General features: G+C 40.2%; 2 protein-coding genes and 1 pseudogene across 4 annotated transcripts in view; 1 reads left to right on the forward strand and 2 right to left on the reverse strand.

Moving 5' to 3' along the window:
* Window positions 1–26,006: 26,006 nt before the first annotated feature.
* Window positions 26,007–26,148, reverse strand: LOC115295003 (annotated as a pseudogene).
* Window positions 26,149–47,920: 21,772 nt separating this feature from the next.
* Window positions 47,921–61,309, reverse strand: YIPF5 (Yip1 domain family member 5). The gene is made up of 6 exons (XM_029942173.1): window positions 61,170–61,309; window positions 60,489–60,608; window positions 53,045–53,217; window positions 52,090–52,235; window positions 50,610–50,791; window positions 47,921–49,298 (listed from the first exon to the last, which is right to left on the reverse strand). The coding sequence occupies exons 2-6, from the start codon at window positions 60,596–60,598 to the stop codon at window positions 49,136–49,138; spliced, it is 774 nt and encodes a 257-aa protein (XP_029798033.1). The 5' UTR covers window positions 60,599–60,608; window positions 61,170–61,309; the 3' UTR covers window positions 47,921–49,135.
* Window positions 61,310–61,457: 148 nt separating this feature from the next.
* KCTD16 (potassium channel tetramerization domain containing 16) overlaps window positions 61,458–72,089 on the forward strand; it is a 275,760-nt gene continuing 265,128 nt past the window's right edge. Inside the window, exons 1-4 of one of the 3 annotated variants that reach the window (XR_003909825.1) lie at window positions 61,458–61,649; window positions 64,297–64,451; window positions 66,462–66,557; window positions 66,951–66,985. The gene's annotated coding sequence lies outside the window, so the exon portion shown is untranslated. Of the gene's footprint in view, window positions 61,650–64,296; window positions 64,452–64,549; window positions 64,901–66,461; window positions 66,558–66,950; window positions 66,986–67,614; window positions 67,845–72,089 lie in introns of those variants that run through there. The other 2 variants (XM_029942174.1, XR_003909826.1) reach the window with 2 other exon arrangements.

The following is a 72,089-nucleotide window of genomic DNA, read 5'->3' on the forward strand; positions in this document are numbered from 1 at the left end:
GTGGAGGAGTTGCTAAAAGGCAAAGTATATATCACTGTCATGCTGGGAGCCTCGATCTTATATTTCAGGCAAGTTATCCGCACAGTTGAATACAACAGCCTTGGCCAAGTTTTCAGTCCCCTTTGTCCATGCAAACAAAGCCAGCGGAAATGCTTTGTATTCACCTGCTTTATGTTATCTAATCTGGGTCCTGTGAGCCAAGCGCTTCCCTAACTACATATGCAGATAAAGTCCAAATCCATATGTAGTTTCATGGCCTCTGAGAATGGAGTATCAAGTGCTAGCACAATTTTTTTCATGGAATTAGCTGTGTGTATGAAATACGGGACTTTGCTTCATTGTATTTATCTATCTTACCAAGTTAATGACAGACCATCAGGGAGCCCCGCTGTGTTTTGGCCTCTGAGTATGCTTTTCTTTTCCTTCCTTCAACCATCAGCGAGCGGTTTAAATTTTTTGGTTCTCCTATCTTTTGTTTTGAAAGCAACCTGAACCTGGCAACACTTTTTTTAAGTGAAAAATAAATAATCTGTGAGGCATGGTATGGCACATTTGGCACAAGATACTGAAACAAAGAGAGAGACGTTTGTGCAGTTCGTGTGGAAACACACGCCGGCCACGGGTGACAGCAGCCCCGAGACTCACCATCCACCGCGATCGCTTCCTGATTGATTCAGCGGCTACACACCTGCTCTGGCTTCCAGCTACAACTCCAGCGGCTCCTCCTCCGGGCCAGGCTGCGGGCGAGAGAGGACCGCATCACACCGCCACTGCACAGCCCTGCTGTCTGTATGCATCCCTGCATAGCTGCATGCAGGTGCCATTTCACCAAATGCCCTTTAAAATCCCACTTCATTAATAATCTACGGAACACGATTCAAGAAACTCTGAGAGGCCGTTTTACTCATCAGTTGTGAAGTTTGTTACTGCAACGTACACGGGTTTCATAAGAAGACCGATGCTTGAAGAGAGCAAGGAAATGGGAATTCTAGTCCAACACTGGAGGCAGCGTGAATTGCTACCGCACACACAGGTTTTGCAAGATAACACACATACCAAGTTTTGAAGGCTGGATTTTGGTGTCTGTGGCTTTTGCTCCAACAGGACAAAGGGGCTTTTCAGTGGAATTAAGAAGTACCACGGTCTGCAATGTGCAAGGTGGAGTCCCAGGAAAGCACTGCTATAATTCAAAGTAAGTCCAAGGCCCCGAGAACCAAGAGCTCCGATGACAGATGTATGTCCCTGCTCAGGAAGAGGGAGAGGGTGAAGCAGAGGGAGACAGAGGGGCTTGGTTCTAGATGGCCGTCGTCTGGGCGGCTCAGGTCATGATCTCACAGTTCTTAAGTTCCAGCCCCGGGTCAGGCTCTGTGCCAACAGCTCAGAGCCTGGAGCCTGCTTCGGATTCTGTGTCTCCCTCTCTCTGCCCCTCCCCCGCTCATGCTCAGTCAGTGTCTCTATTTCTCTAAAATTAATAAACTTAAAAAAAAAAAGATGGCCTCAAAGGAGGACCCTGGGCTCACCCGCTAGGAGGACACACCTCATGTGCAGCTTTTTTGGGCGGCAGGAGAGGCTGCCACACAATCTCCGCATAAACACCCCATCCCCGAGGAGGCAACCCACGAGAGGAGGAGACCCACGAGCGGGAGGGAAGTCAAAACCCAGAGCTTCACCCTAAGGAGCAAAGGGTTTGAATCCCACCACCAGCACTCCAACTTTGAACACCTGCACCTGAGAACCCATCCCCCACGACGTCTGGCTTTGAAAAGCAAGGGTACTCGGCCACCAGACCGCAGGCCTGGGAAGTGGCACTCCGTGAGCCGGCCAGAGACACGGTGCAGGTGACTGGCACCATTATCTACCTTTCAGCGCTGTCCTGAGAGGGACACAGGTCATCCAGCACACAGCTAGGTGCCTCCTGGCCTTCTTCGCGCGCTCTCTCTCTCTGCCTCCTTCAGGCCAGTGGGCGCCATCTTTTCTTCTTCTTCTTCTTCTTCTTTTTTTTTTTTTCAATGCTAGGCTTTTTTTTCTTTTCTCGGCTCCTCTCCCTTTCCTCCCCCCGCCCCCTCCTCTCCCCAGTCCCACTCCCTTTTTTCTTTCCCCACCGCCTCCCTTCTCCTCTCCCCTTCCCCTCCCCTGTCCTGCAGGCAAATCTATATGCTCTCCCTCTCATTCCAGCAGACAGGTGCCATCGTTTCTTTTCTTTTCATCTTTTTCTTTTCTTTTCTTTTTTGTTATATATTATGCCTTTCTCTCCATATGTGTGCATATATTTAGCACAATGTTAACATGTTTAACACCATGTAACACCATGTTGATAGAATGTTCTACCTGGGTTCTGGCTGGGCCCCCAGGGCCAAGAATAAAACTTAAGTGTTAGTTGCTCCACAGGGTTGGCAAAGGAGGTCCCTGAAAATTCGCCTTCACTAATACAGGTGAAACATCCAGGAAACAAGGTGCTCCTGGGTTCTTCTCTTGGCCATCTGTGGAAGGAGATGGAAGTGCTTGGTGTTCATCTTACGATGTATGATAGAGAGGGGCTACAAGGGGCACCTATAGAGAACTTGCTACCTTCCCTGGAGTTTGGAGGACACATTTGTTAGTAACTCATTTATTCACTTATTCATTCATTCAACCTACATTTACTCAGACAGCTAACATAGGCTATGCACTGGGCTAGGTAGTAGCTTCTGGGTCTAATTTTTTTGTTAAACCTTCAAGTAATCTCATGTATTTAAATAAAGGAACTAGACTGCATCCTGGATGAACAGTAATTCTTTCCCCAAATCCATTTGTGCTTCAGTTGGATAAAGTCTAAAATTTGAATTTGGGACTTTTCCTTGCCCTAACCTCAGGACATATGCTTCGCTCTCCCTTCAGCTCAAATGTGGAATAAATGGTTTAAGCAAATCAATGCCCATTACGTCCATAATCATAAGTGATTGATTTAGGTATAAGCATATGAACCTAAAAGACCAAAGAGATACAATGAAATTTTGGCAGGGATTCTTTGGATAGACGCAGTTTCTCTTTTCCACTAGATGTGAACTTGAGGGTAAGCCGGAGCTGAAACAGATGTAGCCATTTTGCTATTCTGAGAAACCTGGGAATTGAGTGGCTACAATGGAAAAAGCTTGGTGACATTGTTTGAGCCCAGGATAAAGTCATAACTGAAGCTAGCCTACCCCTGTATTACTTATAGCTATGAGCTAATAATTATCATTTTGCTTAAATCACTTTGACTTGTAGGGGTTCCACTTGCAACAGATACTGTCCTCATAAAGGCAACACCCTATATCCTTCCTGTTTTCAACTCTAAAATGTTGAAAGGTTGAATTTAAGTTATCAAAATAAAAATTCAAAGAGGAAAGGTATATGACAATTGAGTATGTTTAAAACTATACATACATTTCATTTTGAATATGATTAAAATGAGTTTCTATCTTCAAATATGCCTAACCTAGAATTTTAAATCAAAACACCATGAAGACTGGGAAGTGTGATAAGCCAATTAAGAATGATTAGAATGCTTGCCATTCTCTTTTACGCTTCTTTGATTAACTCTTCTTACTTTCCAGGTATGTACCACTCAATTTGCAGAGTAGGTGCCTGAAGAGAAAATGCTAGAAGGGTAATGGAAAAGAAAAAAGTCAGCAATTATTCTGACACCAAAATATGTGTCAGATAACTCTGATCCCATGAAGGAACTTTGATTTTAGCTACCAATTTCCTTTCTTTTAATTCTCTCTAGAGTCTGTGTATCTTGTCCTAGACTTAACATCTGGGATAGGGAAAGATTTCCCAAGGAATTTTGGCTGCCTTATGCTCCCCTGGAGGAAGTTCCCTGAGAGTCAGGACAACAGCATGTTAAACAGCCATCACTCATCTGTGTGACAGCGCAGCATCTCACCACATATGACAAGAAAAGAATAAGAGCCCCTGATATGTGCAGGCTAACCTTGCGGTTATATTACTTGTTGCCAAAAAATTCAGTCAGCCAATCTGATATTCTCAGTATCCAGATGTTTCCCAGCTTGTCCCCGTAGCCTGTGATGGCACTAGTTGGGTGAGTGCCCATCGTGGGATTCCTGCCTATCCTGAAGTTTGCTCTGTAGTGGCATACAAGTTACAGAGCAAAAGAAAATGTGTGAGTGATGTATCAGATTAGGGACACGTTCATGGCAAGGAAGTACTGCTTTCAACTGAAAGCAACTTCTACTGGCTAATTTTGTGTTTTTGTGAAAATTAGAAAAAGATGCCTCGTTGCTTTGAAAAAGACAATTATGTCAAAGCACACAGAGTGGTAAGCAGAGAGTAGCAGAGAATAGCCCTGGTCCAGGGCAAAATCTGCACAACCATGCATGAACTCTTGTGTCATAAATAATACTTGATAGAATGAGAAGCCCACTGGTAAGGAATTCTAGTGTTAATTAACTCTGCAGCATGACAGTTTCATCAAGGACTATGTGGGTTCCATCTTTTGGCTCAGGTGTCACAAGTAAGTTGTGTCTTTTGGTTCAGCCCCTCATGGTTACAAAAGAGATGCTGTACTGCTAAGCATAACTTCTTTGCACAGCTCTACCCAAAGTCAAACAAGGCATCTTTCTTTTATCAAGTCATAAAACGTTTTCCCAAAGACCCTTGAGAAAACTTGCCCTTATTTCTTATTAGCAATAACTAGATCATCTGCTTATTTCTAACTCAATTTTTAATAACAGGGAATAAATGACCAACTAGTTGGAACCAGTCAAGATTTTCCCTGTGGGGATAGGGAGGCTACGGGATTCCCCTGACTCACAGAGTTACCCAAAGTTAACGGAAGCCAGCTCTGGTTAGAAGAAATAAGGACAGGATGGCTTGTGGGTTAACAATAAAGAATGCCAACCACAAAGTCAATGAGAAATATAACAAGTGTTACAAGAGAACAGGGCATGGGGGGAGGGGAGACAATTAATTCTTCCAATTTCTCAGAAGCCCTGATTTTGGAATTGATATCTAAGAATTATTTCTCAGATGACTAAGGAATAAATAAATTCCAAAATGAAACAACCCAAAAAGAAAAATTTTAATTTGCATGTTATGATACCTTCTTATGATGAAATACATTTTTTATATATTTACAAAGGTAACAGAAGAGAGACACTGTAGGAAAATCTAAAAGAATTTTCTTTTCATTTATTTTTAAAACTGACATGTATTTTTTATTAAACATATACACACATGCAAGCATTTTTTTTTTATTTTAAACACAAAAAATCAGAACTAAATCAAAAAGGATATTCTTGGTTCTCACCGTGAGAAGTTCAGACCTACAGGCTTAAACTATGCTGTACACCTCAATAGGAACAACAGTTTTCAACAACTCTAAATCCAAATCTTATAGCTTAATAACCCCAGAGGAAGTGAATGGTTCTCTCCCTTTGTTTGCACTAATGTTAATATACCAGAGAAGAACAGTGATTGGTCCAATTGGGTCAGTTGCTCAGTCTTCAACCAATCACAGTTGCCAGGAGGATGGTACCACCCATCATGGCCACTGGCTCTCTCTAATAGCTGCCATACTGGATATCTCCTTCCCCTAAAACACCCTAAGTCATCAAAATCAAAAGACCACGTCGTGTATAATCCCATTTATGTGAAATCTTCAGAATAGCCCAATTCACAGAGACAAAAGGTATATTACTAGTGGCCGGGGGCTAGGTTAGGTGTAAGAAGTCAACAAGAATAATGACCCCTAACGGACATAAGAATAATGTCCCTTAATGGTAGTGAAAATTTCTACAGACTGTGTTGATGATCATTGAACTCTGTGAAGATGCTAAAAAACTCCTGCAACTGACACTTCAGATAGGTACATTTTATGGTATGTGGAGTCTATTTCAATAAAAAAAATCTTGTGTGTGATTGTTAATACCACTACCCCCTAGCGATAATCATGTTAATATTTTTTATGTATGCCATGCAGACTCTTCTCCAAGCATGCATACAAAACATGCATTTTAATGTTAGCATGAATTCTATCATACATATACAACATAATTGATTTAACTAGTGTTCCCTCAAAGGAGAAAAATTTTCAAAGTGCTTTCCTTCTGTGTCTGCTGGGTTTTGTATTTATGAGTTAGGATAAAACTCTGACTCATGCCTAAGACTTTATAAAACTCATTATAGAAAGAAAAAACAGAAAACCACCAGCATTAATCTATTTATTTTTAAAACTACTGTTGTCATAACAATTTCATGTTGCCGAGTAAGTGGAACTCTTTTTTCCTCCATGCTATATTTAGAGCATTAGTTACCATAACAACAATATGTAATTCATTGTATAGAAACCCAACCTGAGGGGCATTCTCTATTAGGAATCTTTATATTACACATGTGAAAGGCAGTTCCATAAGTCATTAGGTCCAGTCTTGTGTCCCTGGGATAGATTGCCCAAACCCTTCCAAAGAGATGGGCCCTAAGCTTATTTTAGAAAACTGAAATAAAAAATAAATCCTGAGGAATCAGAAACCCTACTATTTCATTTCAAAATCTGGTACAGGATTCTGTAACCATGGTGTAAACGATCTAACTTGTAGGCATTTTCCGCTCAGCACAGTCTTAAATAACACTCATTGATTTTCCCCTCAGATGCTAAAAAAGTGACAAAATTGCTTTTCTTTACCAAGCCTTATAAAACATGGTTAGGGTTGATTCTTGTGTCCAAAAACATACTAGCAATGTGCAACTTTGGTCACAAAGTGGAAAATTTTCTTCCATGGCATTCGCTTCTTCCTTTATAATTAATACCAGTGATATTTAACCATTTTGGCTTAGCCATTTCTTTGGGACTCTGATGAAATCCAGATACTATTTCCAGAAAAACACACATAATGCATACAATTTTATTCAAATTTCAGAGATTTCATGAGTCCTCTGAAGCCGATCGAAATTCCTGCAAGGTTAAGATCCCTAGATTACAGACTAATAGATTTTTTTTCTTTCTCTCTCCCTTCCTTCCTTCTTCCCTCCCATCCTTCCCTCCTTCCTTCCATTTTTTCCTTTCATCCTCCCTTCCTTCTTCCTTCCTCCCTTCCCCGCTTTCTTTTTTTCTGTTTTCCTTCCTTCCTTCCATCCCTTCATTCATTCATGTAGCTCAAGATATGCCCCAAGTCCTTTGTTGTCCTGTGGACTTCTGCTGCACCTAGGAGACTTTGTGGGGACCCACAGTCTCAGAAAGAGAGCATGGCCGCACTCCGTGCGCTGGCACAGTACAGTTATGTGCAGTGGGAGAGATTCTCCTCGCTCTACAGAAATTTGAGTTACTTTTTTCGATGCACCTCTGTGATTCACTTCTAGATGGGAAGTTCTTTGCAGCCGTGCGAAAGACTTTTTCCTAGCAACACAGAGGGTGGAGAAAACATAAGATTCTAGTTCTGAGGTGTGAATTCAACCTCAGCCCCAATACTTTGCAGCAGCATCAACCTGGAGAATCACTTGATCGCTCTAATTCCTAATCTCCTCCCCTGTGAGATGAAGCTAATAATGACTACCTCACATTACCTCCATCTGGGTGCTTGAGTAACGTAACAAAACAAGGAAATAGATGTAGAAGCATTTTGTAAACCGCAAAACAAATGATCATTAGTATTATTGTTGTTCTTGTTATGCTATTGTTGAAAATCAGACTCATATCTTCACTCGTGGCTCTGCAGGGTGCCAGACAGGTGCCAGAGCCCATTCCTAATCTGACTTCTATTTTTCTCTTCTATTTTGAATTCGAATAAAACAGAGCAGGTAGCACATTTCCGAAACTGTGAGACCTCTCCCAAGGCGGTGCTCCGTCTCTTCTCTGCAGCTGTGGGATGCAGTCAGTTAGAGGGCATTATACACACACATTCACTCCTCAGAAACGTAGATACTGACTAGACATTTTAAGAAATGAAAGCAGCTTTTAACTGTTTTTCTTGGAAGTATCTTGAAAAGCCTTTTGCCAATGGTGTAAGGATTCTTTTGGTGATGAGTAATAGAAACCAACTCTATCTGCCTCAACTTCTGGATGAGAAATAGATTTTCAGGATAAGGCGGGGGCCTGTGGATCACTTGAGTGAACCTAATCTGTGGGGCAGTAGGGACCCTCAGAACTCTGCCTGTTTCTCTGCGTTGTTTGCTACCCTGACTCTTGGCTCTTTCTCTCAGATCAGCTTCCTCTGAACCTCGGGTCCAGGGGCAGGCAGAATGTGGCTGTACTCAACTCTTAACTTGACACATCGGCACCCCGCATCCTCAACAGACCCAAACCACCTCTCTGACCCAGTATCACTTCCCCCTACTCAGAAAAGAGAGTCTGATTGACCTCAGTTTATCATGGGCCTGTTGGGATTTGAAAGGACTCCAATGCCCTCAATTCTGTTCCCTTCAACATCTCTGGCCTTTGCACTCTTCAACCCTATGAAAGGAGTTTCTTGTCTTGTTTCAATTTAACCTAACATGCATTAAAGTCAAACTACTTGGTACAGTCAGGATTGGGGGTGGGGTGAATGGGTATATCTTGTAGTTACTCTTTTATGAATGATGACAATACACAAATGACCTCTAAAAAGGCTTCTGCTCTATAGTAACAAGACAGGAACAAAATTGTCTGTGTCCTTGACTTAAGGAGTCCAGATGCTGGGCTGGGCTGGAAAGGGGCACATGGGGGGTGGACACCCACTACGTATAAGCCACACATGATCTTATGGGAAAAGATATTTGCAAATATGACTTTGCTCTGTGGTCATGACCAGAACACAAGTCCTTGTCTTTATGTCCTTGTGGGTGTCACAAGACATAAAGTAGGGATGAAACTGGAGCTTTGAATTGAGCTCTCTCTCGGGACTGGCCACCAGAAGGCCTTCCTCTCTGGGCATGCCTAAGCTTCATCTCTGAGCAATAGAGCTCACCATTGGTCTTAACACACCTTGTTTACAGAATTTCACCTTGTGCACTCTGAATGGCAAATGTTACTCTTTCCACATCTGGTCTGTAGTCCTTGGATGAGAACTGAACTCTTCCAAGGCCTACAAGGCCCTGAGTGATCCAGCCCTGGCCTTCCCCTACAGGCCCAACCCCAGCCATCATTCTGTCCGCTCAGCGCTGTGTGCGAGAGCCCTTCGGGCCTTCCCTCCAGTCCCAGGAAGCTGGCTCCCTCCCAGCTCAGAGTCTCGGGCATGTTCTCCACTGCATCTGGCCCATTCTTCCCTAATCTCCTCTTTCTTCATTTACCTGACTCCTAACTCTCATTTCACTTTTCAATACGAATGTTTCATTGACGGGAAAGCCTTTCTGGATCCCCAAGCCAGACCAGCCATGTGTTATCAGAACTCTCATTGCTTTTTCCACAGCACATATTGGCTCACAATCTTATATCTCTGCTATTATTTGATGAACACTCATCTCCACACTAGTGCTTGGCTCCATGAGGATAGGCTCTTTGCTGTTTTGCTTGCCACACAATTTAATACATTAATATATAACACAGATAGTATAGCACAGTTGTTAAAAATTCTGGCTTTGGAGAGGCACTGCCTGAGTTCAAATCTCACCTCTACCACATAATAGATGAGTGTCAATGTCCTCATTTCTAACCTGCGTATAATAAAACTACCTACTCTCATGGGGTACTGTGAGAAATAAACTCATCCATACATTCATATTGCTTAGAACAGCACCTGGTGAACAGTATTCACTCAATAAACAGGAACAATAAATGAAGGGTAAAATTACCCCAGAGAAACATTGCCAGAGAAAGAGTGACAATGCCCCATTTTGGATTCGAAGAAAGGAGAGACCACTCTCTCCATTTTGAGTCCAGATTATGTCCTCAAATTTGAATCCAACAAATTCTGGACATTTGTCAAATGTTTAATATTAAGTGAGATTGCTTAGCCTCCCAGCAGAGCCCTAAGAGTGCGGAAACAGCACATTCATGGGAAAGCTTCCTATGATAGGAGAAACGAGCCCATCCATGTTTATACAAATGATAAATTCTAGGATAAGACCATAATGTTGTTTTGCATCGCAGGTAGGAGCTACGACTCAGGTGTTTCTAAACAGGAACGAGATGAAGGTGAGCTTGCAAACCGGTAGTCACCTTTTTCCCAACTGTAGGGCAATTTTTATTTATTTTTTTTATTTTTTTAAGTAGTTTATTGTCAATTTAGTTTCCATACAACACCCAGTGCTCTTCCCCACAAGTGCCCTCCTCCATCATCACCACCTCTTCCCCCCCTCCCCCTTCAACCCTCAGTTCATTTTCAGTATTCAATAGTCTCTCAAGTTTTGCGCCCCTCTTTCTCCCCAACTCTCTTTCCCTCTTCCCCTCCCCATGGTCCTCCATTAGGTTTCTCCTGTTCTCCTGTTAGACCTATGAGTGCAAACATATAGTATCTTTCCTTCTCTGCCTGACTTATTTCACTTAGCATGACACCCTTGAGGTCCATCCACTTTGCTACAAATGGCCATATGTCATTTTTCCTCATTGCCATGTAATACTCCATTATATACATATACCACATCTTCTTGATCCACTCATCAGGTGATGGGCATTTAGGCTCTTTCCATGATTTGGCTATTGTTGACAGTGCTGCTATGAACATTGCGGTACATGTGCCCCTATGCCTCAGCACTTCTGTATCCCTTGGGTAAATCCTTAACAGTGCTATTGCTGGGTCATAAGGGAGTTCTATGGATAGTTTTTTGAGGAACCTCCACACTGTTTTCCAGAGTGGCTGCACCAGTTTACATTCCCACCAACAGTGTAGGAGGGCTGTAGGGCAATTTTTAAATAATTTGTCACTCAAGGTTCATCTTCTTCTCACACATATCCCTCCACTTTGTTTCTCCAGGGAGCAGGACAGAGTCATGAAGAAATACAAAGGTTTATTGACAACCTGGGCTCTCACTCACTAAATTGGCTTGTTTTCTTTTCTTTTCTGTTTTTTTTTTTTTTGTTTTTTTTTTTTTGGCCCCTTCTGGGCCATAGGAAGAACTAGAATGAGAAAGCTGTCTTCTTGTTACTTCATAAAATCTCCGAACTTGTTTTCAATATATCTTTTTACTGAGTAATAACCATGTGATGAGCCTTGACATGCTTCCTGTTCTAAAGGCATTTACCACTGATTCAGCCTGGGGTTGGAACATCTCATGGCATATGTGGGACCTTGCTAGGCCTCTCTAGAGCCTGAAGAGCGGATGAAAGTGGAGCTTAGTTGAAACTGGGTTTACAGATTACACACACAGTTGAATGCTTTCTCTCCAATTCCCATTTCTGCTCTTTCTTTATGTTTTTTGTTTTTCTTCCTCCCTATAGGCTTTTCCACAAAGCAGAAACATAGCTGTTAACATTCCCCAAGTTTAATTTCTTGTAACTTTACCTCTCTCTGGGAGAGGATGACTGTCTTATCTAGAATTCCAGTCCAATCTTCTAGAGAGATGTCCTGATTGGGCAACATAAGTCATGTGGCTTTTCTGGACCAATCAACTGTGACAGGTGAAATACATTGAATACGAGCTAGGGATGTAGTCTGGAAATGGTGGGCAGATGAAGTAACGTGTCTAGCGAATGTATTCACAGACCCCTCTTCTTATAAGTTTCTGGCATGGTCCTTATCACCTCTACCCTCTGTACATTAGAGATAACATGTTGACAAAGTGAGATGAGGGAGGTCAGACTCTGTGTGTCTGCTATAATGTACATCAAAGGCATCTGCGTGATGCACTCACATTCTGAGCTTCTTTCCCTATCTCATTAAAGCTAGTTCATGGTATGTCATATACATTACACCCAAAGAACTCCAACTGGTTATTTCTTCTCCCCTGCCTTCTCTACATCTCTGGAGGACACATATTGCTAACTATAAGGAACTAAGGGAAGCTAAGTCTCTGCTGGAATCATGGACAGATGCAAGCTATATTTTAAACAACTGCCATTGTATTCCCCCAAACATTCCCTTTGAAGGTATTTTCTATAAAAAGAAAAATGGATGACTTTTGAGAAAGAGTACAGTCCTAAGGAAACGAATGTTTAATGGGAAGATTTCAGACATCATCAATTGGCAGGTGGTGGTGCTGATACTGGTGAGTAAAGGTCAGAAGCCTCCAGTCAGGCCTCACATCACAGTGGTGCAGGAAAACTATGGGGACATTGCACTGGAACAGGAATATGTCACAGAAACTTTTTTTGGGAGGGTGTTGGCACACAGGATTGTTTCTCCACCCCCTAAGTACTGAGACATCATATCAGATACAAACTGTATTTTGTAGCTGAGTATATTTAAGCACTTCAGACTTTTAAGATGAAGGAAATCAGTATGGTAAATGGGTTCATTTTGCAGATGCAATTAAGGAGTCCACACTGAGCTTATACTCAGCGAATCAATTTTTTTTTTTGAGTTTCTATTTACTGTTGATTAGGAACCAGACATTTGATAACTTCATTAAGTTAGAGAAAAATGATCAAGTATCATGATTTTTTTCTTCTGTCTCCTAGAAAAAATAATCCAGAAATTTATGGTTTTATTATCCTAAAGGGCATTTCACCAGTTCTGTATCCAATTGAGTAGTCTTATCTCAGCATTACTTAGTTTTTCCACTCCCTCCACGATCCCATTTTCCTATGATCTTTGGAACTTGCTTTGTCATTCTTGTAGTGCTTTCATGAACATATTAAATATATTCACATATTCTCTCATGAATACATGATAACTTGACAAGTGATGACTGTTTGTACAAAAATGATGTTTGAACATGTTAACATAATGACTCAGTTTCTCTCTGGGCTCCAGTTTCCCATTCCTACCTCCCTTTTCAAATCTCCTGCCAGGTAGATACTGGCCCTCTCCTCAGAGATGCTGATTTGGTAAAATCTTGACAGAAAAGTATTTTTTTAATGTCCTTCAAGTGATTCTAATACATTGTTAAATTTGACTCACTGCCTTGGTTAATATTAATAATAATATTAATAGGAAAAGCACTACATTTATTACATTAGGTCATAGTAATAACAACTATTGAAGGCTTACTGATTAATCAGTCCCTGTGCTAAATGCATTTTATGTACAGGTGCCATTAACTTTTACCGAATCCCTATCCAGAGTCTAGAGATAAAAAGGCCCCTTGGAAAGTTACATTAGTTTTTTAAGGCTACTGGGCTAGATTATAGGATACAAGAAGAATGCCTTCTAAAGTAAGTATAACAGGGGCACCTGGGTGGCTCAGTCTGTTAAGCCTCCGACTTCGGTTCAGGTCAGATCTCACATTCGTAGGTTCGAGCCCCGCGTCAGGCCCTGTGTTGACAGCTAGCTCAGAGCCTGGAGCCTGCTTCCAGTTCTGTGTCTCCTTCTCTCTCTGCCCCTCCCCCTCTCATGCTCTGTCTCTCTCTGTATTAAAAATAAATAAAACATTAAAAAAAATTTTAAAGTAAGTATAACAACAGCTGATCTTAATCAAGCTCTTTTCTCTTTGTCAAGGTCACTGCTAAGGAATCTACACTTGGTGCCCATCCCTTTGCCTCACACCAAAATTCAGTGTTCTTGCATGACTCATCAATTCATTAACTCATTCAAATAGCATTTGCAAAGCTTCTACCATTTTCTAGTTACTGCCTTGGGGACCCCCAGGGAACTTTGTACCTCATCTTTATGAAGTTTATCATGCTTACAAGGCCAAGAATTACTTTTTATCCAGTAATCAGGCTTCATCCAATATGGGTATTTTGACTATAGTCCAACATTTGCCTAGGATTATCATCTCCCAAAATCATGACCTTGGATGACAATCATCGCAGAGTTGATCTGTCAAGGTCACTACCTCAAAGATCTCCTCAACTCCTTGTTAGAGGAAACAGAGGTACTAACAATTGCTTCCCAGTGTTTTTTTCCCAAATGGATTCTGGTTTAAAAGGTTCAGATTACGTCTTTTGTCAGTAAAGAAATAGTTATATGCTGCAGGGTTCTGCAGATCCCAAGGGCGCATGGGTACAATCTGGAGGTCTTTGAAGTTGGATGGGAAAAGCTGCATCTTTACTGTTATTAACATGTAACAAAAATTACTATTTCCTTCAATTATGCATCTAGGTAATAAACCACAACAATATTTATGAAATCAGTGACTTTAAGTACAGATAGTTTCGTACTATATTCGTTTTTGAAGGATCTCTTAGTATCATGTATACTTATCACCTCTTCAATATGATGTTTATTATACTTGTGTCTACATCTTGTTATTCAATGCATGAGTAAAGAACCACAAACATAGTTGCATCACAAATCTACTTTTAAATATTTTGATAACTGTATTGCCATATAATTAATGAGCTTCCTTTGTAATCCTGTGTATTTTTTATGTATTTGAAAACATTACTCTAAGAAGGAAACCCACAGGCTTCACACCACACACGCACACACACACACACATGCAAACACTAGGATTCTGAGTACATGTCACTTTCTCTCCCAGCCCCATGATCGATGCTATGCAATATTGAGAAATACCAGGCAGTTGGCATCTACAGAAGAGATATCTCAATACTATCATGATTACCTAAATTCAGAAATGCCACCAAGTACACAACAGGTATGAATCTCACTACATGAACTCAAGTGTGCAAGAAGTCAAACTATTTTTTATAACTTAATTCCTATTCTGAACCTCTTTCATTCAGGAGGGCAGAGATCTAGCATCAGTTAGTTCAGGGTGTAACCTTCTGAAGGTGATATCTGATTTCCAGAGGGGAGGGTAGTGCCTAGCCATTGTAGAACAAGCTTTATCTGACTACTTTCCCCTCTTTGTGGGACCTTCATCCCTGACTGATCTCAGTCCCTTGTGCAGCAGGCAGCTTCTGGGTGGCACTTGGTCCTGGCCCAGAGCTCCTTTGGGGTGGTCCCTACTTGCTGAGCGCTGTCAGGTGTGTTGGGGAAAAAACAACCTGCTCTTCCCAAGCAGTGCCTTGAGCTCTGCCCTTCTCTGCAATAGGACCATCTTCCTGAAAGTACCACATAGCATTTCTACCCTGCAATCTCACCTTTTCCCAGGCACAGCTGGGTGACTCTCTTCTCTCAGATCCTCCAAATCCTCTAGCCTTTTGTGCCCCCACTCCTAGAATTTCATCCACGTGGGCAACAGTGAGGAAAGGAGAGAGGAAGAGATTGACGCCATTTTTTGACATCTGCTTGAATCTAAGATTCCTTCCTCCCCTCTCCTGTTCACACTTAATTTGAACAACTTTCTAGTCTGGGAGGCTAGAAAACTTGGCTCCTACCTTCCCTATGCTTGATTTCCGCACCCCTCTCTCACTCTAATCCTGCAATTTGAAAGGCAAAAACATACTATTAAAATTCAAAAGCCTTTCCTCTGTGTCTGCTTCTCTCAGAAGCAATCTCTTAGCTTGATGGCCAATTTAGGCAAGAGTGAAAGGGGTCACAGGAAGCATGAGGAACAACACATCGGGTAATTTCCAAAATTCAAAACACAGAAATTCAAAGATCAAATACATGAACTATCATTGAAAAGAACAAATCCTTCCTCACTGTCAATGAGAAATTCCATTAATTCTTAGAAAATAAAAATGATGTGTTGACACATGGATGCTGGATGTTTGGAGAGGTTCAGTCTGTAGTCAAATTATATGCTTCTGTATGCTGTGTTCTAATGTTATAGGTAACAAAATATTGGCTCCATAAAATTAGAATTGTTCCCTGTCATCTTGTAATAAGTTCTATTTAAGCCCCCAGGTTGTATGAGTTTGCCTCTCTTGTGTTTGTACAAATACTCTAGGCAAACATCTATCTTAACTCTGAGAAAACTCTACAGAATAAGGCATTAAGGAACAAGCAATGAAAAATATTGTGCTGTCTGGCAGAACCTAGGCTCTGAGGGTGGGGGGATGGGTGGGTTTCTACAGCAAAAGGTAACAAACCAGTCTGTCTGTGGGGTGAGAGGCAAGTCAAGCCCTGTGGTATTGCTTACCTGCTTCCCTCTGGGCTTGTGCATTGGGTCAACACTGGGTGTGAGTCAACAGAGAGGTTCAGTGTCTGCTCCAGGACCAGTGTCTGGCTGTCCCTGCTACAGATACAGCAGGCCAAGTTGGGATTATGGCTCCCAAGTGCAGTCTGCCTTTTCCACAAGCTAAGTGGTCAGACCCAGGACACCACAATAACGTTATTATCTGTTAATCTTTCAGCCTGTGAAGAAGCACTTGGAGGGCAGAAACCCTGCTTTACTCAATGCCCCACCCCATCACTCTGTACAGGGACCCATAGATAGGACGTGCTCAGTAACATCCACTTCCCGATGTATGCTGAGCATGTCTGGTGTGCGTGGTCCTGGGCTTACACTTGAAATGCACTATTCTATCTCAGTTTCACAAAGAATCTCTGAGGTACAGACAGCCTGTGAGTCACACACCTGGTGAGTCACAGAGCCAAGATTTGAGACAGGAGTGGCTGACACCCAAGGCCTAACTGCTAAACACCTGCTATGCTGAAGAGTGAAGAAAAAGCCCTAAAAGCGTTCTACAAGTCCACCAGGTGACTGGGGGCTGCGCTCTTGATGTCCAGATCAAACCCATAACATACAAGGAACTCTTGAAATCAAGGAGAAAAGGATTGCAAATGGGCACAGGATATGAAGAAGAAATTTACAGAAAAGGAAGTTCCAAAAAGAAACAAGCCTATGATGACTGCTCAAAATCATGGTGGGAAGAGAAGTTCAAATTACAACACTACATATGAGTTTATATCCATTAAGTGAGCAAACATCAGGGTATTGCCAAAGATTGGGAGAAATGTCGGGGTACAGAAACATTCATATACTGTTGAGGGTGGGAGTGGGGGGTGACCTCTCCAACTATTTGGGAGCCATTTGCCCCAACTTGGTTAATTTAGGTCTACACAAACCCCACCCCACTCACCCAGGAATGCTGCTCTAGGGTCTGTGTAGCTATAGGTTTCACAACCAGGTGCACAGAAGGACGTGTTCTGGGTTTTCATAGAATCACTGTCTACACTGGCAGGCAGTTGAAGGTGCCCACCTCCGGGAGAAACGGTGAGAAGTGAGACAAGAACCACTCTGTAGATTGCTACATAACTGCAAGAAAAAAAAAGAAATAAAAAAGGAGAACATGTGTAGAACATGCACATAGTATGAGAAAAGGAGAGGAAAGTGAGAAAAGAAGAAAACAGTATAAGATCTATAACCAAGGGCTATTTGCATAAATTAATAATACATGCACATGCAGAGCTGGATCTCATGAGCCTGGGATCATAACCTGAGCCAAAATCAAGAGTCAGATGCTTAACCAACTGAGCCACCCAGGTTCCCCAAAACAATATACATTGTGAAAAAACATATCCAAATAAAAGTATATATACATTCAACATATTACAATGAACACCCAAAGAGGACCCCAGCCTCTATGGATTTTAAGCAAAAAAAAGCAAATAAATAAATATTGGATGACGTTGATAAGTGCAATGAAGGAAAAACCGAGAAAGCAAACAAACGAACCCAAGTGCCAAGAGAAAGACTAACAAGAGAAATCTACTTTGCGTGGAGTAGACAGGTCAGGGAAGGCTTCTCCACAGCAGTGATATTTTCATTGCAGTGGGACCTAGGGGTAGTATTTGGGTCAATAGTTCTGGGAGGGCAGCTGGATGGAAGAAAAGTCACAAGGAAAGACAAAGCCTGTCTTGAACAAGAAAAGTTCTGAGGTAGGAAAGAATTGGATGTTCAAGGAACTGAAAGAAGGTGGGATGATAGTGGCCCAGGAATCCAGAGTCCCCTTCCTCGAGAGCTCCTGGGTTGCGGCGTGGCGTGGGAAGGTGGGAACCCGACGTCAGAACCAGCAGAGAGCAGGTTGGGAGGCGTTCTTAGCCTGGCAGGCAGCAGACTACTCCCTGGTAGTGCTGTGTTAATGCGGCGTAATTAGTCTGAGCTGTAAAATCCATTCTTTGTTTGCACAGTCGTTATGGGGAGGAAGGGCACACCTGACCCACGGACACCTCCTTGCAGTTCTGCGACCGTGGGTCTGGAAGGGAAAGTTCTGCGACCGTGGGTCTGGAAGGGAAAGTTCTGCCATTTTAATGCGAGGCCCCTGCCTGGAATGCAGGCACTAACCTGCTCCCAACTGCTTTAAAGTCTTCACCGATGAGTCGTCTGAATAGACGGAGGCTGTGGGGGTGAGTGGGTGAGAGCTCAAGCTTGCGATCTGAGAGGTCTCGTCTTTTCACGGGGCACCCTCAGTCTGAGGCTCAGGAGGGGCTCAACTCTATCTATGGGATGGGTGAAGAGCACACACTCTGGAAAGTGGAATTTTGAGTGAGAAAGGCATGATGCAGGAAGGCTAGGCACACCTGCCATTTCTCCCCCCCCCACCCATGCACACATTCACACACATGTCACAGCCATAGAGAAAAGCAAAATAAAACAGAGGAAGCACCCACATGCTGGCGGTGGTTACATACATTATGTGGTGGGTCTGTGGGTGAATTTAATCTATATTTTTCTTTCTAATATTTAACACATATTTCTGTAACTTCTACTTTTCATGGAGCTTTCTTTAACAGAACAATTATTTTTAGTGGAAAGAAGTCCTTCATAAAAGGAAGACAAGAATACTGTTGAAAATGGCCCTGTTCCCTCCTTTTAGGAGAGGGAAGAACCACATTCATAGGCTTTGGTTGACTAATGGTTATGTATATTTGTATCCACATCTATATCCACATCACCGAAGTCCTGTTTTTGAATATGCAAAGACTGGGGGCTCAGTCAGTGAGCATCGGACTTCAGCTCAGGTCATGATCTCGCAGTTCATGAGTTGGAGCCCCACATCGGGCTCTGTACTGACAGACCCTGCTTTCAATTCTGTGTCTCCCTTTCTCTCCGCCCCTCCCCCATTCACACTCTGTCTCTCTCTCACAAAAATAAATGAACATAAAAGATTGAATAGGCAAAGATTGAACTGGAGCATACTTCCAGTTGGAGCTGAAAGCTAAAATTCCCGTGCATGAAGAAACAAGATACGTGATCTGCACTTGCATCTGGGGAGAAAGGGGCCTGAGGAACATGCAAGCGGACAAAACCCCAGATGAGAAATGACTGCTGAGAAATCTCCCATGATGGGGATTTTGGAAATTATTGAGAATAGCCATATTTAGGTTTCCATGTTGCCTGGTGGTAACAAACTATCTCCTAGGGACCAGGCCATGTGCTTGGGGTTAGGGCTATGATATGAAAAGGAGAAACGAGGCCTCTGTTTCTGTGGATTTTATCTTCTGGGGGAGGGGTTCCTAATAACACTTAATATGTGCCAAGCACTGTTGGCAATACTTCCTGTGTGTCAGTGCCTCATAACAATCCTATAAATTCTTTATATTACAAACGCAAAACTTTTTTGAAAATAACCAAGTTAAATAAGACCCCTTAGCCAGTATATGATGAGTCTGGGATTAGAACCCAGTGTGCTTCTCACAAAGAAAAGCAGTAACAGGTTATGGTCACTAATAAAGCAGGAAACCAGCGATGGGTTTTACATGGACAAAACAGACAAGGGAAAACCAGGAAGTGGACGGCAGGGTACGTCAGGAGAGACCAGAGGGAAACAATAAGAGAAGTTACAATCCCTTCTTCCACACCCCCTCAAAGTATATTTTGCACGGTATCTTTAAGCCAGTTTCCAAAGAGACATTATTACAAAGTGGCACAATATAAAGTGATACGGAATCAGCCAGGTTTCGCAGGGTTCCAAATTCATGCCCACAGTATACAATGTGCTTTTTATTTTTATTTTTTTATGGTTTTTTAATAATTTATTGTCAAATTGGTTTCCATACAACACCCAGTGCTTTTCCCCTCAAGTGCCCTCCTCCATCACCACCACCTCTTTTCCCCCTTTCCCCTTTCCACAATGTGCTTTTTAAAAGCAAGAAAATAAGCCTATGTTTAACAGACAAGCATGAAAAGTAACATTGCCCATTCATGAATGACCATTGCTAAGTGGAAAATTATTCTAACAACTTTTATTGTTCACAAGTCATCAGGACTAAATAGTTAGTGAGATGCAGCTCCAGCTTTCCAATGGAACCCATTCCAAACTATTGCCTTAGATTTTCTCACCATAAGAAAGGCTCTTGGTGGATTTGATGGACATACAGATGCACGTCCCTTGCTTCCATCCACCTGCTTCTGAGTGGGCCCCTTGTGAAATCACGGGCCCCTTGTGAAACTCCTTGTGAAATCTTCTGCTGGCCCCTGCTTCTAGCCAGAACATGTTCCTCAAGGGGTCGCCAATCTGTAGGATCTCCGGTCTCCTTTATGCCGCTCCTCCGTGTCCCTCCTTCTTCCTTCCCTCTGAACATGCACCACATTCTTGGTGGCCACCAGTGTGGCTATATGCTTTCAATTAAAATATTTTCTTTATTTCTTTTTAAAATTTTTAATGTTTATTTTTGAGAGACAGAGAAGAGCATGAGCAGAGGAGGAACAGAGAGAGGGAGACACAGAATCCGAAGTAGGCTTCAGGCTCTGAGCTGTCAGCACAGAGCCGACCTGGGGCTCATACTCACAAACTGAGGGATCATGATCTGAGCCAAAGTCGGACATTTAAGCGACTGAGCCACCCAGGTGCCCTCCACTTACTATATTTTCACCAGGTGTCAGTCCTTCACCTGGGTACTTTACCTATATTTAATCTTCAAAATAATCCTACAAAGTTGGTATTATTAGCCCTGCTTTATACATAAGGAGACAGACCTAGAAAGAGTCTCCAGATTATAAACGCTTTTAAAGGTTTTCCAGTGTAGGGGCGCGTGGGTGGCTCAGTTGGTTAAGCATCCGGCTTCAGCTCAGGTCATGATCTCATGGTTCATGGTTCAAGCCCAGTGTCAGGCTCTGTGCTGACAGCTAGCTCAGAGCCTGGAGCCTGCTTCAGATTCTGTGTCTCCCCCTCTCTCTGACCCTCCCCTGCTCGCACTGTCTCTGTCTCTCAAAAATAAATAAAAAACATTAAAAAAAAAGAAAGGTTATCCAGTGTAAACATTTCACAGATGGAATTACAGCCTGGAGTTTCAGAAACTTTTCTCAAGTCCACAGTCAACCAGTGGCTGATTTGAGAACAAAGCACTGGCCTCTAAGGACTGAAAGAAACTCTCTTTCAATTACATAGGGTAGCTTTTTGTGACCGTTTAGCCTTAACAAAAGTTCAGACTCTGACCAGGCATTTAGCTCCTGAGATCTAAATGCCTGGTCAGAGTTTTGACCTATTTAAAAAGCTCCCTGTTTAAATGGGCAAAACAGTAGAATTTATCTCATAAAGTGTCGTAAGGGTTACATAAGCAAATGACTATAAAGTACCAAGTGTAGTACTTAACGCGCTCCAAGGACTGATCCTCCTTGAAGTTCCACTCTTACCGCTATCGTTATCATTTGTCTTAGTCTGTTTGGAATGCTAGAACAAAATGGCACATACCGGGTGTCTTATCAGCAATAGAAACTGATTTCTCACAGTTCCGGAGGCTAGAAAACCAAGATGAGGGTTCCAGCGATCACATAAGGGCTGTCTTCTGGGCTGCAGCCTGTGTGCTGTGGCCTCACATGGAAGAAGGGGCTAGTGAAATCTCTGATTTCTATTCTAGGAGAGTACTCACTCCATTCATGAGGGCTTCACCCATGACCTAACACCTCCCGGAACGTCACACTGCGCGTTAAGATTTCAACATAGGAATTTTGAGAGAATGCAAACATTCAGACCACAGCAATTTTATTAATTTTTTAACAGAAAAACTAAACCAAACCATCACTGAACACCTTGATGGTAAGGATCACGCCTTTAACTCAGCAGTGGGTTGATCTTCCTAGCCTCCCCCTAATCAAATTAAGCCAAATCCGCCTCTTTTTACTCCAACTCCTATGTTTTAACCCAAGTGAGGCGTGCATGTCCCTGGTGGCATTTAGGATGATTCCAGATGGCACGTTTTTATATTTCAATAGTTATGCATTTATTTTAATACGTTTTAGAAAAACACAGCTAAAAGATACAATCACTGATGTAATGGATAATCTTGCTTACGATGGAGCTAAAGTAGGTCGACTTAAGGAAGAATATTAAGTTAGTGGAAATGGCAGCGTTCAAGAACTGCTAACACGGGATGCTAAGGCTCTTTGGGAAGCATTGATTTAACATACCTGATGACGACTGGGCTTGTCAGTTGAGAATCGTTTTATTTATTAGTAGCAGGCGTCTTTTTATTTTACCAGTATGCTCTCTTCTGAGATAGCTCAGTCAGCCTGTATTTTATACATCATGACTCTCCTTTTGCTCTAACTCGGGCTTAGAAACCCTTTTCTACTCTCTTACCTTGGGTAACTCCCACTGGTCCTTTAAGTGTCGGATGATACATAGATCTCATCAGAGAAGGAGGACTCTCGGTTCTGCTCCTTCTGCTATTCCGAGCATCCGCGTTACAACTCGATCCCTGCACTTCTCCCGTTGTACAGGAAATAAATGATCATGCGCCGGTCTCCACTACGTTTCTGGAGCTTCTCAAGGGCAGGAATCATGCCTTATTCACTTTTGCATCCCGGGCACTAAACACAATGCTTGGCATAAGGAAGGCACTGGTCGTTTGTCTGAAATGAACTATGACTCCAGGTTGCAAAAGAAATAACAATGTTTCTTCTTGTTGGCCCCTTGAAACTGGCTGCCTGTGGAATGCACAGGGCAGTCATGAAAGAGCTTTGTAGCTATTCTGCCTTACTCTAAATATTTTCAGCTTGTCAAATGTGGGAAAGGCAAGAGGTGACTATATTGAAGAAAGGATAGCATGTGTTCAGGCTCTAGAATATGCACACTTCTATCCTTTGGAACTAGTAACCTGATTTGAACTTGCAACTTTTAATTGGGACAAAGCCCTAGAGGGAAAAAATCCCTCCCATATGCAAATGATTCCATCTGTGATCCTGTTAAACGTTCGTTAGTTCAGCAGAACCTTGCCAAACTGCCACATTATGTCTTCTTCTTGACAATTAACATTTGATCTAGCAACTGAGGAATGGAGAAACAAATAGACTGTGGACTCATTTTAACTAAACTGAGTATTAAATAAAATACAAACCTGCAAATTCATTAAGGTCCTAGAGAGCTTGCCAGGAATTGCTATTCCCTCCAGTGTGATGAATCACTAGGCTATGAACTTCCTGTCAGGACAGAAAAGTATACTGTGAGTGGGGGCAGGGGATGTCAAGACACGGGGATTCTGTCTCAAATTTTGCTCTTGCGTGGGGCCTTGGGCAAGGCAATGAACCTACTTAGACTTAGTTTCTTCCTCTATAAATTAAGGGTTTGGAGTTAGGCACTCCTAGGGTCTATTATTAATGTTTAGTCAGTACTTATATTTAATAAATGTTGAGTACCTACAATGCACTAGGTAGGCACTATTCTGGATCTTTATAGGCAATAATTAGCAAGATTGACAATGTCCCTGTTCTACTGGAATTTTTATTTATTTTTCAATGTTTATTTATTTTGAGAGAGGATGTGCACATGAGTGGGGAAGGGGCAGAGAGAGAGAGAGAGAGAGAGAGAGAGAGAGAGAGAGAGAGGGAGAATCCCAAGCAGGCTCCACACTGTCAGCACAGAGTCTGATGTGGGTCTCAGTCTCATGAACTGTGAGATCATGACCTGAGCCAAAATCAAGAGTGGGGTGCTTAACCAACTGAGCCACCCAGCCTTCCCTCTACTGGCATTTTTAGTCTGATGATAGAGGTCAACCATTAAACAAATGATTATGTACAATTAAGCAAGTAACGATTGAAGTGTGGTCACACTAAGCGTGCTGAAGAAGGACAGGATAGTGTGAGCACATATGAGCAGAAGGACTTAGGATAGTCCCAGAGGTCAGGGAAGGCTTCCCTGTGGATGTGATATTTCATAGCTGATATCTGCAGGAAGAGAGTGGCCCAGGGGAAGAACAAGAGAAAGGAAGGCCAAGGGCTTGAGGAGCTAAGAGTAACTAGCGAGGGGCTGGACAGTTTGTGAGCTGCAGCCAGTCCATGCAGAACAGTGCAGGCCATGGGAATTTCCACTTCTTTCTGTGGCAGTGGGAAGCCAGGGGTGATATAATTGGAGGTAAAAGACTCACAATAATGCTGATTAAGAAAGGTTTCTCTTCTCTATCCTTATCCCCAAGTTGTGATTGGTCCTTGTTGGAAAGATCTTAAGGTGAATCTTTAAAAATTAATAAAAGGGAAACCTCACTGACAGGGACCCTGGAGAGTAGAAAGGGAGCCTAGAAGGGCAAGCTGTACCACTCCATGTCAGTTTCAGAAGGACTGTCAATCACACCCCTAACAGAAGTATCTTGAAGGAGAAGACACCAATCACAGGTGGCAGCAGGCAAGGATGTGCAGGGCATCTCCCGCCGGGAGTCGGCGTCGCTGTCACCCAGCCAACGAGAAACCCTCAGCATCCCGAGCTCTTGCTTCTCGCCTTCCATCTTCCACTTCCACATAAAATAATGTTCTTCTCCTTCGTTTGTTACAGTTGCTTTTGGGTTTGCCATGGCTCACCTGTCCCAGATTGCAATTCTCTGCTATTTCTGAATAAACCCACTTTTGCTGGTAAAATAACTGGTAGTTTTTTTTTTTTAGGGTTAACAGATTCTTCTGGATTATAATCACAGAAGCCACATTGCCATCTGAGGCTTCTTTGGGGTTCTTGACTAACTCCACACGGGCTCATGGACCTCTCTCACAACTGGCAAAGCTTGGTTTGCGCATTACTGCAATATTTCAGCAAAGAACATGCTGTGAGAAGCTTTTGCAAACTCTCACCAATGCTGCTGCCACCCAGATGCTCTTAGCCAATATCACCTTTTGTAAGAGCAACGCAGACGCTGTTTTAAAGGAAGTCGGTGCCCGGCTTGCTATTTGGACTCCATAAAGCTCACTTCCCCCTATTTCTCTTCTCTTTTTAAAAGATCTAATAGCTTCCATTTAGAGGTTGAGGTGAATTTAAATCATCTGCTCCCTCTTTCAAGGGAACTAGCATCCTAGATTTAACTCCTATTGTAGACTGAAAGGCTTTGTGCTCAAAAAGACTCTTAGAAATCAGTCAGCAGATGGGAAAGAAATTGTGGTTGTTTGGAGGGGGTGGTATGGAAGATTGGCTTGAGAATCTTTTGAAGTGTGCTTGTGTATTCTTCACACTAACTGTGAAGCCTGTAAGAGCCAATTGGAAACTGGCTATAGCACTAATTCCTTAACAAGTATTCTAGGAGATATTTTTTAATTCTACCCTCAACAAAAATATATATTTTTTTTCTGTAATAAAAATGCCATCTCTTCCTAAAATGTTAATAATGCTACATATTGTTGATGCTCTTAAGGACTGACCATAACAATCCAGTTTGGGGACCTGAACGTCTAGCAGGCTCTAGGATAGAGCCAAGGCTAATGATTCTTGTAGTAATGAGACATTATTTGTTGTTACACTGTAACTGTAACCATTTGGTGCAGAGCCAATCCGGCAGTTTGTGACAAAGAGACTGGAAGAGAAACAGGCAGTATAAAGTCTAGGCCTTTAATTCATAGAAGGGCTATGGAGTTAGGGCCCTGGGTTACTGACCAGCCTGCAGCGACAAGCCCAGTGTGTGTGATGACGTGCTTCGTGGTGGAGGCCAGCCAGTTAGCAATTCCTCAGGAAGCTCTGCTGGAGGTTGTGGTCGTGAAAAGAAGCATCTTCTGAGAATGCAGTGACGGTGGAAGTGACAGATCACGAAATTCTGCTCTCTGGGGCCACACTGCAACAGTCTCTAAGAATTGTCAGCACAAGGATAACCCTATATAGAAGAGTGTTTTTTGTTTAAATTTTTTTAAATGTTTATTTATTTTTGAGAGACAGAGACAGAGCATGAGCAGGGGCGGCACAGAGAGAGGGACAGGGAGAGAATCTGAAGCAGGCTCCAGGCTCTGAGCTAGTTGTCAGCACAGAGCCCAACGCAGGGCTCAAACCCACGAACCATGAGATCATGATGTGAGCCAAAGTCGGATGCTTAACCGACTGAGCCACCCAGGTGCACCCCTCCATTTTAAAAATAATTTTTACACTTGATCTTAGCCAAAAGGCCGAGAAGCGATTAAAAGTAATTTCAAAAAAATGTTTATAGGAGAGTGTTTAAAAACATAGATTTTGGGGGCACCTGGGTGACTCAGTCTGTTAAGCTTCTGACTTCAGCTCAGCTCATGATCTCACGGTTTGTAGGTTGGAGCCCCACACGGGGCTCTGTGCTGACAGCTCAGAGCCTGGAGCCTGCTTCAGATTCTGTGTCTCCCTCTCTCTCTGCCACACCCACTCGTGCTCTCTCTCCAAAATAAATAAACATTAAAAGTTAAGAAAAAAAGAAAAGACATAGATTTTGGATCCAGCTACACTGCCGCCTTGCTGTGCAGCCTGGGACAGTGTTAGTTACCTGTCCCTGCTTGAGCTTCCTTCACTGTAAAATAAAGATAACAACACCGAGGTCCCTGCTGAACGGTGCCAAGACTTGAGCACCTGCGCTGGGCAAAACGGAAGGGGTGTCGCATAACTCAGTAAGAGCGATAAATACTTCAATGTGATATTTCCTTAAACATTCAGATTTAATGCTAAAAATGCACGATGAATGAAACAGCACACGGGCTATTTCTGTGACTGAGTATTCTGACCTTTTTATCTTTCTGAGGCTTTAATAAAAGGTTCCACAGTCACACACTCAGCCTTTTCTCCCTGCTACTGTTTTGGCAGCCATTTCTGACTTGTAGTATCTTGTACCATTTAGAGTCTGAGAATTTTCAAAATCATCCAGTCTTGATACTGAGACACAATTTACTTATTGTATTTTGTTTGTTTTACTTCTCTCACCAGAATGTAATCTCTATCAAGTCACGGTTTTTCTTAATTTTTTCTTATGTTGAGATTTTAGATTCACCAAAAAGCTGCAAAAATAGTATGGAGAAATTCATGTCTACCCTTCACCCAGATTCCTGTAATGTTAGCATCTTATAACCACCGGACATTGATCAAAACCCGGAAATTAACATCATGACAATACTGTTAACTGAAGTACAGACTGTGTTTAGATTTCACCAACTTTTCCACTGATGCACGTTTTCTGTTTCAGGGTCCATGATGCAGTTAGCCATCCTGTTTCTTAATCTCCCCTGATCTGTGACAGTTTCTCTATCTTTCCTTGTTTTCAAGGACCCTAATGAGCTTGAAGGATACTGGTCAGATATTTTCATCTTCTCATGATTGGATCGAGGTAATGAGTTTTGAGGAATACCGGAGGTGATCAATGCAATTTTTAAATTTTATTTTGATCACTAATGTTTTATCAGCATCTATAAGAGTACCTGGAATACACAGATGGTAAAATAAAAGAAAGCCGAGAAAATAAAAAAAAATAATTTATCAATTATTTGAGGCAGAATTTATATGCATTTACCTGATGATATGGTTAAATATGTGTATATTCATATGTACAGCAATACAAAGTTTTCCTACAGAAAATACTTATAAAAGGCTGATGGCTTCCAAAGAAAATTAGCTACCCTGAAAAATACACTTATCTGAGCTGTCAGCACAGAGCCTGACACGGGGCTTGAACCCACGAACCTGAGCTGGTATGATGACCTGAGCTGAAGTTGGATGCTTAACTGACTGGGCCACCCAGGTGCTCCGAGAAATCCCTTTCTGAATTAACTGTAGGTCATTGATTGTCAGAAAACAAACAGAAGACCCGAAAATGTAAGAAAGCCGGCTTTAAGTGTAATGTACAGCATCTGAAAAACACTATTTTCTTCCCAAAACATACAGTGTCTTACCTTTAACCAAGAATTGGTAGAAAGAAAGAAGGTGGGTCCTCTTTGTGCTCTGTATCTCTGGCATCTACCATGTTACCTTCCTCTCAGTGGGTGCTTTATAAACATTAGCTTAAACCCAGCCTACACTATTAATCATCTTCTTTAAGGAGAGCCATACCAGCCATCGGGCAGCTGTTCCTCCAAGGGACATGACAATAATTTTGCAGACTAATTGTGACTCTGACAGAGAGGGATTCAAATTCTACCACTAGCATGGCAAATGTCTTCAGCTCTCTGAGCTCCATTTTCTTCATATATAAACATGGAAAAAGCCTTTGTTGTCAAGGATTAAACAAAGTGACTTTAAAAAAAAATTAAATCTTGAGAGAGAGTGTGACAAGGCAGGAGTTGTGGAGGGGTAGAGAGAGGGAGACGCAGAATCTGAAACAGGCTCCAGGCTCTGAGCTGTCAGCACAGAGTCTGATGTGGGGCTTGAACCCACAAACTGTGAGATCATGACCTGAGCTGAAGTTGGTCACTTAACCAACTGAGCCACCCAGGTGCCCGCAGAGTGACTTTTCTTTAAGTGCATAACAGGAGTCCTGGCGCATAAAGAATGTCAATAAAGAGACCTTCTTACCTTTCCTCCTGTACCTTCTCAGCTCCTCATCCACCCCCTACCCCACCCCGCACCCCAGGGAAGACCAGTGGCTTCCACCACGATAGATCACTGCCTCCAAGAGGGCAGACACTTCTGATGGACAGAAGCAGTAAAATATGCTTCTTAATCTCCCATTTAGAAGCTAAATGACCTCGGTAGGTCATTAACCAACCTGTGCCTAGTATTTTTAACTGTTTGATGGACACACCAGTGACTACCTCAAACAGTTACTATGAGGATTATGAGAGAACATGTACCTAAAGTGCCTGGGACTCTGCTTGAAACTTGTAACTTGTCATGAAAACAGCTGTTGTTATAATGGGTTGTTGCATTTGATGGATAGGCTAAGTGAGGGTGAGACAGGTATATGAGAGAGAAGGAGAAAAAGAAAAATCTCATTTGTTAGGAAGGAAATAAAATACAGTGTTAAATAAAATATTTAAATAAAATATCATCAGAGAAATTTTGCCTGATCCAATAACTATGTTAGACCTTCCCCTTCCATGGTCTTACCTACATAGTTAAGGAATGGTAGAGAGGGAAGAAGCCATAGTTCAATTATTGTGGCGTTTCCAAAGGTTTTTGGACATGGGTGGGCAAACATGTTCTGTGGAGGGCCACCAAGTAAATATTTTAGACTTTACAGATCACATCCAGGTTCTGCTCATGTGTTTTTATTCTTGTGTTTTTATTTTGCTTCTAACAAATTTTCACAAACGTTAAAACCACCTTTTGGCCCACTGCGCAAGATTGGCTGATCCCTGGTAAAATCACTTACCATATTTTAGAGAAATTTGCAGAAGGACGTAATGAGTAGCTAAGCTTGGAGTTTAGAGCATCGCCTAATTGCTGACAAGGGAGAGAGAGATTTGCAGCATGGGCAGTCAGACTCCTAGTCAAAACCACTGACGAATGGAAGCAAGAAAAACCCAGAGTCTAAACCCAAGGCTTAATGAGACATTCTTTTCACACATACATGTCTTGGGACTTATTTGTCATAAATGCAACAGGAAATTTGTTTGGCCAAAGGTGCTTATGACTATTAGAAGAGAATTCTCCACGGGCCTCTTAGATTTCTGCACATCTTGCAAGTGAGGCACTCACTGCCCATCTGCTCCAGACGACGTTTTGAGAGATATTGGTATTGAACAGCCTTGTCTCTCGCAGGGGCAAAACGCAAGCATGTTACTATGAAAGATCTGGGTTCCCTAAACTCTAGGCTCTTCTCTTATGATACAAATCACTTCTCATGCAAGTATCAGCTCACCTTCTTCCTGATGGAAGAAACGGCTGTGAGTAATAAACAGTCCTTCGTTTCTGACGCTGGAGTCTTATGTCATCTGTCCACATCCCGAATCTCTGGCAGGATTAGTTCTTAGCTCGCACATAGGGAAAAAAACAAACCCAAACTTTTTACAATTTTTAACAGTGACAGAAATGGAAAGAAGATGAGGAAGCACAATCTAAATCAAGGAAACCAGAGAGTATTATTTTAAAAGCTACCTTAAAAAAGAGCATTTAACAAAATCTGAAAATGGTTTGATGCCCAGACACAGGAAAGAAGATGGAAAGAGTTGGCAAACAGGGACTTGTCCAGCCTATTTGGGTGATTTGAGTGAATCTGTCACACGACAAGAGCCCTCCTCATCTATCCGGTGCCTCTATTAAAATTCTACCCACTGTTCAAAAGGCTTTTCAAATATCACACTATCCGGAAGTGACCTCTTCATTAAAGCTCAGAAACGTGCACTACCCGTGTTCACATAGCATTCCGATGGTAGTGATCTCACAGGCAGATTGCCCTCTCTTAAATGGTAAATCCAGAGCTGCTAGCAATGTGATCAACAAATGCATGTTTTATTTCTTTGGCCTTGTATTCTGATTTTTTTTTCAATCTTCTATAGATTTAAGAGTGATGGCCCATTTTTACTTGTGTTTGCATTCAAATTGGATGATTGCTATGGGCTGTGCTATATTGCCTCCAAATTCATTTTGAAGTCCTAATCCCAGTACCTCAGAATGTAGCTGTTTTAAAGAAGTAATTATGTAGTTAGTAGGGTGGGTCCTAATCCAGTATGACTGATAGCCTTATAAAATGAAAATTGGACATGGATAGGCATAGAGGGGAGACCATGTGATGACATGGGTTGAAGATGGTCATCCACAAGCTAAGGAGGGAGGCCTCAGAAGAAGCCAACCCTGCCAATCCCCTCATCTCAGACTTCTAGCCTTCAGACTGTAAGAAAATAAACAAGCAAAACCAAAACAAATTTCTGTTGTTTAAGCCAAAGTCTGTGGTGTTTTGTTATGGCAGCTCTAGTAAACTAATACAGTGCTCTATATTTAGCTCTAAAATAAATGGATTTCTTAAGAAAGCCATCTCTGCCTCTGGGTTAGGTATCTCTCCTATTTACTGAATAACAACTTACAGTACCCTCTGTCATATCATATACCTTTCACACTGCATTATTATTATCTTTTAATTATTTATTACTATTCATATAATACAGTATTAATCACATCTGATGCAAGTGACAGAAAATCTGCTTTACATAAGATCAAGCAAAGTGGAAATCTACTGAAGATTCAGGAGTAGACCTAGCTTCAGGCATGTTTTGATTCAAGGACTCAAATGACATCATCAGAACCCATTCTATTTCTATCTCTTAACACTGCTTTCCTCCCCACAAGCTTCAGTCGCAGGCTTCATGTGATGGCAAGATGGCTGCCAACAGATCCAGGCTTATATAATCCCAAGTTCAAGATGAGCAAAACAGAAGAAAAAGCTTGTTTCTCAGTAGTCCCACCAAATCCCCCAGGTTGAATCTTGTTGGATCAGACCACACACTCATCTCTGAACCAATCAGCACAAGCAGGGATGCAATGCTCAGGCCAAGGTGGAGTTGCACACTCCCCAGCAAGTCAGAGGTAGAGTCAGATACCGGTGCTCATGGACTGAGGGAGGGGTAGAGGGAGAAGAAAATTGAGATTCAGGAGAAGGGAGGATGGGTGCTTGGCAAGCAACTTGTTTGTTGCTTTGATACGACTGTGAAGCTCTCAGAGACTAGATATCCGAGTCTCATTCTATCTCCTGGACCCAGCAAGTTTACCTGAATGTAAAAGTACCGCCAATGAGTGTGTATGGAATGAATGAATGAATGCATTAGATGTGGAGCCATCAGTGAAGCATGAGCTATTCATTCCTGCTGCAACTGGACAGAGTACTTATGAGTCTCTCTCACCTCCATAGTTAGAAAACAGCTTGCAGCCTCACAGGCTGAGCCTGGCCTGGTGGAGGAAATGGCCCACTTCTCTTCCCCAGCAGGGAACACGCAACAGCCTTGGTGAGATTGTGCGTATTGACTCCGTGATCAAATTCTATCTAGACCCAGAGGAGTGGGTGAAAATTAAGACAAACAAATGGAGAGGGTGTGGAGACACGAATCTTACCCTAAATGTTTCTGTTCTTCATCTCAGCCAGCAAGTGGGGTTTGCAACAGATAGGTTACAGAACCACCTAGTGGTCAAAGAGCAGCCACGCTAGTAGTGCACAGAATCCAGTTGGTGTATTTAAGGAGCATAATCATGGTCTTTCTGGAACTGTAACGTACCCTGGTCACCGAAGGGTCCAGGTGCTCTCCCTGGCTTCCACTTTTTCTTCTACTTTTGGAAGTGCCACTGAGAGCAGAAATTTGGGATAAAATGAGTCCACTAGATTAGTTTTTCATTTCTACTTTTGTTATAGAAATTGTTGAGAAAGGAAGGGTGTTGAAATGGCAAAGGAGACTAAAAAAATCTAGTAAGAATGTTAGTGCAACATGCTCTCCTTATACCTGATCATCTGTGGGCATGAAGACCATAGGAGGGAGGGTCCTTCAATCTCTATTTCATATACTTATGCATTGCTTGACTTATAATACATAACAAAATAGAAGTCATTGGACTAGGGAGGTTTTCCCTGATGTTCTGGAACCAGGGTGTGGTCAACCCGCACTAACTGATTTGCGAATCTCCCACACATATTCTTCAGATAAACAAATGACACAGGCATAGACAGTGGCTTTGGCGCTAAGTGGTGCTGAACTTGTTCAGCTGGGAAGTTAGTTAATCCATGGGCCTCACTGGTTTGGATACTCCAATATTCTTATTTCTGACATTGTGAGACTGTAAGCTCCTGTGCACTCTCCCCGAGGGAAGTGGTCTGCTGATGTGTTTGGAGGAAATGAGGTTGGCAGATGAAAGTGACATGGGATTCCATTTTGCTACTGGACACACAGCCATGATTCAAAATGCAGCTATGTGACCTAACATGTTCTACATGAAGACTTCTAAAGGTTTTGGATCAAGGGGCACCTGGGTGGCTCAGTCAGTTGGGAGTCCAACTCTTGATTTCATTTCAATTCATGATCCCAGGGTCATGGGATTGAGCCCCACGTTGGGCTCCACACTGAGCATGGAGACTGGGATTCTTTCTCTCTCTCTCTCTCTCTCTCTTTTTCTTTGCCTTTCTTCCCTGCTTTCTCTCTCTCTCTAAAAATAAATTTTAAAAAATTAAGGTTTTTAGATCATAATACATATAATGGAGTGATAATTAAATACATGATATTTACAAAAATATTATCAAAGTTGTATTTAGAAGAGTTATTCTGTAGCCCGGTAGATTGGAGATGGAGAAATATTGGCTCACAAGATACCAGTTAGGAATGTATTATACACTAATTCAGGGCAGCTGCTAGGATCATTGCCTTTGCAATTTCTTTGCCAATGTTGAATCTTCCATGTGCCTATTACAGTGCCTGTAGATAAATACGCTTTGGTTGAATGCATGTTTATGTAAACCTGCATGATCACTCATGTAAGTAGAGGAAGGAGGCATGAGAGAGACAGGAAAAAATACAGAAGACTTATCTCATATGTGGATGCAAGAAGCTGGGAGAGAGGACATCAAATGAAGGAGACTCTGCAGCTTGCTCATTATTGGAATGGCCAGGAGAGAAAGATAGAGATGGAGATGAACAGGGAGGGGGAATTGTAGATTGTGGAAAGGCAGCCTGCCAGAGCCAAGGAAAGAGGAAGCGGCAAGCTGGGTTTCATTCATTGTGCTCATGTTAGGTTCTAATGGATTGACAAAGAGACATCTTAAAGAAATGCCCAGTAGGCTGTTAATGATAGGGATGTGAGCATACGTGAGGGGTTCATGTTTGGGATACAGTTTTGGATATCTGACATGGAAGGAAGAGTTCAATATGTAAGAGCAAATAAACTGCTTCGGAGAGCAGGATATAAAGACAGAGGCTGAGAGCCCAGAATTGAGTTCTGAGGAACATTCACTATTCCAAAAAGTGTGGGGAACATTGGAGAAACTTGCAGAAGATAAGCATCTCCAATTGCCAGGTGGATCCATCGCTACTAAAGTCCAGGTGAAATTACTTGACATTTTAAATGCAGACTATAGAGAGAGTCGTTCAAATGTCAGATATAAAGTAGAAAATCCTTCGGAGATACACAGAGGGAATAAAATATCTCCATCCTTCAGTTGTGCTGTTTTAAAATTCTTAAAAGCAACAAAAATCCAGATACTTCAATTAAAAAGTTTGCAGCTGAAGTTTGCTTTCATTCCAGCCCATCTGAGCACACTTTTTCCCTTCTATTTTTGCTGTGTCTCCACTTTATAAAGAGGTTGTTTAAACCTGTGTGTCAAATTCTCACAAAGCAACCTAGCCACGAAGGGAAAATCAAAAAGGAAGTACAGTGCATTTATAACAGCTTTGCTGGGAATCAGTGGGAGGGGAAACCAAAGGATCCTGCCCAGACCAGTGACCCTTGAGCACTGGGAACAATTAACTGGCAAACCATGAAGGGACATCATGGGAGGACCAAGAGTGGCTCAGACAACATTTTTAGGATGAAAGGACTAGACCTTTGGCAGTTACCATTTTTCACCTCCTTGCTTTCCAATGGCCTTCCTTTTTTTACATTAACAAAAACAGTACCTTTCTAGATGTCATTGCACATCCAGGAACAAGGGACAGAACAGGTGAGCAAGCGAGCACAATCATTGCCTTGGGGAATGCCGAGGCGTCAAGTAGCTTGTTGGAGGACATGTTGAAATAAACATAAGTGAGTTGTACTGATGGGAGAGAAATCAGTCTCTCCTTTTCATCCTTTTTCAAGGGTGTGTGTGTGTGTGTGTGTGTGTGTGTGTGTGTGTGTGTGTGCGCGCGTGCCCCCACAAGTATGTGTGGGACCAGCACTGATTTGGATAGGTAAATGGAAACACGTGATTATTGCATGGTGATGTAAGTTTGATGGAAACAATATACTTTTTTGTGAGCAGATGGCTCATGGAAGCAGGACCCAGGTGCTTCCTTTCTGAAGGAAACTCCCAACAATATTGAACAGCACTGAGATCCACTGTTAACAATGAGAACACATTGACAGAAGAGACCAGTGATTCTCAAATCAAATTCTTTAAGTCTTGTAACACTGTAGATTCAGCTCATTAAACTACTGAAAAGGGGATAAATTAAAAAGCAATCATTTTAATTATCATGTTTATGTCAAGCTTAGCCAACTGCTACAATAATATCACTTGGTTTGTTTTATGGTAATTAATCCAGTAAGTGTACAAAGAAAACAAATTAGAACTATTTATAGCTCTGAAGCTAAGTGGAAATGAGATATTGCCCAAGTACTATTATAATAAATATAGGCTTGCTGACATGCCTTCAGATTATGCTTTAGGACGTTCAACCATTCCTGTTCGTTTTCAACTCTATTAACCTCCATGAAACAAAGAAAATTTCAATAGTGGATCTCATCAAATCTATTTGCAGATGTGCATATGAGGTTGAGTAATCGGGCACTTGCTTTGAGACAAATTGGATAAATATCACTAAGGAAATGTTAACCAACATGCATATACTGAATGCATTAAAAAAAAAGTCTCTGCAGTGAGGTGCAAACAGATGTATCTTCATGAGTCAGTTCCACAAGTTGAAAGCCATGATCAAGATTCCTATCATTTAAAGGGCATGGATGCCTCCAGGTCCAGACAAAACTGAATTATAAGGAATCAAAAGAAAGTATACATCTGGCACAAAATGGGAAAAATTTATATTAGAGATAACTGTCCTTTTTTCTTAAAAGTAATGTCCCTCAGTCAGCAGAAACAAATGAAAACTATGTGTAAGACCACTGGTCCAGTGTTTAGGCACAATACATGCAACTTAGGTCTCAAGTAATGACATTCGTAATTGAAAGAAAAAAATTGTCCAGGTCTCCTCATGATGCCAGGGCACTACTGTTGCTGAGACCACTACTGTCCACGATGACACATGCTACTTACTACGCGGGCCAGCTTTCACTTTACAAGGCACCAAGTTGAGTCCTAAGCAGTCCTTTGCTCCATTAATGCAGAGCTTCGCATGCAGACGCTGTAGTTAACCCTGCAGATGACAAAACGGAGGCTGAGAGAGGACACATCCACAAGATTCTAGTCGGGAAGCTCGCTTCTGAGCACTAACCGGTCAGATTGGAAAGCCTCAGTTCTTCTTAACCACTGTGTTTTCTCCTAACAAGTACAAACTTTAAATGTGGAGTTTGAGGGGGACTTTCAAACAGAGTCGAAGTAGCCTGCTCTTTGTCTTGGGCTCTCTGGCTTTCCCCCAACCACAGGTTAACACAGCTAGTGCATGAACATATAACCAGGTTTGCTATTTTAAAAATAGGGCCCTGAATGTGAGTAGCTCCTTGGGTTTTGTAAAGCCGTTTTACATAAGGGTCTTTTTTTTTTTTTTTTTTTTGATGCTGTGTTCAGTGAAGTGGGCAGAAATATCACTCTTATCCTTGTTTTACAAAGAGTATAAGACTTAAACTTTACTGAAAGCTATATGATGGGTTAGGGGCAGAGCCAGAGGTAGAATCTAGTTTTTATTCTTTTTTCTTTTCTTTTTTTCCTTTTCTTTCCTTCTTCCCTCCCCTCCCCTCCCTTCCCTTCCCTTCTCTTCCCTTCCCTTGCCTTTCTCCCAAACACAATCCACTTCTGCTTGGCCCTTCCATGTGAGGGAACAAATACAAACATACACATAAATGCACATACAAGGTAACTGCAGTGCCCCACAGGATTCCTCTAGGAGCCTGCTAAACAAAGTAAATAACAGCTGGTAGAGCTTTAGGATCTCCTTTAATCTAGAATTTAGAACTAGAGGTACACATCTCAAGTTAATTCCAGAACTGAACCAAAATTGCCTAATCCAAACCTCAGAGAGATATATCAACTTCTGATTTGTTGCCAAAAAAAAAAAAAAAAGAAAGAAAGAAAAAGAAAGCCCTTTGAGAGATGGAAAATTTTAATTTATCTATCAGTTCAATGTCATGTATATTTTTTTTCTAGTTTTCCCTTAGGACTGAAAATAAATTATAAGGCAGCATGATTCCTTCTCAAAAGTCACCATCTTTTCAACCTTTTATAACTACTCTCTGAGTCAAATCATGGCTACCCTCATTTTGAGCTGTGTAGCAAATGGGCAAATACTTTGAATCTTTTCAATAATCTGAAGCAGTGACAATAATAACGCCCACATCACTGGATTGTTGTGATCCATAAATGAGATATAGATGTGACATATCTGGCAGGGGGTGTGGCACATGGTATGTGACAAGTACTTTCTAGTGACTGATTTCATGCCGCAACATTATTTTTAAATGCATACTTGAAGCCAAGTGTGCAAATAATGATTATGCTTTTGTCAAATTTTTTTATCTTGAAGTTACAGTTAATTAGACTTATTGTCTATCAAATGCATCACTGAAATGGGAATTGATATCACTGATTAATTTGCATCTGTCTTAATAAAGGGTGCCAGAACTATGAGGACACAGTCTCCGCCTTGGATGAAGTTACTTAGGCTTTCTCTTTGCTCCCAAGTTTGCTTTGTTAGAATCTCCCTAGTGGGGCTCCCGGGTGGCTCAGTTGGTTAAGCTTCCAACTTCTGCTCAGGCCACGGTCTCACAGTTCATGAGTTTGAGCCCTGCATTGGGCTCTGTGCTGACAGCGCAGGTCCTGGAGCCTGTTTTGGATTCTCTCTCTCTCTCTCTCTCTCTCTCTCTCTCTCTCTTCCTCTCCCTCGCTCATGTTCTCTCTCTCTCTCTCTCTCTCTCTCTCAAAAATAAGTAAACATTAAAAATAAATAAATAAATAAATACATACATAAATAAATAAATAAATAAATAAATAAGAATCTCCCTAGCTTGTGAGCTTCTAGAAGGCAGAGGTAGGCAATTTCATTTGTAATCTCTCAGGGTCTGCCACATATTAGCCAAACACTTGTTAAACACTGATTTGGTGCCAGAAAACTAAAACCAATTCACCCATTAAAACAATGTATATCAGTTTTGAGATTCTCGCTTTATTTGGTCAACCATAGCATCTTTATTTCTCTGGAATCTAAATTCTACTCTTGGGCATGCACTGCTTTTTTCTATTTGGAACAGCTCTTATAATACACACAAAAAGGAGGGAGACAAAAGGAGAGAAAAATAAAGAAAGATACAAGAGAAATAAGGAGAGAACAAATGGAACAGCATAAGAAAAAAGAATAAATTTCACTTTTTATCTTTCACAGAATACCTTTTAGTATTTTATGATTTTTTTTGTTATGTTCATTTACAATGTTTATCATTAAAAAGAAAACAAGTATAGACAGCTGATGATTTCTGTGTTCGAACATTTAAATTAAAATGGTCCCCTAACTTGGGACATGATTTGTTAATTGTAGCCATTGTTCCTGAGGTTACTGGAAATCTTAAAGTAGCAGAGTAGAAGGGAAATAACATGGCTTTGAAATTACACACACAAATAGCCCTACAGCAATCTTTCCCAAACTATTTAACCCCGTGCACTATCACTTCTTCATCTTTAAAATAAAACTTAACAGTAATTCCCCCAAGCAAAAATGGCTCCAACATTTGCCATCAGGGTAACATTATGTGAACCTCATTTTCCTTGTGAATGATCTGTAGGTAAGAATATCTACCTCATTAGGGCTGTTAGCAGGAATAAATTCCATGAGATAATTGGGAAGGATTCCATTCTACATACTAGTAGACCTGCGTTATCAAAAACTGTGCTCAATTATTATTACATTTTTGATCTTGTCAATGAAAATATTGTGGAAATTTGTTTTCCTTTTTGTTTATATAGCATTACATATACCATATACATATGTAATATATGTATACCTATTATCCTTGAATTTGCCTCTTGGCTCACAGAGCCTAAAATACCTATTGTCTGGACTTTTACAGAATGAGTCCACTGACTTCTGCTTTAGGAGACAGGAAGTAATACTACCCCAGGCATGGCTTCCTCTAAGGCGTGTGTCTCATACAGATGAAACCAATTCCAGGTGCCTGTGGGGAGAAGAGTGGAGAAAAGGTAGACACATTTTAAAGAAAGATTCTTGTCTTAAAAGGGGGAAAAAAAGGATTCCTTTTTTCCTTCCATTCTTTTTTAGGGCTAACCTAGAAAGTGCCTTATGGTTGGCTTAACTGTCCCTTTCCCAGACAGATCAACGGTTACGAAACAACTCGTGTCACATATGGGGAAAAGCAAAATTGGATCCTTCCTTCATGTGCCAGGTGGTACAAAAATTGAATGTGAAAAGCAAAACTTTAAAATCCCTACAAGAAAATATTGAAGCTGCTTTTATGGCTTGGGACAAGACAGACACAAGCCATGAAGGCAGAGATCTAGCGCCTGAGCCCGACAGAAATCACTAGGAAAAACCTTGCACAGATGTGCACAAGACGTACACAGGCCTATTTATACACCAATTTGTGAAAGCAAGCAACTGGAGACAAACTTAATGTTCAAAGCAGGAAACGGACCAGCGCATTGCAATATATTAATGAACTACTACATACTAGTAACAGAGATTTCATGAGGTATGCACATAGCTGAATCTCACAAACTTATGGGTGAAAAAAATCAGTTACAAAAGAAAAGCCAAGTGGGATGTCATTTACATAAAAGTCAAAATGCTGCTCAATAATCCTACATTGTTTAAGGATAGAACGTATACATACTAAAAATGTAAAGGAAAGCTGAACCACAAGCCTGAAATTCAGAATATTAGTAACTCTGTTGGGAAGACATGGGTTGCAATTAAAATATACAAAGGGCATTTCAACTGTACTTAACATATTTACACTTCAGCCTAGAGGCGGGGTACATGGGTACTCATTCTAGTATACTTTTTATCTTCTTACATGTTACATATTCTAAGAATCCATTTTATCAATAAGGAGCCCAAACAACTCCTCCTGTTCCTCTACTGGCTTTGCCTTTTGAGAACCATGCTGATTTTTTCTGCTGAAAACCATGTTGCTGAAATGGACATCATTGCTGCCTCAGGAATAGCATGGTTTCTATTTGGTCCAAGACATTTTAGTTACTGAACTAAAGAAACGGCTATGGGAGTTTTCTAGAGGAACCATGTTATCCTACAGAATAAAAATCCTAACAGAAAAAAAATCCTTGGTACCTCAGAGTAAATTAAGTTGTTTTTTTTAAGAAAGAGAAGGCATTGATGGACCAAAAGAAAAGCCGGGGGGCGGGACTATTCTAATAGTAGAGGAGCAAACTCTGGCTTTTGGGTGATGTGCCGATTTAATATTTTTTATTGCAATTAGATTAGAAGTACAAGATATTTAAAAACTAAAATTACATTAGGACTTAATAGGGCAAAGTCATGTTTTCTTTCTAAGGTATAGTTAAAACTTCTTCCAATCAAAGTAAGAGCCTTGGAAAAGACCATTTACTCATTTATTCCCTCACTTAATAAAATATATGTGCCAGGTGAAAAATCTGGTTTGGTTGAGATCTCAAATCACAGATATGTATCCTTAAATAAGGTTTATTCTTTTTTGCTTTCCTTGTTTGCTTTTTAAGTAGGCTCCACGCCCAACATGGGGCTTAAACTCATGACCCTGAGATCAAGAGTCACATGCTCTACTAAGCCACCTAGGCATCCCTTAAAAATGTCATTTTTTAAGACAAAGCTATCATTCAATATATACTTCTACTTCTACTTTCATATGGCTAATATATAAAAAAAAGCATATATAGGGAACACTTTCCCATGTCAGTATACATTCTGTTTGAATATGACTAAGATTTTATTACCAGGTCAGAAGTTATATGCATATTTATATATTCTCTATATAAGTATTAACATGTAATAATATAGATTACACATTATATATGTTTTAGAATTGAAATGCCTTAAAAATCTCATACAATTTCTTCATTCTATAGAGAGAAAACGAAAGCTCAAAATGACTTAATCAAGGTCTCACCAATTGTTAGCACGGCTAGTGCTAAGGGATGTATTTTCTTTCCACTTTTAGTTTACAGTTCAAAAGCACACAAGAAATATGTCATTCTCAGCCACACGGAAAGAAGTAAATTTGAGGTGACCATTACATACACATGCATGAAATATTCATGTCCTGATCTGGGCTGCACAATTAAAGACACGTGAAGAATTTGGACGGGATTTAGAGAAGAGTCCAAGGGCAATCAGAAAAAGAAAGTAAGTTGTGAGTGAGAGCATGAAAAGCAGAGAATGCTCAGCTTGGAAGGGGGAAGCCGGGAGCAGGACTTGGTTCACAGCAGGCACTTAAAGGTTTGGGGCTGCATTCAGTGGGAAAAGCTCTTTGAGCAAGGGGGGGTGGGGAGGGCAAGGAAGGGCCTCATCCCTCCCTGTAATGCTGCAGAGATATCCAGTCTAGGTTCCCCTTCATGTGGAGAATCAATAGAACTTTTCTGTTAAAGAACTAATAGGCAACATAAAACTTTGATATGCATAACAAACACTACAAATGCATGTCATTACTACTATCAGGGTAAATTTTGGAAAACACAAACATCTAAACGACAGACACAGAAGCAGGATAGAAGCCAAACCCTCGGCAGTAAATCTACTGTTTCTGTTAAACATGTTGATAAACTGCCTACTTTTTATCGCTCTTTATTTCAATTCATCAGCTCTGATCTGAATCAGAATATTATAATTGCCGATGTGGAGAAAGTTATGTGCGGAGGGTACCAGCAGCCAGCACCCTCAGCCTCGCAGGGGAGGCAGGGGCGGATGATATGAGAGCATTAGGGTGGTAGTGAATGGATACTCTCTTCCAGATCTTGGCCAGGAAACAGGTTCCCCGCTCCAGTCTTAGAGGAAGGTAGCCTGATCCCATCTGTCTCCGATTAAGAAAAGAGCAAGAAGACCGGAGCTCTGATAGCAGCATGGACAGTTTAAATTAGTAAGAAAAATTTCCCAACTCTAGCGCTGACATGGATTTATTCTTGAGAGTTTTTGCAAACATGATTGTATCAGCAAGAATTGTGTTTAGATGTTTCAGAGCTGCTTTACAGTGGACTTTCTCGATAAAAGTGATTTAAAGAATTAACACACCTTGCTGCTATTCAACTTACTTTATTTTTAGGATGTACTGCTTTTACACCAATAATGAAAATAGGCTGTGTTTGGATACACTGAAAATTTTGTTATTAGTGTTCCTGTGACATAACATAAGTATTAAAACAAGTCTCCTCGTACACGTTAGCACATCTCTCCACTCTCTTCCCGTTGACTCTTAAGGTCCCAGATCCTCCACTATACCCTCGATTCAGGCTTGATTTTCAGTCTCAGCTCAGCTCCCCCTTCTGCCTCTGGCTGGCTGCTGGTGAAGACAGAGGTTCCATGGTTGGTTCATAAATGATTCTCTCTTATTTTTGTGATATGAGTAAGAACAGAAAATCAGTATGACTCTCATGTCAGATATTAGATTCTAACTCTGGCTCAAAGTAGACGATCAAGGACAACCATGTTTAAACAACATTCACCTCATTGCAGATGCAGTTTAATCTTTTATTAAACCAGAGAAATGATTCAATCTTTTATAGAAAAACCAAAACCATGTTATCCCAGGAAGATGGTGACCTAGACCAGTCAGAATAATCTTCTGTGACAGACAGAAGAGTCTTTTAACAGGATTGCTTATGTAGTGATGAAAATGTACCACATAGAAACAGTTTAGAAACAGTGTATTTTTTTTAAAGTGCATTAAAAAAAAGGCCATGTTAATAGAATGCTAAACAAATGTCCTCTAAACAAACAAACCCATGCAAACAAAAAAAAAAAGCAAAAAGAAAAAAAAGCATTTTAAATCATTTTATTAGGAAATTCAACTCCCAGTGCTCAATAAAATTTATATAAAAATGATTTCTGCAGATGTCTGAAGTAGAGATGTTGGTTTTAGTCTTTTTAACTGCTACCATGATACAATATAACTCTTGGGAATTGACAAAGGAACAAATTGGGTAACAAGGCCTAATGTGCGCAAAGCCACTGTCAGATCATACTATATATTTCTTATTCTAACGATGACTAGTGATACAATTAAAGTAAATGCTGGAGATGTCCTGAAATGACTAAATCATATAAGCACACAGATCCACTCAAAGAGAAATTAAAAATGGGCACATTTCAGAACTTCTTAAAAAGGCTATGTCAAAACAGTGACTTAAAAATGACACTGCTTGAGTAGTATGAACATGCTGAGACGCCAGGGAGCCACAGAGCAACGCTTATACACACCGACATGGGACTTGCATGTTTCAACGTATCAAAGAAAACTGCATGCACACGAAACAGAACTATTAGGGAATAAAATTATTGACATTTCAGAACTTATATTTGAGTTTAAATAATTATTAGCCTGAGCACCATAAAAAGCAAACGTGGGACTGCAATCATGAAAGATGCCAATACCAATGCAGCACTAGTTATTCTTAAAAAGAATTATTTTAAACTTCTCTTTATTTTTGAGAAACAGAGACAGAGCATGAATGAGGTGGTGGTGGTGGGGCCGGGGGAATCTGAAGCAGGCTCCAGGCTCTTAGTTGTCAACACAGAACCCGACATAGGGCTTGAACCCACGAACCCTGAGATCATGACCTGAGCTAAGTTGGACACTTAACCGACTGAGCCACCCAGGTGCCCCTACTTTTTAAAGAAGGTAAAAAGATCCCAATTGTCTGACAAAAGGGGTCTGCCGAAGTAAAAATAAATCCTGGTCGTTTAATAAAATGAGATCCAACTACTAAAAAGAATGAAGTAAATTTCAGCGTATGTAATGATGCCCACAACAGATTGCAAGGTTAAAAAAAAAAAAAGAGACCTTGAAAACACTATACTAAGTGGAAGAAGCCAGAAACAAAAGGTCACATTTCATACTTCTATTCACATGAAATGTCCAGAATAAGCAAGCCCAGAGACAGAAAATAATTAGTGATAGCCAGGGTATGGGGGTAGAAAATTACAAGATATAAAGTTTCTTCGTGAGGTGATGGAAATATTCTGAAATTAGATACTGAAGATGGTTGTATATCCTGAATACAGTAAAGCTGCTAAATTATTAAAATGGGGGATTTTGTTATGTGAATTTTAATAAAAATTTTAAAGACAGGGGTGTGCTCACATGTATTCATGTGGATGAAAGCTTCTAGGGGCGCAGGCGAGGACACCTTGTTCACGGTCTGATAAAAAGCAAACCCATCTATTTGAGGGGTCACGGGGCGCGTGGAATTCGGAGCGGGTGGCAATCCACTTCCTTGGTGATGCGATGTTTCTTTCCTCTGGCAAAAGAACTGTATTGTTTTTTCCTCTACCAAAATCGATCTTAGGATTCTTCTTTCTTTTCTCTTGATCTCTAAAAATACAGAGATTCTAGCAGTTTGCCCTACTTCCCATTCTCACCTTCAGTGCTACTAACGTAACATAAAATCTAACCCATTTTAAGGGTACACTTAATGATTTTAATAAACATACGGTTATTCAACCAAAATCACTCAAAAAGCCCTCCTGCTTCTTCGCAATCAATCCCCACTTACACTGCTAGGCAACTATTAATTAATTGTCTCTACAGATTTCTTTTCTAGAAATTCATATAAGTGGATATGTGGTCTTTCGTATCTGGCTGTTTTCTTTTTCACTTGGCATAATGTTTTTGGGGGTCATTACTGTTAAAACATCTTATCAATAACCCACTCCTTTCTACTGAGGTATACAGGTATTTTTGTTTATCGTAATGACAGCATGTAACAGGAAAAGGAAATAAACACATTGCTATTTTGAAAATTAAAACATATAAAAAAAATAGGACTTTTAGGACCATTTCTACCTAAAGAAAAGACTATCGAGTCATACAGCATTATCGAAAGTCACAAACTGAACACTATAAGCAAATTTATCATGAAATTCTATAAGGACATTTGTTTGATTTATATTTATTTGGAGAAAAAAATGAAATAACCATACTGCTTTCTCTACTTTTATGGTAATCAAAGTAACCCAAATAAGCAGATAAATTTACAAGTACCTTAAATGTTTCACTGAGTACTTCATTTGTTTTCTCATTTTTAAAATTCTTTTTGTGTTACTAATGTTGAAAAGCTATTTAAACACCTTACTGCATGATTACTTTGCATGCTGTCAGATTTAGTGGTACTTTCAGAAATAAGCCAAATTTATATATGCAAGGTAAGCCTAATGAGTTAGGCTTACAAAAAATATCTGATTTTCAGAACCTAATGTGCTCAAGAAAGTGTTTGTTTTTAACTTAGGAGGACGGCTCTGTATTTAATTAGCCCTCATTTGAGTACGTAATCATTTTAATTTATTTCCACAAACACAGGACACTGTGCCCCAGCAGAAGATAATGTTCTTCATTAACTCAAGTAGGAACTTCGAGCGCAAGGGCAGGCGGCGTCTTCCAAGCTGTGATACAAAAACCCTAACTGCACACTACCAGACTTCATTCTTCCGTTTACGGTCACCTTTCTGAGACACACACTGGCTAATATATAAAACACTTTTAAGGAAGTATTCGGCCAATCCCCAGAAATCAAGAATTCCATATTTAATGTTTTATTTTACCTACTGCCTGGTTATGAGTATTCAATTATTAAAGAACAATGAGGCTTATTGAAATTCAAGTAGTAGTAATGTGTTAAAATTCAAACTTCAATCATTTGGATGGTGGTAGAGTTAAAAATCAATTCTGTCTTCACTGGTGGTGTAAAATATTAATAGCATAGATTGTACAGAGTGGTGAGAATAGATTTTACTTAGGCTGTTTGAAAGTAACTACTGTATTCTTGACAAGCTAATGATAGATCATTCATATCTACTATTCCTAAAAGCATAGAATCCAATTCTTCCTTAGGGCATTCATAATAAACTTTGATATCCTGTTATTTCCATTCCTTCCCCCAAATCTTAAACATATCCTGAAAGGAAAAAAAGAAATCTCTTGTTAACTACTGTAACTTTTTGAAAAGGTACTGGTGTTTTTGCCTAATTCTGTTTCATTCTTAATGTTTCTATTTGGACACCAGCATATCATTAGATAAAATTGCTTAAAAAATAATTCAAGCTCTTATTTCCAAATAAATGGGAATTTATAAAAATTAAGATCATTTGGTAACAAGTGGTTGGAATTTGACATGACATCACAAAAGGAATCAGTGGATAGCTTGTGAGGATGGATTAAATTTGGAGCATTATTTGGGTAGAAGCTTGGTCTAGCTAGCGTTGTGAAAACTCAGTGCAGTTCTTTGGGATTCTTCATGCTATGATCTGTACCATTCTATATTTTCTGGAAAACTTTAGTAAATATGTTATGAAAGCTTAAACACCTTGTGTGTGTGTGTGTCCCTCCCCCCAAGGCAAGTTTAGCAAGTCGTCTGAGTCGTTACATCAGCTCTGCTCTATATGACAACAGGCCGGTCTCCACAATTCTCCACAACTAGGTCAGAGTACCCTAGAGGAGATTTTAATTTCTATAGTTCTCCTTTTGCCCAAAGTTCTAAATTCTTCCATTTATATGGAAAAAAGTGTATAATTTCAGAAAGGAAAGTCTCCTTTTTTTTTTTTTAAATACATAATGAATACTATCGAAATAATGCATAATTTGAACTTTAGAGACAACTGTCCTTACTTAGCTTTGGATATATTTGAGTTGAGCAATGCCCATTAAGGTTACAAATAAACTTGCAAAATGTCAAATGCACAGTAGTTAAATTCTACCTGAAATAATGTCATTAGACATGTTTTAAAAAATTATTTTTGATTCAATGCTTAGTATGTGAGGATAGAATTAGCATTTTAAGATTTATAGACTTTTGCACTCTCTTTAATTGTATGAGAAAAAAAAATGTCGATTCCTACAAGCTTAGTTACACAGCTCTTGGAAGCACCCACTTGTAAACGTGGTAATAGAACATGTATTAAAGTCATAAAGTACACATTTATACCATAAATACAAGCAATTATCTTTCCGAAACATACATGCATGCATAAATAACATGTAACAAACTAGCTCCAGTGAGTGAACTTGTAGATCCATTCACAGTAAATTTACTACCCAGGAACAGTCCTAAGTGAGCTTGAAGCTATACTGAGTATCTCTAGTATTTTTTAAAGGTTCATGCGTGGTTTTGGTATAAAATGGGCCCTAAAAGCAAGCTAGATGCTCGTCTTGGAACTTGACTCAGGAAACAGAAATCTACTACAATGCCAGAGAAAAAAGTTATTATATATAACTTTTTGAAACAGTTTTTCATTTTTTAAAATATGCATAAATATGGCCACATATATTGTATTTTCAAGAGAGATTTTAGAAGGGAAATTCTGGCTATACATGACTCATCAGGTCGCAAGCAAACTCTAGAACTAACCTCTTGCATTAAATACAACTCCACTATAAAGCCGTTTTGACAGGATAACCATTATATATAAAATGGATTTGCATGTAACCATTTTGGAGTTTTATAAGACAAATAACAATAGTCTTTCAATATTGATTTAAATTAAAAAGTATTATCTTGGGAGTTGGAGAGGCAAAAAATAAGAAAACAATTTGATCCATCGGGGAATCTGGCTGAAGATTAAGGGTCTAAGACCATGCAACAGTGGGAAAACTTAACTCCAAAGCATCATTTACACTGATCAGTAGGAACTGGATATTCACAGAAAGTACTCATTACATCTGCCTTAACAAGGTAAGTGAGGATTTATAAAATGAACTGAAAAAGGCACAACAAATACTATCTACGGATTACAATAAAAAATATTCTAAAACACTTTGGTATGTCTGAAAACCCAGCCCAAAACTAATTAGTGAGAGTTTTCCTCTAGAAGATGAAGTATTAATGAAGAAAAACATGTTTATGTAATTCCAGAGATCAAAAATCATGATCTTACAAGGTAAATGTTTTATTATTTTAACCTCCTTTAGCAAACGAAAACTAACTTTTAAAAAGAACCATCGATATCGATATCAGTTTGGTGTTTCTTTTTATTTGGTCTGAAAGACTCCTTTTTAAAAAAAGGCATCATTTTCCTTCCCATAAGGCATCTTTCCCAGAGCTATAAATGCGCTTGTCCAAAATTAGAGGCAGTTTTTTTCAGAAAAAGCCAATAGTATATCAAAATACAAGATACAGCATTTTATTACACATATTTCTGGCAAGAGAGCATGACATGGTTCCAAATAATTTTAATAGCAAGGAAATAATGTTGTAACTCAAAGTAAACTGCCTTTCACTTTATCTCTTTTTTTCTGATTCTATACTATATGACTTCTGTTCTTCAGGCTTAGAATAAATTAGGAATACAACTTAAAACCAGAACCTAGTTAAAGAAAAAGTGACACCGAAAACAGCAAAAGTCAACTCAACACAGTTAAAACTGGGAAAATTTTAATTACTGAGCATCAAATGCACTTTACATTGATAACTGCAGTACTGAAAGTATGACATTTTAAATCTTTTTCTCAAAAAAGGTTAGTGATTTTCTTTTTCCTAGGAAACAACGGAGATCCGACTATGAACACTAATGTGGCCGGTCTACCTCACTATGGTTTAGTTAGTGCTAACCTCAATAGGTGTGCACACTTCCTGTCTACAATAAGGTAGACTGCAAACTTCTAGTTGAATTTTAGCAAAAACTGCATGAGATGATTCAAAGGAATGTCAAATTTGTGAAGGGCAAACTCATAGAATTTTACAATGAGATTACTTTTTTGCTTCAAGTGCATCTAACTTGAGAATACAGGCAATTTTTCTTTCCTAATCCATTAGAAAAATATTTTTGCAGTAAGTCTGGTGTCTTCTTAACCAAGACTGGGTTGTTTTTAAGAAAAGATTATCAGCCCTGTGGTTAGCTTCCCACAGTTGATAAAAATCTATCAAAAACATCTTAATATAATTTGCAAGAAAAAATTTTGTTTTTCAAAGGCTGCAGAACAGGAAAGAAATAGCACTTCTTATTCTTATTTGTATAAGCACAAACACTTAAAGCTAGTCATACTGCAGGTAAACCCAATACAGTATTCAAAAGTTCTATAAAAATGAACAAAAGATACATGTTTACTTCCACTGCTCCACTGGTCAAACGTCAGGTCCTCTTGAGAGCTGCACTGCAGTTCGCTGGTCCAATGTGAGTTCAAAGTCCTTCTGGGCCCAATGGTGTCCACGTGCCAGATAAATTCAGTTCAAAACACGGAAATCAGGGCAAAGACTCCATACAACAGAGCACAGGGATATGCTACTAAAAGTTGCTGTCCTTCCATGGCTAACGCAGAAATAAAGATTTTGGATGCAGAAAAACTACACCATCCAATAATTCCAGCAGTGAGAAGGATTCCTACCATTCCTCTGTAACCAACAAGGAAAAACAGGTAGTAGATGAGATTAGATACATAAAAATATAATAATAACCCAATTCTAAAGAAAAGCATTTTAAAGCCACATTACACACATATGCAGACATGGTCAAGACTTTGTTTTCAAATGCTAAAATAATGCACCTCACAGTGAATTCAATAATGCTGAATTAGTTATTCACATTCAGCAATGTGATAAAAAAACTCACTTATAATTACAGTTTACACGTGTCAGCAAAGGAGCCAGGCTTCTTAACGCTGGCATTACTGACACGCTGGACGATGCACTCTCGTTGTGAAGGGCTGGTCTGCACACTGTTAGGTGGCCGGCAGAGCCCCCGGCCTTCAGCACCTCCGCACCCCCCACAATCACCTCCAGACACAGCCAAATGCCTCCCGAGAGCCAAACTGCTCTGGTTAGAAAACAGTGCGTTCAAGGAAAATCTCTTTTGTAAAATCCAAATGTAAATGTACCAATCTCAACAAATGAAGAGTCGAAGTTTCTACACTGAAATCTGAAGCATTTTTATGCAAGGCAGAAACACTGTGAAGCCCTGATCTTGCAAATCTCCAGTATCAAATCGCTGCCGCACGCTCTCCTCCGAAGCCCCTCCTTTTAACTTTCCTTGTGCAACAAAGCCCCCTGGCGGGGTGTGCCAGGCCCCAGCCCCAAGGAGGAGCCTGGACGGCTGAGAAAGAATCCCTACCCTGGCTGTGAGGAGAGAATTTCTCAGTAGGAATTTACACCCTTCTTTCTCACCTGACCTAAAACAGTATTTAACAAATTACACACTTACAGCTGCTTACATAGACATCTGAGAACCCAGTAGGCTACTAACAGCCTCTTGCCATAAAAAGAATGTTTCATTTTCACTTAAAAAGCTGCCAAATGGAGAGTATGTGTTTTATTATTCATTCACTTAGCATATGCCCAATCTTTAAGAAATCAGATACAGTCTAAAAAACATCAGAGACGGAAAGTACAATTTTAACAACCTGATCTTTTCATGCATATTTAAGTTAACCATCACTCCTGTTCAGTTTGTTTACTGACACTGCTAAGTAGACGCAAAAGTAGTGAAATTCTTTATCACAGGTAAAAGCAGAGATGGCAATAAAACTTTTAAAATTTATTCTTAGTTTTAGTGTTAATCACTGAAATGCATGTAGTATAGTCCTCATTCACAACAAGCACTATATATCATGTTCGATGAATTAGTGATTTATCTCAAACTGATAGGTGAGGTAAATCCTACTACAGAGAATTAGTCAATCAATCCCCAAAATAAAGATCAGTACTTACTGCAAAGAAAATATCACTGCGAAACTGGAAAGCAGGATCATGGGAAGAAGACAGTACCCGAGGACACTTGCCACACAACCAAATGAAACACCGGTCATACTCATTAGGTTTAGTAAACAAAACATTCCTAGACATCCAATTGCACTGATCCCATATACATAGCCAAACTGGATTTTGCCAGCCTATGGGTAAAGAAAGGATTATGGGTTAAAGGGGGAAAAAAAAAGTTATGTTTGGCTTTATTTCACCTAAAATAGTACATGTAGAAAATATTCAATTTGTGAGCATCAAAATCTGCACAGGCATCTTTTTTTTTAATTTTTTTTAACATTTATTTATTTTTGAGAGAGAGGGAGGGAGTGCATGAGCGGGGGAGGGACAGAGAGAGAGGGAGACACAGAATTCAAAGACAGGCTCCAGGCTCTGAGCTGTCAGCACAGAGCCCGATGCGGGGCTTAAACCCACGAACTGTGAGATCCTGACCTGAGCCGAAGTCGGACACTTAACTGACTGAGCCACCCAGGCGCCCCCAGACATCTATTCTTTATGCAGAATAGTAAAACAAGGATGGGCTATTACACCTTTCTCAAGAAGTCTGGGGTACCTACTTCCCAATATGCATATATTTTTTTTCATTTTCCAGGTACTAGATGAACAATTCAGCAAATATAGACACAAAATCATGCTACGATCACCTTTAAGAAGTAGATTTCTAAAAAGAAATCTGTCTGATTTTAAGCAAATAAACTACAGAGACAAGATGGAAAATCCTGGATAATAGCCAATATCCCTTGAAAGCAACAACTACCACCAAAATTGCCCCAAAGCAATTTATTCTCATTGGCAGATGCAGTCAACAATCGTTTTAACAGCAGAAATAATTTCATCTTTCACCTATATGGCTGTTAAAGGACCTAAGAGAAAGGAAGTCAGAGTAATTAGGACACCAGGGTTTCATGGGGAAGGGAGGAGAAAAGAAAAATGATGAACAAGCAAGAAACATATAATGGAAGATATATTTTTCTTTCATTATTTTTCCAAATCACTGGTGGATTTATACAGCCTTTGATAAACAAACAAATAAAACAAAACTTAATTATGCTTTTGTAAAAGACATTTCTGAACAGACTAAGACACTGATGTGTTAGGGGCACCTGGGTGGGTCAGTGAGTTAAGCGCCTCTCAATCTCGGATCAGGTTATGATCTCACAGTTTGTGAGATGGAGCCCCGCGCTAGAATTCTCTCTCTCCCCCTCACATGTGCACACGTTTTCTCTCTCTCTCTCAAAATAAATAAGTAAACTTAAAAAAAAATACAAATATATTACATTTATTATCAATGGGAGAAGTAATGAATGGGTATAAATTCAAGTAACTCAATACCATTCAAAACACAGGAAAGATCTGAAGTCTCAAAAATGGCTCTTGGCCATTAAAGGATGTTCTTTAATCTCATACTGAGTTCAAACTAAAACCTTACCAGTAACAATGTGGCTCCAAAGGCCAGGCAAAAAACCATTGGTCCTGCCAAATCTGTCTCATTCATGATGCTGCCATCTGCTACTTTTAATGGATGTAACACTGTTAGTGTTTTTTGCCAGATGTGGTCAAAATTGATACCTAATTCTGAAAGAAGAGGAAATAAGAAAGCCAATTAGGATTCGTGACATACCTTTACGTTAGTCCAGAATCTATGTTGGAGCAGGAGACAAAATGCAACACTCAGCAAGACGAGTCATTATTTTGGGGAGCCCTCACTACTAGTCTTCCTGGAGTGTGGTGCTTCTTCCATAAAATCCCTATTTCTGGTTTGGGGATGGACGAGTGTTTGGATATGGCAAAACAAGACGTTCTCACCACGACTGCGTAACAAAGGATATATGGACAGGGTTCAGTGTAAGGAGTTCTTCACCTGGGGCTTCAGGAGTAACTGGAGACGTTATGAAATTGTGTATAAAACTATGTTTCTATACAGGTGTGCATTTCTCTTTATAGTGTTCATAGCTTTCTTAGACTTTCAAAGGGTATCCGACCCCTCCCCCATTCAGCAGAACTACTGCTTTATGGGTTTGGAATACAACTTGAAAATCACCATATTTTTCAGTGATGTTATGAGTTCTGCCAGCTTCTTCCATGTAGAATAATCACTACCATGCTATTTCCTTCCATTTCTTCTGACAGAATTCAATCAATAACGTGAAGTAAAAGTCAATGCTCACATATTGACCTAATTATCACCTTATAACCATCTATAAAAAATGTGGTCCCTTATGGCTCAATATGGTTTCATACACATTCTCTTCAAAATGGGTTACTTAGTAGAAAACTTTTTTTTCTTTAACATTATTCTTTCAAAGGAAAGGAGAACTTCTCCAAATTACGGGTTATTTTTACAACCAGCTGGGCACTACAGAGTACTGTGGAACCCACGCTACCTTCTAATAAAGGTGGCTCATCCTCAAAGCTGTTTCCGTAGAACGGCTGCGGGGTCGTCGGGGTGTACGCCTGCGCCGGCTGGAAAATCTGCCCGCTGTACGGCTGCTGCGGCTGCGCCATGTCCGGAGGGACAAACCGGCTTTGCTGCGGGTAGTCATAGCCAGCATACGGTCTGCAAGTCAAAGTTCCGCGTCTCAGAACCCTGTCGGCAGTGGATATCCCGGAGGACGAGACGGCCCCAGTCACACACTTGCTAGGACAGCCACTTGGCCAGTTTTCATAAACGGTGCTGAAATGGCTACTGAGATCAGTGCGACCGTCTCCAGGGGTAAGCTGTCAGCGTTTTTTAGAGAATCTTCCTGACGACGCCAGTACTCACGTACACAGCGCTCAGGAATTTTACAAACTATGAAATTTTTAAAGATTTGGTGGTCAACAGATGAGAACTTAAAAATCTTACTTATTTCTCCTCCTCCAGTAAGTGTATATAATATAAAAACAGCTGAGGAATAAAATTTATACCTAAGAATATGAATGAAAATGTAACATGACCGATTTTGTACTAATTATGTAATTCTCCATTGTGGTCTGAATCTCTGCTGAATGTCACATCATTCTTCTTTACTCTCTAGTATTTTTTTTGCAAGTGTAAATCTCTTTAAGAACAACCATCAATTTCAAACACAGACCGGAAAATTTCAAGCCTCTTTCTCTGAAAGCTTTCTGAATACAACAGAATGTTGTTAGTACATCTTGCATTTGAATAGCACTTTCAACTTTTCAAAGCAGGTATACACCTCCTGTCTCATTTGATATGTGCTATAGTAATCCTGCATTGTAGACAAAGAGGTTTTACCATGGCTATTTTAAAAATGAAAAAGAAAAACCAAACGGAACAGAAGGACACTGAAGCAGTATCTTTAAAAACTTGTTTTACCATGTTCTGGGAAAAAAATATGACTTACGTAGCAATGAGACTAATCAAAATACAGAGTAAGAAATATAGAAGTAAAATAATTACTTTGAAAGATATTTTTAAAAGAACTGAGAAGGCTTAAAGATCCTTTAATTACCTTTTAAGATTTTATAGTTTCCTTTTAATAAATATAAAATCTAATGACTACCATGAATATTATTTGAGATTTTAGCATTAAATCTAATTTTTAAATTAACTGAACATCTTGATTAAAAGCAAATCCGGGGCTGCCTGGCTGGCCCAGTTAAGTATCCGATTCTTGATTTTCGCTCAGGTCATGATCTCACACTTTGTGAGACAGCCCCACAGTTGGCTCTGCTCTGAGACAGCGGAGCCTGCTTGGGATTCGTTCCTCCTCTCTCTCTCAATAAATAAATAAATAAATAAATAAATAAGCATTTAAAAATAATAAAAGCAAATCCAAAAATGGCAAAATTTCAACTATACATAAATCTCTGGAGCCTCCAACGGGACTGAGATTTCAGATTCATTTACCACTCTAATCCGATCCAAGCTTTAAAAAATGTCATTTTTCTGGCTATATAGTAATATTGAAATTGATGAAGCATTTTTTTCAATTTTCAAGGTTTTCAGTTTTATTTATTTATTTTTGAGGGACGGAGGGAGGGTGGGGGGAGGGGGGGAGAGAGAGAGAGAGAGAGAGAGAGAGAGAGAGAGAGAGAGAGAGAGAGAGAGAGAGAGAGAGGGAGGGAGGGAGGAAGCACACATGAGCAGGGGAAAAGCAGAGGGAGAGGGAAAAGGAGAATCCCAAGCAAGTTTTGTGCTGTCAGTGCAGAGCTGAACACAGGGCTCAAATTCACAAACATCAAGATCATGATCAAGAGTCAGATGCTTAACAGACTGAGCCACCCAGGTGTCCCAAAGCACTATTTTAACAGCAAATGATAAAAACCAAAAACAGTGATCAGTAAATATACTATATGGGCACAAATTACTATGCACCCATTAAAAGGAAAAAGGTACTTCTATGTGTACTAATAAGGAATGATAATCAAAAAATATTCAGTGGACGGAAACAAAAAACATCCCATGTTCAGAATAGTATATATCACATATACCCACCGTGATTGTACTTTCTAGAATACATCTGCATCTATATATTTTATACACATATACATACATTACATAAAATTACATAGGTTTGAGTATAATGTAACATTTAATATAACACATACAATTATATAGGTAAAGGAACCTGGACCAAGGGGAAGTGGAAGATTTAATTTTCACATTAAAAACTTTTGTACCTTTAAAACTGTAATACATTTCTTATTTATCAAAATTCATTCATTCTAAAATATGTTATAAGTAATATACAAGTACTACTGAAAATTTGCATAAATACAAATAACCTATTTGAATGTCACTTTGTAAAGCACAGTTGTGTTTAATGTGAATTATATCATATTACCATACTATAACTTTAGGAGGTTTCTTTTAACATCTTTCACATTTTACTACACTATAACTTTAGGAGGTTGTTTTTAACATCTTTCCCGTAATATGGGGCACCTGGGTGGCTCAGTCGGTTAAGCTTATGGCTTCGGCTCAGGTCATGACCTCAGGTTCGTGGGTTCGAGCTCCATGTTAGGCTCTGTGCAGACAGCTCAGAGCCTGGAGCCTGATTCTGTGTCTCCCTTTCTCTTTGCCCCTCCCTGCTCATGTTCTGTCTCTGTCTCAAAAATAAATAAAACATTAAAAAAAATAATAAAACATTTTTCCCATTATAAAGATGTAGAAACTAATATTTAGGTGTTAAACTAATTTGCCTATGGTGGTGTCAAGATTCAAAACTAGACTTTTTAATTCCAGGGATTAACTCTTAGCAATCATAATAAAAATCACCCTCAAATCCTACTTAATGGAGACAGCTATAATATCTTTTTTCCATATATGCCTTTCCTCATTTTAGTATGAAATATGTTGATTTCTGCTTACTTAAACATATACACATATCCCACAGAATTAGCTGGTAGAACTGAACTAGGAGAAGAATTCACATTTTCTGATTTAGCACAATATGCTATTATGTTGATCTCTGTTAGTGGAGTTTATGAAACAGCTAGAAAAGCTCCATATGGAGGCTTAGACAATCTGCATCGACAGAATGTATTTTATTCTCTTTCTTTTTCACAGATAGAGAGAGAGAATATCAATGTGTACGCAACAGACAAAACAAAAAGAACGGTACAGACCAGTGGTTCTCAACCTCTTTGTTCTTAGGATCTCCTTTTACTATAAAAATGTATTACTGGGAAACCCAAAGATTTATTATTTCTGTGAGCTGAATCTGTCAATATTTATCATATTAGAAGTGAAAACTGAGAAATGTTTAAAATGTTTAATGGGGCTCCTGAGTGGCTCAGGTCCTGATCTCACAGTTCCTGAGTTAAAGCCCCGCATCGGGCTCTGTGCTGACAGCTCAGAGCCTGAAGCCTGCTTTGGATTTTGTGTCTCCCTCTCTCTCTGGCTCTAACCCATTTGCACTCTGTCTCTCTCGATCTCTCTCAAAAATAAACATTAAAAAAATTAAATATTTCTTCATTCAAGGTCACAATAAATCTATTCTATGTTGGCATAAATTTTTAATGAAAGAATAACTTTAAAAAATTACCAAGAAAAGCAGCACTTTATTATATTTTTGACAATCTCATTCATGTATGGTTTAACAGAAGACAACTAAAAATTCTCATATCTGCTTCTGCATTCAGTTTGTGGTGATATATTGCCTTAGATGAAGTATCTGAGGAAAATCTAGTCAGGCAGACTAGTTGGAGAATTAATCTTTTCAGATTATCATGAATATTCTTTTCATACTATATCAAAACTCAAAGCAAAGTGGTAGTTTTTTAAATTTAAGATGCAACACAGAAGACGGAACAATAGAAATAAACTTTTTCTTTAAGGTTATTTGAGAGAGAGATAAATAGTGTGTGTGCATGCACACACATGCAAGCAGAGAAGGGGCAGAGAGAATCCCAAGCAGGCCCCACACTGTCAGCACGAAGCCCCAAGGTAGGGCCTGAACTCACAAACTGTGAGATCATGACCTTAGCCAAAATCAAGAGTCAGATGCCCAACTGAGTCACCAGGTGCCCCACCAAGAACTTTTTATACTGTCACAAAATACAGTGATGTGCTATGCACTTCGAATGGATCCTTTCTTTACTCATGTGTGATTCTGTAACATTCACTGCTGATTTAGAAAATATTAGTATGAGTTATACATATCTCCCAAATACGGACTTATTTAATATAAAAACATATATATGAGGGATAAATATAAGAAAATCTCATTTGTTACTATGACCAGTGATTTCATCAGAAGAATGGTTATTACTAGGACAATTATGGACAATTATGGACAGTTTTCCCAAATCGCAATTTTTACCTGAAAACATGAATTTAACCACTGGCTACACATACTGCCAGTTTTCTCTCTTGAAGTAAGAGGCTCAACTATTTCATCCTCAAGAAAATATCTGCCCGGTACTCAGGTCTAAATAGCCGTAGCTTGTCACATGTTCTTTCCAGTAAAAATGGCTTTCATGAAAAAGCAGTCAATTCAACCTGATTCAAACTGCACGGGGCCTTTTCCTAGAGACAATTATTGCACTCCAGTATGGACCAGGAGGACTGTTTCCCATTTTGTCATGCAGAGCATTTTTACTGCATGTGTACAGAAGAGTCAGGATTTAATTACGCGGTAATTTTTACTGCTTCATCAAGGGCCTCCTTAAATAAAAGTGGTTCCCCCAACATTCCAGCAAGTGTGTGGCGATGAGAAATATAATGATTAGTAGAACAATATGATGCCCTTATCTTGATTCAGCATGATTACCAATCATTGTTTTTACAATAACAGTACAGACGTCAACACACTTAAAAAGGTATATGTTTTAGTACTGTGTTAAGAATAGTCTTGACCTTAAAGACTCCCTGAAAGGTCTCAAGAACCCTCTGGGGTCTGCAGGCCACACTTCAGAATGGCTGATGTAAGACTCATAAATATCATGTAAGGAAGAGAAATAGCCCTCAAGAAAACGATCGCTTCAAAAGGGGTGTCTTTGGGGCACCTGGGTGACTTAGTTGGTTAAGTTTCGACTTTGACTCGGGTTCTGATCTCACAGTCTGTGAGTTCAAGCCCCGCATTGGGCTCTGTGCTGACAGCTCAGATACTGGAACCTGCTTCCAATTCTTTATCTCCTCCCTTCTGTGCCCCCTTCCCTGCTCATACTCTGTCTCAAAAATAAACAAACATTAAAAACAAACAAACAAAACACAAAAAGGTGTCTTCGTTCCTTCTTCAAGATGCAAGATGAGAAAAATAACACCACGGAATTTTACTGTTTTCCTGTTCTGGTAGGATCTGGTCAGGAAAATTCCCAACTTGCTCCTGCTGGCTTTAAACTAGAACATAGTATGGTAGATATGATCTGTATTGACTAAACTGACACTGTATTCCATAAAGATATTTATCAGTTAAGTCAGAAAAGGAAAAAATGCTAATTTTAAATACTTTAAAAATATGTAATTGGTATTTTATAAGCATATCTGGCATACAATGTGGGACCTGTCCAATACAACAGTCATAAAACTCAACAGATTGAGATCAAAGGGCCTTTCACTTTTTGTTGTTACATGAATATATAAATGATACTTAAAAACTAAACCCAATTATTACTGCTAATACATTAAGCTTTCTGTTTTTCTGGGCTTCATCTATAAGCTCCTATTTGTTAACTGGAATGGTAGGTATATAAGCACCGGGAATAAAACGTCATTACACTGAAGCAGTGCTTACGGGCACATGATTTGGTTGTAATGGAACTGAGAATAGTTAGCGACAGAATATGTAAACCACCTCCCTGCAGAAAAGATGATGCTAACAGGGATGAAAAGGTAAGTCACACCTTTAAGTGATGCAAACAGGGACAGGGCTGGAAAGAAAGGCCGAGATAAATACACCTGGGAGGCTGTAATCTAAATGTCACACTTCTGATGAATCCAAACATCTTTTAGTTAAAAACAGGCCCACATACCGAGACAGGTTTTCCAAAAACCCTGCGTCTGCACTCTGGCCAGTCTTTCATTCACTTCCCTCTTGTACACAGTTTAAAAACAAAACAACACACACAGACACATACATACACACAACAAAAACACATTTTTAACTAAATAAATGAATGGATATTTCTCAACAAGATCTTCCCAATTCTGCCCAGTTAATTGATCAAAAAACAGACAAATCTCCAACACTTTATAGCCGAGACTTTAACAGAAAGGAAAAAAGTGATTCACAGATAGTGTTTTAGATGCTCACTCCCACTGTTCGATGTGTTACGATTTAGGGGGGCAAAAAGCCTTAGAATTTATCAAATTAAGCAGATTCAAGGGGTCGACGGGTTGTAAAAAGTATAGCTTATCCAAGACAGACCATGCTGAGGGCTGCATTTGGTGTTTGGTTTGCTTTTTAAATTCTTGGGCACTTCCGTTCAGATTTATTAATTCATGTTTGTCTCAGACTGACTCAATTCCCAACCTGTCTGACCCTCATCCTGGAATAACCTTCGTGAGGTTTTTCATTCTGGGTCCACAGAGCAACATCAGACAGCACACCCACTGAGTGCAGAGTTTATGTGGCCATGTCAATGCATGCATTTATCGCTCAGAAACAGGCCCGTCACATTGACAAGATTCCTGAAGGAGCCCTGAAGCATGTAAACACGGCTAATCCACCCTAGTATCGTTAATGACTGCTGAGATTCCCTTCACAGTCCTAAGAGACTAAGAATACAATGTCCTACAGATTGGCAGAAAACCTCAGCTAACATATTTCTGCCACTAACACCAGAAACTATGAAAAAAATCAGGGTGTTTTGTTTTGTCCTTAACAGTTTTGGGTGAAAGGTTTTCAGATCCGTCTTCAGTCTGCAACTGGCAACTTGTGTGTACCTGCCACAAGGTAATAAAAATGATTACCAGTTGCTAATACGAAATCACCTGATGACTCACAGAACGGGCAGGTTATACTGCTGCACAGTGTGAGAACGCACAGTGAATTAACATTGATAAGGTCTGAAATCTGGACTGATTTAACTTTTAAACTAGCCACCACACGATTTTAAATTTTTAACTGGTTCCGTGGACCAAAAGCCTAGGTATCTTCCAGGTCCTTCAAGCTCCTATCCAAGCAGTTCTTTAACAATTTACTTTTGCACTCAGGGCACAATCAAATACTTTGCACAAGGTACTCAACTCTAACTAGGGCAATCCTTCAAACTAAAACCAGTGTCAGAGATCATTCCAGAAGAAGGAAGATTATGAAAAATCACGTTCCTGACAAGGGCATGTTGACACATTCAGTTTTAGGCAGTACCAAACACTCAGGATACATGCTTTCACTTTAATCTTGACTAAATAAATGGTCAAAGTTGACAGGTTACTTGCTATAGGGTCCTCCACTTCCTCCATAATCATATGACTGCTGTGGCTGGTCATCGATGCTGTAACTTGTCTGGTAGAAACCCGTGTTTAAGTTATCAAAGCCTGACATTGCAAATGATCTGTAAGAGAAGAAGAATGGCAAATACTGTTTATACCCAAGGTCCTACTGAATTCGTTTCCATACTAAGCAAAAAGCCTCAGAAGGCAGTAAATTATTTCCTCTGGAATTTGGGGAAACAGCATCTGGGTGGCAGTTACAAAGGAAACATCTAATCTCGAAATCAAGAGCTGGGAAGACACCTTCCCTTCAAGCCAGCCGGCTCCTGGTCATTCAATTGTTACTATTATAATTGTCACTATAATTAGGGGAAGGGGAGTGGGAGAACTGGTTCCTTGGAGGTCTAAAAACAACAAAGACGATTCCTCCCCTTGGGGCAGGGCTTTGCCGCTGACAACGCGACTGCCTCCTAGCAAAATAAGGCCTGTGCCTGCCGCGACGGTGCAGACCCCTAGAAAACCACGGTTGAGGTGCAGGGGCCGCAGCAAGGCAAGGACCTGAAAGGGAGCGAGGGTCTGAGCGAAAGGACCGGAACGCTGGCTGCGCCGAAGGGCGGCAACAAGCCGCGCCGCCCAGGCCTGGGGAGAAGCCGAACACTGTGCCACAGGCCCGAGACACTCACCAAGCGCAGAACCAGCGGTTACGGCGTCAGCAGCTCCAGCAACCCCCCAAATCCCCCAAACACGGATTAAGACTCTGAACTATCTCCGTGGCTACGTGTCACAAGGCCAAAGAACTGCTTCCGGGGCACCCCCTCTCGCGCATGCGTGTTGGCAGACTTCGCCCGCCCTCTTGGGTCGGATATGGGGCGGGCCGGGGAAGGGGAAACCTCATACGGAGCATGCGCAATATCGACTAACTGGTTTCGTTGCGGGCCAATGAGAAGGGAAATAGTTCCCGTAACCTGGGTACCGAGAGAGGCCGAAAGACGCAGGCGCAGAAATTGGTTTGTTCCTGTTTGTGGGAAGAACCTTCAATAGACCAGAGACCTGCGGAAGGATGTGCCAGGGCTGATACTGAGCGTACCGAGTCGGTCTCTTGTCCACAGACCACAGAATGCCGGTGTCTCTGGACTAAGTGTGATTCAGACAGTGTTACAGAGGTTAGGTGTATTATTTAATTCTTACAACCTAATGCGATGATTACGCTGTTACTCTCCTAGTAAGTGAGGCTGTTAAATGTTCATTTAGTAACATTGAATGCGGTGTTGCACAACAGCTCACCTAGGCTGTTGGAGATACTATGATGAATGCAAGCGAAATGGTACTGCTTACCTGGGATTGGTTGGGGTCGGGTTATCAAACACATAAATACATGGAAAAGTGTTACTAGCATTTTTAAGTGCTCTATAGTTCCTTGAAAGAGTGTGGTATTCATCTGGGACGGAAAATCTGGAAAGCCACTTTGAGAAGGGGATGGTCAAAACGGAGTTAAAGAAAAGGGAAAAGAGGGGAAACAGAAGAACATGAATATTTCAGGCAGTGAGTGCAAGGTGTAGGATTAAGGAAAACATGGTGTGAGGAAAGGGGTGACCTTTGCACTATTAACATTTTAATCTAAATGATTCTTGTGGAGCAGAGGGGTGTAGGGGATGCTGCCTTGTGCCCTGTTGAATGTTTGGCAACATCCCTGAACTTTATCAGCTATATGCAAATAGTACAACTCCCATCCCTACTGCCACCTTGAGACAACTGAAAATGTCTCTTGGATAACATCAGAGTTTGGGAATCCCTGGTCTAAATGAAGCTAGGATAGTTTGAGAGGCAAATGAGAAAAGACCCACAGGAGTTGAGGCTGGAGCTACAGGCCAGGACCAGGGACAAGGTGTCTTGTGGGATTCTGGTGTTGGTTCTAAAAGAAAAGGGGAACCAGTGAGGATTATAAACTAAAGAGTGGTTTAATTAGATTCTTTTCATTGCTCAGACTTCTGTGTGAAATCACTTTCTGTAAGTGCAGGAATCCTAATTCCAAACGCTATGGTGTTAACCAATGAGCAGAACGGTCTTCAGAGCTTATAGTATTAAATTTTATACCACAAGCCCTTGCAGTATATGCTGCCTCCCAAATCCCATGGTCTTTACAGGAGAAACAAGGCCTTTGCTCTGGGACCAGTTTCCAAAGGAATAATAAAATTTCACTACCGAAAACTTTTTTTCCAACACTCACACTATATTGAAACAAACAAATAGAAACAAAAAACCTGTGCATACCCCTCCAGATGAAAGAGGAATATGAAAAGAACGTAACTGAAAAACCAAGGAACATACTCTTGAGCTGAATGGGCAGCTACCCTTTGAAGGGTCAGAAAGCTTCTGAAAGAGCTCATCAAATTTTTTAATGTACCAACTTTTATCTGATGTAGGTACCATCTGTACAACTCTTATAAGAATGACCATTAGCCTAATTTGCTGGAGACAGCCACATTTGTCCCATTTTATGCCTGTTTTTTCCAGCATAATTATTAATACTGTCCCTTTTTTGCTATCAAAAATATCCCAGTTAGGTTGATAAATTATATGGTTATATTCTCTAAGCTATATTATGTATGAGGCTGAGTTTCTGGTTATCAATGGTATGCAGTAATCGATTATTTCATCTACTTAATGTTCTTAGGGTTGAAAGAAAATTCTAGTCTCCTTTGATTCTTCTGATGTTTCCATTTCTTCTTATCCAAAGGAGATATTACTCTCAAATTTAAATAAAAAATAAAAATATTTGCATTCAATATTACCTGCTTAGGCACGAATTGTTAGATATAGATGTTATTCAAATTCTGCTTCTATTTGTAATAGCAATGAATGTATTTACTGGATTGTCTTCCTTCTCTAACCCTTGCCCCAATTGATAAGAGGAAGCAAAAAAGTTAGGTCACATGATTAAATCTTCTACATTGTTTGTTTGACTTTGAAGTATAAATGAAGATATCCTGCAGAAACCCCTTGGGGATTTTGAGAATAGTAGTCAATTTTGTGGCTAGTTAGGTAGATCTTTCTTTTTGGAAAACATTTTTTTTTTCTTTTGGTATTGCATTTCCCCGCGTCCCCCACCTCAGGATTGGTTCCAGAGAGTTATATCAAAGGAAAGTGGAGTACATGGTAAATGTGCTGCCCTCTGTTAAAGTAACTGAGTTGTGTTCATTAGGAGTAGAAAGCCTTAACCAGGTTTAGGGATGCTAGAACATGAAGTGGGCTTCTAACACTTGCCCAGTCTTCCCTGGGACCTAGTATGTCAGTTACCAAACCAGTGACCTAAAAAAGAAAGGAGGGAAGGAAGGAAGGAAAGACGGAAGGAAAAGAAAGGAAAGAAAAGAAAAAGAACACTCCAAGCATGAGTGAAATCTTCTAATTAATTAGTTTGACAACAATTCACACTAACACTTAAACATATTTCACAAACACACACACACAAAACTTCATTTTCTTAGAATGGCATGAAATTGTCCTTAGATTTTAGAGCTCACTTCTTTCCTCTCTGTTTTTTATTTTATTTTATTTATTTATTTATTTATTTATTTATTTATTTATTTATATGTAAGTCCAAGTTGGTTAACATTTAGTTAATAGTGGTTTTGGGAGTAGAATTTAATGATTTATCACTTATATACAATACCCAGTGCCCATCCCAACACGTGCCCAGCCCATGCCACCAACCACCACCCCACCAGCAACTCTGTTTATTCTCTGTATTTAAGGATCTCTTTTGGTTTGCCTCCCTCTCTGTTTTTATCTTATTTTTCCTCTGTTTTTCAGAGTAAATATGTCATGGGGAATTGTGCCAGAAAATTCTGACTTGAAAATGATGGTTTCCCCTACTTTCAGCGGTACCCACAAGCACCAAATGAGGTGAAGATTTGGCAGCTGTATACTTATCATGTGAAGTTCCGCAGTGAAACCTGATAATTATGGTAAAAACTAATGTAAATGCCTAAGATCTGTTTCCACTATTCCTGAATATTCATGATATAACTCCATATCCCAAATATGATTATTATATTTCCTCCAGATTATCCTGTGTCCCTTAGAAGAGAGTTTCTCATCAAATTTTGCTTCTGTTATTTCACTTACTTTACTTTGAACAATACGCTACTGTCTTGGGAAGATAGATTTGCCTAGAACAACATTGGATGCTTTTAGACAAAATGGGTCTTTAAAAGGCAAAGAAATTTAACCCTAACCTAGCAATTATTCTTGGGGTTTTGACTTGAATATTCCGAGTGTAAAAAACATATTCTGTGTTGTTAAAAATAAAGGGGGGGGCTTTCAAAGATAATTTTTAAAACAATGCTGTAAGTATTTTTAATGTGGAGATCAGATGCCCTCTTAAATGTCAAATAAAAACATCTTTTTAATTTTTTAAAATGTTTTATTTATTTTTGATATGGAGAGGGGGAGGGGCAGAGAGAGAAGGAGACACAGAACCGGAAGCAGGCTCCAGGCTCTGAGCGAGCTGTCAGCACAGAGCCCATGCGGGACTCCAACCCACAACGTGAGATCTGACCTGAGCCAAAGTCGGAGGCTTAACGGACTGAGCCACCCAGGCGCCCCAAATAAAAACATTTCTAATATGAGGTGACTGGATAGTGTGGTTTGGAATAAGAATCCCAACCAAAGTGGACTTTTAAAATCTGCAATGATTGGGCTTGAACAAACTGTTTCTGCAATCAATTATACACATCCACTCTGATGCTTCCCTGAAGATTCTGTATTATTTTATAATTTGTCGTTTGATCCTATGGACTGTATTAAAAATATGTTTTTTGTGGGGCACCTGGGCGGCTCAGTCGGTTAAGGTCCAACTTTGGCTCAGGTCATGATCTCATGTCTCGTGAGTTCGAGCCCCGTGTCGGGCTCTGTGCTGACAGCTCAGAGCCTGGAGCCTGCTTCAGATTCTGTGTCTCCCTCTCTCTCTGCCCCTCCCCCACTCATGCTCTGTTTCTCTCTCTCTCTTTCTCTCTCTCTCTCTCTCTCTCTCTCTCTCTCTCAAAAATAAATAAATAAATAAACATTAAACAAATTTTAATTTAGAAATATGCTTTTTTCATAGATTTTTCCAATTGGGCTTATCTGTGTTATACATTTTAGTCTCACAAATAGCTTTTGATATCAGACACTATTGATTTAAAAACCCCTCATACATTTGAGCTGTTATACTTGAAAATTTTAAACAGTGCTACCTATATTTGATCTTCTTGCTGTGTTTTATGTTACTTCAAACTTTAAAGAAAATGTATTCTTCTTTCTTTATCCCCCTTCCTGTCTTCTCACAACGCAGAGAATTTGTAAGGACACAGCGCATAAGGTGACTTATGTTGTGGAAAATATGTTTATTTGCAAAGAAAGAAAATGGCAGTGTCCTAACCAAGGAAACCGGTTGCCATAAAACTTTTAATGTATAATGGTTCTTAAAATGATGGAGGGATCAGGTTTTACTGTACTCTATAAGAGGGTGGCTAGAAAGGACTGTAGGTTTAATATATTTCCTTCAGGCAATTAATTTTTTATATTTGCTGTTAGAATTCTTGATGCCGCCCTCAGTTACAGACATTACAGGCTACCACTGTTTTTCATTACAGAGCAACTCTTTGCAGTTATAAAGAATGTCAGGTTAAACTTTATTTTATTATAAGACAGTATTTCCAGCACAAGATATTGCTCGTCTGGGAGTTTTCAGCCAGATACATTTAAATATAAATTTGAAACATTCTTTGGGGTACACAAGCCCAAGCCACAGAATTCTAATTTTTTATTTTGATTTGATTTCAGGTTAATGTCTTGGTAATAACAGGGTCTTGCCGGAATAAGAAATAGGTCACCGGGCATGAGACAGGTGGCTATGTGGGAGAGCCCATGGGCACCAGCACACCTCCTTTACATTGTGACTCTTACTTTCTTTAATTCTTTCTTAAATGTTGGAGAACATATGTTTCCTGAGCCCCAAGGATGGTTACTGTTATGGCTACTGGAGAGAGCAGGCTGCTCCACCTTGACCATGACGCTCTCTGTGTACTTAGGTAAGGGTTTTGTTGTTAAGACTACTGATGTTACCATCAGTTACATTCTTTTCCTAACCTGAGGATGATTTTATTTTAAAACAATCAGAGGCATGTAAAATCAAACATAACATTTCATAATAGTTTGCTTTGGAAGTCAAAGACAAACACATTTTTTTTGTTGTTGCCCCTGGATTTAAATTAAGTAGTCAAAATGTTTTTGACTCTTCCCCTGCAGTCCTAAGTTACAGAAGCTAATGAAAACCACAAATCCCCCACTGTCTGAGATAAAGAAGTTTTCCCTCTGGAAGAAAATAGAAACGTTTCTTAACTCTCCCTAAGATTTTGCTTTTAAAAGGTGAATCTCAGGGGCGCCTGGGTGCCCCAGTCAGTAAGTGTCCAACTTTGGTTCAGGTCCTGATCTCAAGGCTCGTGATTCCAAGCCCCAAGCCCCGTGTCAGGCTCTGTGCGGACAGCTCACAGCCTGGAGCCTGCTGCAGATTCTGCCTCCCCTCCCACCCGCTGTCCCTCCGCTGCTCATGCTCTGTCTCCCTGTCTCTCAAAAATAAATAAACATTAAAGTTTTTAAAATAAAAATAAAAGATGTACACCAAGTAAAAGAAGAATTGATTTTAGGTTTATAAATATGCTTTCTTTCCTGGACTCTAAAAGCTCTTCCTGTTAATTCCCAAATTGACTTCTGTGCTAAATGTTGTGACATATTTCCTTTCCCACTCCCTAGAAATGAAATGCTTTAGCTTCACTTTAAAATTTCAAGAGGGCCTTAGGAAATTAGCCTGAATTCACTGAACTATCTCTAACATGAACAAAAATAGACTGGTCTTCACAGACAAATCAGGACAGCAAGTGCCTCCGAGAGTGAACTCTCATTTGAGTGCCTTCATAAAATGAGAATTAAAAAGAATTAGCACTGACAGGAACCTTGAGATCATTTGTTTTCCACCATTTGATTTTACTAGGGAGGATCTGAGCCCAAGAGATGTATTGTAAGACCTAAATGTCAAGTGCTGCCTTGACATTTCGGACCCCAAAGCCTACCTTCCTCTTCCCTTGCCAGATATGCCCCCGACCCAGCGAGAAGGGCTCCAGACCTGGCTAGGTTCCCCATCTGCCACACCAGCTCCACCCAACCTGGTCCTCAACTTAATTGTTTTTACCTTCTTCTACGAGCTGGTGGACTTATCCAAAGAATCCAATTCTATACCCCTTTGGAGAGCAGGAGTCACCCCACCCTCTTGAAACTACAATGTTTATCTCTCACAACTGCTGCTGGTTCACTCTATTCCTGTGAGTAAATGTGATGAATAATAAGCTGCTGCCCATCTCGTCTGTCGCGTGTCATGTCGTATGGTCAGCAAATCCCTCCTTCAACGACAGGGTGAATCAGTGATCAGAACAAGGTTTTTGATCAATTTTATTAATATGCCCAGTGTCATAGTCATCACTGCGTCCTTTTTTGACTTTCAGATGGTAGATGACAAAGATAAGACCGTAAATGAGTCTCTATCTCAGAAGCTCTATTAGGGGAGCATTCGTATTTATGTTTACTTTGTGTTCCACTGCTAGGACAGAATAATGCTCTGTGTGTGGTATTTATTTATTTAGCAAATATTTATTGAGGATCTACCATGTGGCAGTCACTATATATGACAAACAGACTCTGTGTCTGCCTCTTGGTGCTTTAAGCTTGAGGAAGTCCAGTATTCCCATCCTCCTGTGTAGACAGGCTGCAAGCTAGTCATCTTCAGTCACCTTCCTGGAGAAATGCTCCTGTTCCTCAGTGCCTCCTGTTTGATGAAGCCATTGCTGAGTTTCTATCCAGCCAGGCTTTCGTTCCTTCTTTGTGAACTAGAAGGTCCAGACCAATAAGGGGCTCTCATTTGCAGATCTGCTTCTTGGGAGAATGTTTATAGTAACCTGCCAGTGGAGGTCAGTGATAATGCTCCTAATGCACAAAGATGAATCTGTCTCCAGGAATGCATAGTTCTGACCATTAGTGCAAGTGGGATGTGACAAGGAGCGATAACATATAATGAGCCTCTTTTCATTGTGTTCAAGGCAGGTGTGAGAGGGTGTCAAGCCAACTGGAATCTACAGAAGCACAAATCTAATCCTCTGGCATTTAATTTCTGAAATTATTCTGCCATATTCCCAATGAGAAGTATCCCCTGCTCTGGTTATCTATTGCTTGGTAAAAAATAACACCTCAAAGCTTCACGGTTAAAAATGACAATAATAACATTCATTTTCTTCACAAACCTGTATTTCAGCTGAACTTGGCAAGGATAGTTCATTGCTGTTCCACACAGCTTCAGCTGGAGGGCCTGAAGGCTGGGGATTGGAATGGTCTGAGAGCTCACTCATTTACAGGTCTGGTTTTTTTAAGAAATGTTTCTTCATTTTTGAGAGAGAGAGAGAGCATGAGCAGGGGAGAGGCAGAGATGGAGCTGGGGAGGGGGGGACAGAGGATCCAAAGTAGGCTCTATGCTAACAGCAGCAAGCCCTCTGTAGGGCTTGAACTTGTCAACTGTGAGATCATGCCCTGAACTGAAGTAGGATGCTTAACCTACTGAGTCATGCAGATGCCCCTCACAGGTCTGACTTTTGATGCTAGCTGCAACTTGGGATGTTTAATGGACTCTCCGCCAGAATGCCTACATGTGGCCTCTCCCTATGGCATGGGCTTCCTCAAAGTATGGTGTTTGCATTCTGAGGAAGAGCATCCTGAAAGATAGAGTCAGCCAAAAGTTGTGTGACACTTCTCCACTCTTCTCAGAAATCACAGTGCATCATTTCTGACACATGCTATTGGCTAGAAACGAGCCTCTGAAGCTGGCCTATATTCAATTAAACTAAATTTAAAAAATTTTTAATGTTAATTTATTTGGGAGAGAGCGAGCGTGTGTGCGTCTGTGATGGGGGAGGGGCAGACAGAGAGAGGGAGACACAGAACCTGAAGCAGGCTCTCCAGCACAGAACCCAATGTGGGGCTTGAATTCACGAACTGCAAGTCCATGACTTGAGCTAAAGTTGGACGCTTAACCGAATGAGTCATCCAGGCACCCCTAAACTGAACTTTTGACATCAACTGTCACAGAGTTTGTTCATTTTATTTTAAATGTTTAGTTATTTATTTTGAGAGAAGAGAGAATGCATGGGCAGGAGTGGGACAGAGAATCCCAAACAGGCTCTACAGTGTCAGCACAGAGCTCGAAAGGGAGTTCGATCTCACCAACAGTGAGATCATGGCCTGAGACAAAAATCGAGAGTTGGAGGCTTAAGTGACTGAGCCACCTGGGCACCCCAGATTTTTCCATTTTAAAACTATCACTTCCCAGTGGGATACAAGTGGAAAAAAAGAATACCATACATTTTCTTTTGTAATCAGAGAGACTGATAGACATTAGTAGCAATGAAGAAATGAAGAAGAGTTCTAAATATGTTGTGGATCCTACCATCTAATAAATATAAAGGCTAAAGACTATGTCAAGACTAAATATGTTGGTTGGTATTTTGTGGTTCTCTAGACGTGGTCTTATTATATGCATTTAGTGATGCCATTCAATTACTAGTCAAATATCCTCCCTACATGCTGTTATTCCTCAAAAAACATGATCTTTATATCAAGTACTCTATTCATAGAAGAAATCCTAGTTATTTGTATAACTATTCTATAGAGCTCTTTCCTTACCTACAATAATATTCATTTATTGTTCGCTTATTTTTTTTCATTATACAAAAAGGATGACTCCCTTTTTAAATATCTTTCTTAAACATTTTTAAATTCCAGTTACTAACATACAGTTGAACGCCAGTTGCAGGTGTCCAATATAGTGATTGGACACCTGCGTACACCACTTGGTGCTCATCGAGACAAGCACACCCCTTAATCCCCTTTACCTATTTCACCCATCCCCCCACCTCCCCTCCAGTAACCAAGTGGAGAGTTTCTTCTCTATACTTGAGTCTGTGTCTTGGTGTGTCTCTCTCTATATATCTTTTTTTCTTTTTGCTCATTTGTTTTGTTTCTTAAATTCCACATATGAGTGAAATCACATGTTTTTGCTTCTAGAATTTTACATCAGCCCAAAGTCACATGGCTGATGAGCTGTCATACCAGGATTTGTACTGGGGCAGCTGGCTTCAGATTCGATGCATTTAACCACAACGTTATTTCTCCTCTCTGACACCCGCTACCTCTTTTTTTATATCACCTACATCTTCTTTGTAATCTCTTCCTATGCAAGTCTTCTATGGAAGTTTGCACGGCCTTAGATTGCAGATAATGAAAAATAAGTGCAAATTGACTACCTTGTGAAAAGAAATTTATTGCTCTCATGGAAGACAAGTCCAGGGTACAATTAGCTTCAGATATGTTTGAATGGAGTGGCTCAAATGGTATTATAACCCCCAATAATCTCAGCAGATGTCCTCAAGTCACATCCCTTTGGCTCTGATTGAGCCCAGTGCCCATTGCTGGTGAGTCATGGTGGCAGGGAGCACGATAGGACCAAGTAAATCCCACACCTACAACCAGAACACAGGTGGGATAAATACTACGTGAACTCCAAACACTTGCAGTGGTGGAAGGGTGGTCTCTATGAAGTGTTACTGGACACTCACTTACATTGAGGGGTTGGTTGGTAGGGAGGCTGTTTTTCTTCCTTTGGGAACAAATACATGGGCAAAATTATTGTTTTCAGAAACATTTTGCTTATAATTGTTTGAGTAATAAAAAACATTCATTTAGTGCTCATGATATACCAAACACTGTCCTAAGTATTTTACATATGTTGCTTGACTACTCCTCACTTGAAGTCTGTGAGGCAAATGGTATTATTAATCCATTTTACTGTTGAGAAAACCGAGATGTGTAAGTGCCTGGGTATACCTGGAAGAGAACGGCGTAAGCTACCCTCAGTGATCCAGTTTAAGGGGTGCAGTCAAGACTCTCAGCCCGGCGACCGGCTCCAGGACCTCTTCTCCAATTCTGTAAAGTGAAGGTTTCTTGCCATGTATAGAATCTGAAGCTCACAGGGGTACCCAAGGGGGCTCAGTCCTTTAAGTGTCTGACTCTTGACTTAGGCTCAGGACATGATCTCTTGTGGGTTCAAGCCCCATGTTGGCTCAGTGCCAACAGTATGGAACCTGCTTGTGATTCTCTGTCTCTTTCTGTCTTCACTCTTCCCCACTCTCACTCTCTCTCTCTCTCTCTGTCAAAATAAATAAATAAACATTAGAAATATACAGAAAGAAGCCAAAGCTCACGAACTTCAATGCCTGATATTCATTCAGGAAAGACATCAGAGACCCTCATTTCGCCAACACAGCTTACACCTAACAATTTAGAGGTCACACTAAACAACCAAAATTTATAAATATATGAGGAAAAAATATAAATATGTAGTCTATTTTACAAAGCCTGTGCTAGACTAATTGTACCTGTTCCAAGTCAAAGGGAATGTGATTGAAAATTAAAAAAAAAAAGTACATACTATCAGTCAAAACTAGTCATCATAAGCATTGACTGTT

The sequence above is a fragment of the Suricata suricatta genome, chromosome 6 (genome assembly GCF_006229205.1).
Source record: "Suricata suricatta isolate VVHF042 chromosome 6, meerkat_22Aug2017_6uvM2_HiC, whole genome shotgun sequence".
In the NCBI taxonomy this organism is placed as follows: domain Eukaryota; kingdom Metazoa; phylum Chordata; class Mammalia; order Carnivora; family Herpestidae; genus Suricata; species Suricata suricatta.

Bases quoted from the DNA above. Each gene is read 5' to 3' on its own strand.
- YIPF5 (XM_029942173.1), bottom strand. From the start codon at position 60,598: ATGTCAGGCTTTGATAACTTAAACACGGGTTTCTACCAGACAAGTTAC. The intron at 53,218-60,488 runs GTAACCTGTCAA...TTTGACTTGCAG, and splicing joins AGTGGAGGACCCTATAGCAA to ACCGTATGCTGGCTATGACT. The intron at 50,792-52,089 runs GTAAGGTTTTAG...CTTTACCCATAG, and splicing joins TTGGAGCCACATTGTTACTG to GCTGGCAAAATCCAGTTTGG.